Here is a 72,089-nt window from a genome sequence, read left to right as displayed (position 1 = left end):
TTTATCCTCATCTACATACCTTCCTTCTTTTGTTTTTAATCTAACTAATCCTTGTTTTACTTTTCTTTTCTCATTTATGTATCTAAAAAAGGGGGACAAAACTTTTTTTACTGACTGTGCTATTTTCTCTTCTGTGTGTGATTTGGAAGCTCTTATAACTTGCTTAGCCTCTTTCTGCATAATCTTATAGGTCATTCTGTCTTCCTCACTCTGGGTTTTTTTATAATTACTAAATGCTAACTTTTTGTTTTTTACTATTTTGGCCACATCTGCGGAGTACCACAGTGGTTTCTTGAATTTTTTGCTTTTACTGACAAGCCTAATGCAATTTTCTGTTGCCTTCCGTAGTGCAACTTTTAAATAATCCCATTTCTCTTGGACTCCATTTAAATTGCTCCAGTCTGATAATGACTCCTTTACACATATTCTAATTTTCGAAGTCTGTTTTTCTAAAATCTAAAACTTTTGTTTTTGTGTGGTGTGACTCAGTCACTGTTCTTATATTAAGCCACACTGACTGATGATCACTGGATCCTAAACTTTCACCTACAGTATAGTGATGTCGCGAACATGAAATTTGCCGTTCGCAAAAGGCGAACGCGAACTTCGCAAATGTTCGCGAACCCGGCGAACCGCCATAGACTTCAATAGGCAGGCGAATTTTAAAACCCACAGGGACTCTTTCTGGCCACAATAGTGATGGGCCCCCACCCACCTGAGTGGTGGGTGGGGGCCCTAACCAAGAATAAGGGGGGGACCTAATGTCCTCCCCCCTGGCCCCCACCCCTGAGCGGTGGGTGGGGGCCCTAAACACAAATTGGGGGGGGGCCTAATGTCCTCCCCACCGGCCCCCACCCCTGAGCGGCGGGTGGGGGCCCTAAATACCAATAGGGGGGGGGCCTAATGTCCTCCCCCCTGGCCCCCACCCATGAGCGGCAGGTGGGGGCCCTAAATACCAATAGGGGAGGACCTATTGTCCTCCCACCCGGCCCCCACCCCTGAGCGGCGGGTGGGGGCCCTAAATACCAATAGGGGGGGAACTATTGTCCTCCCCCCCGGCCCCCACCCCTGAGCGGCGGGTGGGAGCCCTAAATACCAATGGGGGACCTATTGTCCTCCCCCCGGCCCCCACCCATGAGCGGCGGGTAGAGGCCCTAAATACCAATAGGGGGGGACCTATTGTCCTCCCCCCTTGCCCCCACCCCTGAGCGGCGGGTGGGGGCCCTAAATACCAATGGGGAGATGACCTAATGTCCTCCCCCCGGCCCCCGCCCATGAGCGGCGGTTGGGGGCCCTAAATACCAATTTGGTACCCTTCGAGGGCACGCCGCGTACTGAGCTCCGCAGGGCGGGTCAAGGCTTATAAAGCCTTGCCACGCCCTGCAATTAGGCTTAGAACACTCTGATTGGTTGGTTTAAGCCAATCAGAGTGCTCTGTGTCATTTTACACAGCGTGGGAAAATTCCAAAGAACTTTCCCACGCTGTGTAAAATGTCACAGAGCACTCTGATTGGGTGGCTTGAAATCTCGATGTTCGCCTCACTAACCTTTATTAGGCTAGATTTTATGCTATCCTTCACATACAGGGCCACCCCTCCCCCTTTCTTGCCTTCCCTGTCTTTTCTATATAAAGAGTACCCTGGTATTGCTATGCCCCAGTCATTTTTCTCATTATACCATGTCTCAGTAACAGCGACTAAATCTACACTATCAGTTGCCATTATTGCCACAAGTTCATGGATCTTATTCCCTAAACTGCGAGCATTTGTAGACATGACTCTAAGCTTATCATTTTTTAACACACTTGCTCCAGGCACCTTCTGTCCTTGTTTTGGGGGACAATTGGATTGATGTTTTATCACCCTTTTGCCCCCCCTCCTAGTTTAAATACATCCTAGCAAAACCTCTGAACTGCTCACTGAGAACAAGAGCAAGAGCACAGCGCAGACTGCTCAATGAGGTGAAGAAGAATCCTACAGTGTCAGCTAAAGACTTACAAAAGTCACTGGCAAATGCTAACATCCCTTTTAGCGAATCTACAATACGTAAAACACTACACAAGAATGGATTTCATGGGAGGATACCACAGAGGAAGCCACTGCTATCCAAACAAAACATTGCTGCACGTTTACAGTTTGAACAAGAGCACCTGGATGTTCCTCAGCAGTACTGGCAAAATATTCTGTGGACAGATGAAACCAAAGTTGAGTTGTTTGGAAGAAACACACAACACTGTGTGTGGCGAAAAAGAGGCACAGCACACCAACATCAAAACCTCCTCCCAACTGTGAAGTATGGTGGTGGGCGCATCATGGTTTGGGGCTGCTTTGCTGCATCAGGGCCTGGATGGATTGCTATCATCAAAGGAAAAATGAATTCCCAAGTTTATCAAGACATTTTGCAGGAGAACTTAAGGCCATCTGTCTACCAGCTGAAGCTCAACAGAAGATGGGTGTTGCAACAGGACAATGACCCAAAGCATAGAAGTAAATGAACAACAGAATGGCTTAAGCAGAAGAAAATACCTTCTAAAGTGGCCCAGTCAGAGTCCTGACCTCAACCCGATTGAGATGCTGTGGCATCACCTCAAGAAAGCGATTCACACCAGACATTCCAAGAATATTGCTGAACTGAAACAGTTCTGTAAAGAGGAATGGTCAAGAATTACTCCTGACCATTGTGCACGTCTGATCTGTAACTACAGGAAACGTTTGGTTGAAGTTATTGCTGCCAAAGGAGGTTCAACCAGTTATTAAATCCAAGAGTTCAGGGGCGGAGCTAAGCGGCCATGCTGAGCGGTCGCACTGGAGACGAGCTCCGTGAAAAACCGCTCTCTAATAATCAAAACCAGGGCAAAATCTTGCCAAACCTTGCTGAAACGACGGATGGGCGATCCGGTGAGAGGAGCCCTTGCACGTAGGAACCAAGCGCCAAGCATTCCGGCTGAAATCGGAGGCCCCTACCCGGGGATAAGCCTGAGGCCTACCGGAGGCTCACCCAGCCAAAGGGAGAGACTGAAGCCACTGACCTAGAGGTCTCCCCGGTATACTTCCTCCCCCCCCCCTGCCGGAGAGGGTTATCCCGGCACCTAAAGCCTGAAGACAAAGACACAGTGGGGATTGCCTTACTAAACCAGCACAGAGCCGGCAGGCTTCGGGTCACTGGGAAGCAGCTAAGATGGCTGCCCAGGGAAAGCCCCAACAGCAAAGCACGCAGGCCCATCCGGCCATGAACCCCTTGGAGGACTTTGACCGACTCTGTGCAAGCTTTTGGTCAATACTGAGCGACCAAGGAATTGCTCGCCATCTAGCAATGAAACTAGTGGCCACGTGGGTCCGTCCAGTAACCAGGAGGCGCCATTACAGGCATCCACTACAATCACCCAGAAGAGCATCAAGACCCCACAAGCGCCATCGAGCCCTAGGGCGTGAGGCGGCGCCATATTGCAGGGGCGAACGCAAGTACCCTCACACACGAGAGAACACGACTGTTAAGCAGGCCTCCCACACAAGCTACTCACCAGCCCCAAGAGCCAACGTCCAGCGAAGCGCACATCCATCAATACCTGCTCACCAACCAGCGGCCCAGCTTGGACTATCAATGGCCTTCAGCAGACGCCGCACGCTGGACAGCGGGGTATTACTCCTGCAGCATGACAGACGCCAGAGGGCTGCCTTATGTTGCCTGAACACAGTAAACCCACGGCAGCGTGACCGCATTCCTCCCCGCAGACTGGGCATCGGATGAAAGGGAGGTAAGACCCGGTCTGCCTGATGGCCAGCTCCGGTGATGAAATCGACATAGACGACCCGGAAAAACCCACTTAACCTGACGGACAAATGTAACAAGCCAACACCCATGGACATGGTCCTTCTCATAACTTGGACTAAAGTTTTTTTTTTTTTTTTTCCCTCTAAGCTGACACTGCTAGCCAACATATAACATAGCTACCCAGAGATGCTGCAAAATATGCCATAGACTACCTCTCATTATTATTTGTTTAGCTCAGAGCCAGGTAGTTTAAACTTTCCTCTGCGATTTTATAATCTCCATTATGTCCACCTATCGTTAAAGTGCAGCTGACTAGCAGGTTACCCAGCAGCCAAATAGCCTACCCGTAATAGCCTGCGCCAATTAGTAGCTTTCTGGTACAACATTTATAGCACTGTTCCAAGTAATGTCTCAAAATTGTTCTAACGATTAGCAAACCACCCTCACGCACACGCATGTAGTCCCTTAATTCAATTGTGTTCTGCACCCATAAACCATTTAAGCCATACATGTATACCACTACCACCAATCACTATAAGCATAAAACATGTAAAGCCGGTACCTAACGGAACCAAAACGTGCAGTAGTTTGCATAGTTAACCACCCTCACGCACACGCATGTAGTCCCTTAATTCAATTGTGTTCTGCACCCATAAACCATTTAAGCCATACATGTATACCACTACCACCAATCACTATAAGCATAAAACATGTAAAGCCGGTACCTAACGGAACCAAAACGTGCAGTAGTTTGCATAGTTATCCATAGTGATGACGCATCAGCGCGCCACACGAGTTTACTCTGTAAAATTTTCGTTGAATAACCGATTGTTTAAGCTACTTAAAATCCTAGAATGTAATTTCCTGCAATTCTCTACCACATAAAAAATGTACAATGTGTTATCAAGCCATGCTTTTTTACAACGCTGTTTATTGTTATATCGAGTGCTCATGCTGTTGGAACATGGCACACGCCTCTGTAACTGCTTTTTCCTTTTGCACACAAAAATAAAGAATTAAAAAAAAAAAATCCAAGAGTTCACATACTTTTTCCACCTGCACTGTGAATGTTTACATGGTGTGTTCAATAAAAACATGGCAACATTTCATGCTTTGTGTGTTATTAGTTTAAGCAGACTGTGATTGTCTATTGTTATGACTTAGATGATGATCAGATCACATTTTATGACCAATTTGTGCAGAAATCCATTTCATTCCAAATGGTTCACATACTTTTTCTAGCAACTGTATGTGGATGACAGGACAAGGCATGGAAGACAGTGTCGTAAGTTTTACCCGGTGCTGAATGTCAGGTAAGTTCTAAAACATTTTTGCGTTTTTTTTAAGTGGGTTGGGACCTCATCGTAATGAGCCATAGGCCATTGTAAATTAAAACCCAAATAGTTTTTATAAGGTTATAAGGAGTAACCCTTTAGTGTAAGGAGTATAGACTATAGCCCAGAGAGAAAACAATGATAACATGAAACAGGCCAAGGTCAAGGACTGAAAAGAGTAGAATAAATGATTACACTGAGCTGGGGTCAAGAATTCCAAAGATAGAAATAGTCAATATAGAGAGCCATTTCAAAACCAGAAAACACACTAAACATTAGAATGCACTCTTGGGCTACTGAGATCATGACAGGACAAGGTGGTGACTTCAGACAAGGGGAACAATAATGCACTAATTGTATATCCGTTAGAAATTGGTGTTTGTCCACAAAAGATTAAGCTTCGCTATGGGCATAAATACAGTGGAATAGAAGCATTCCTCGTCATTCCTCGAGCAACGTCCGAAGTCAATGAGCATGCTTCCTAGTGTGCACAGAAAGGAAGGAGCACTATATGTGGGCCTCATACGAAGTGATCTCCTTAAATACAATTATTGAGCATAACTTAGGACTTCTTTTTTTTATGGGATGGCATTCTATTTCTTAAAAATAAATTTTTTTTAGTTTCGAGAATTTGGAGAATTTTATTTTGCAATTAAAGGGTGTGTCTACGGGCACCAAGTTTGTTCTAAGATATGCCAACATTTGTATGGTTTTTGGGAAAGACAGTATATTTATAAAAATAATAAACCATCTGACAGAAGCCTGGTCCTATGGTGTGGTTTAATAGATAATATTTTAGTCATCTGGCAGGGAGCGGAGTGCCAGTTTGGTAAATTTAGTGATTATTTACCGGATTCTTATGGAGTATATTTTACCCTGAATTGTGGTCGAAGTAACGTTATTTTTTTTTAGATCTCTCTAAAACTAAGACGTTTTTTAAACTAGCATGTGCAAAGCTGATCTTGTGCAGGTGCATGGGTTGCAGCGTGCCCAGGCGCCAGGAGGTGGGGTGTGCCGAGAGGAGCAAGCCAATGCCTGTCACAGCAGGCCAGGAGGTGACTGAAAGGCCACCTTTGGGAACCCTCAATGCGGTTACTTATTCACTAAGACCTGCTTACTCCAGAGAAGAGAGGAGGCAGGGGGCGGCAAGGGAGCACTGATGTGTTTCCAGTTCTTACTGCTCCCTCGTGCATCCTCTGTGGTGATGCCAGGAGCTCATATATATATATATATATATATATATATATATATAATATATATATGCACACACACGAAGTCTGTCTGGAAAGTATACAGCCATGTAATATGAAAAATAGAGACATATATTGAAAAAGAGCCAAGATACAAGAAACATTGTACATACGACAATGACGCCTCAGTCCCTTTGACAGTAGGCACCTTGGGATCTCACACCATTCTCCCAGCATCTCTTCCACTGTTCAAAACACTCTGCAAAATCCTTTGTTGGAATCATCTGCCTCGTCGTTTTTACCTGAATCTTATCGACGATCTGAAATCTCTTCCCTTTCAAAGGTAATTTTAGTTTTGGGAAAACCCAGAAGTCGCTGGGCGCCAAATCTTTTAACAGATTCTTGACCATCTTTGAAGCTTTTGTGCCACATTTATTTGTGCTGCACTCATTGCATTGTCCTCGAAGTCCTTCTGAATCATCCGAATTGTTTCTATGACGAATCTGCTAAATTTTATGCAGATTCGTGTCTCCACTCGCATAGTCATTTTGAATGCAACTGCCACACAGTACACATGCTCACTCAGCGTCTAGCGCCCCCATGGACTTGTATAGTGAAGTTGTCATTGTTAATGAATGCGCATTCCTGTCCACTCTCCTTGGCTGCCAGGTTACATTGATGTCATGCAAACTTTTCTTGATGTATTAGAAATGGCTGGATACTTTCCAGACAGAACTAATATGTGTATATACACAGAGTTTAGCCCCAGATGAGGGGTTAATTAGTCCTGGATCTCTACATTTGGAGAAGGGTGGGGATTTATTAGTGGGTGTTTTATAAAGATTTTTATTTTTACATCCGCAGCTGCTTCTCGAATCAGCCGCCTATTATAAAAAGATAAGATAAGTAATATAGTGCTCTGCCAGGCTGTTTAGGAAATGGAGTTTGTGCCTCCGAAATGACTGTCAAGGAAGTTTACTAGAGAAGAGAACTGCTGCACACCCTTCTATAAGTTAGGTAGCATAGCGTGATTGCATTGAATACCTGGCTGTGAAACATGTACTTGTTTCCGGCTATGCTTTCATTGAGAGCGTCAGCAGAGCACTTTGTATGGGTAGAAATGATGAGATATAACATAGAAAAGAAGAGATATTTGTTAACATATCCTTACCTATTTTGTTATTGTTTTTCCTTTGGGTTTACGTCTCAGCTGTTTCTGGAATCTAGCAATGCCCCAGCCTCTGTGTGGATTTGTATGCGTGAATTTAGTGTAAAGGTTTACATTCTTACCTGTTCTTGAGTGTGTGTAGAGATGGTGTGAATAACTTGAGCAATTTGTGTCAGGGTATTTATATCTGATTTGAACGTATATCCCTGAACATTGGATCTGTTGTTTGGATTTCATATGTATTCATCTGTAATCCCCTTTTTTCTCTCATCTTTTATATACACACTCACTTAGATTTATTTTTAGACAATTGAATTTTGACATCTATATTAATTGTGTCCCTTTTCTTCCATTTTGTACTAGAGTTGGGTATACATCAGTGGTTCGTTTATTTTGTATTTGTTTTTTGTATATACATATGGATATTATCTAAATATACTTATTGATTGGTTCATCATCATATTAAATGTTTGCATATTGAATACTAAATTGATGGATTGATGGTTAGCTGATTTATCAGTGCATCAGTCTATTCTATTCTATTGACTGTTTTCATGTATTCTATATTCTGTAATACACATTAATATATGTTCGATCATTTGCTGTACATATTTGTTGTACTATTGCCAGGATTCCGTTTTTTTCGTGTCTGTATGGCGACATATCACCAGTTGTGTACTTTCCTCTCCTGTGTTTAGATCTCCTGTACTACACGTCACAGCACGTTTAGTGCTTCAGTGCTGTGGACCTCAAGCTTTCCCGGGCGCATGCGCCGAATACCGGATAGACGTCAGAGGAAGTGGATCATCGCGTTCCACGCTGGAACGCACGCTGCCGGTGAACGGCATTAGAAGAATTACCTCGGGTATAAGAAGTCCTTCCACACAAGGCTCTACACATATCCCTGAAGAAGTCCTTTACAGATACTGTCGGATGAAACGCGTTGGATGTCGGACTTTCGTTGTTACATTTTAATATTTTATTTGTTTACCTGTTTGCTGGGCTCTTCAAAGCTGGTATTTGGCTCCCATCCACCACGCTGCTATCCAGTTCCACTTGTAGTGGAGATATGCCTATGATTCTTCTCTGTTTGTAAGTGCAATCAATAAATGTGTTTTTGTACTTTTACTATATACTTCACCATGTATGGCTCTTTTTATCCATTTCTCTGAAGACATCCATATACTTGAATCTACTATCAAGCTATATAATACATATACCCCAAGGGGGTGAGAGGCCTGATTTTCATCGCTGTTTGTGTGTTTGTTACTAACATCACAATTTTCACTATTAATCTCTTACTGTGTTACGCTATGATTTGTATTTATTTTTTGTCATTTTAGACTCTATCTTATTCCTATAGAGAATAGACCTACTCTGGTTATATTTTCCAGGTTGTATTTTTATTGTATGCTTATTGAATGTGGTTTCCATCTCTTTGTTTCACATTTTACTACTTTGGGTGTTAGTGAGGTACACCTGGGACCCTTTCAATTTAGCAGATTTATTATCTGTGGTTAGTGTGTATACTATACTTTTTTTCCCAGGGTATTTATATCGGCAGACATTTTGTGCCATGATAGAAATTAAAATGTATATTGTCAGTAGTCACTCTGAACAGAGCAGACTCCATTTTGTTATTTCAAGCTAACAAAAGACACAAGATTTCTATCCTTTCTGTTACACTAACTACTGAGCCAGAGCTAAGAATGTCTTATATAAACAAACCAAGTGATAAGAAACTGTCTAATTGCTAATGGAATAGAATAATTCTAAAACCCAGACATTTGTGACAGAGAAGATTAAATAATTTAATTTTACTTTCTATATTTAACAAGATCCCATTGTAAGTGAAAGGTGATTTTAAGTTTAAGAACTGTCATATTAGAAATTATAGCAGAATTTGCCAGACACATAGTCTGCACAAAACTTAAAGAAACTGTTTGATCTGACAGAAAACGTGAGTTATAGAAACCATATAGATGAGCCTAAATGACGTCAAAATAGCCACCAGGAAAAGTTAACTCTTTCCTGGATAGGTATGCTTAGTGGGACGAGACTGCCCTCTATAGACCAAATACTTAAGTTGCTATCTAAAAGGCAACCACACACCCCAATTTTCTATTGGTCTATACCTAGTGACGAACAGAGAATCTCTCCCTTTAAAAAGTTAAGACAAAGGGAAGAGAGGGTAATCAAGAGAGGAATCCAGAGAGGAGGCAGAGAAAGCAAAGGGGCAAGGCAGTCGGAAGCAGGCTAAGTAAGAAGCAAGCAGAGTCAGAGCGAGAAAGAAACCTTCCTTGACACTTAGCTACCTGAGAATATCTGATGAGAAAATATCTACTTAACTGGTAATTATACTGGCTTCATTTAATTAATTTAAGTTAATTAAAATTTTCTAAAAGCATGATATATGACTGGATAAATCACGATCAGATTTCGATATTTAGAAATCTTAGTTAAACAAGAAGTACATTATTAAACTTTCTATTCTGCAGATAGAAACAATAATTCTGTATTTATGTGACATATCACATATTAGCATATCGTGATATTTATCCAAGGGTACCACCACAAGAGGACATAGTCTTAAATTAGAGGGACAAAGGTTTAAAAATAATATCAGGAAGTATTACTTTACTGAGAGGGTAGTGGATGCATGGAATAGCCTTCCAGCTGAAGTGGTAGAGGTTAACACAGTAAAGGAGTTTAAGCATGCGTGGGATAGGCATAAGGCTATCCTAACTATAAGATAAGGCCAGGGACTAATGAAAGTATTTAGAAAATTGGGCAGACTAGATGGGCCGAATGGTTCTTATCTGCCGTCACATTCTATGTTTCTATGTTTCTATGATTTGCTCTAAAATAAGATAAAATATCTGTTAAGGCAAATTAAGAATTCAGCTTATAGAACATGTAGATTTCTCTTATTGGATGGATCCAGGAAATGACTAATGAACTGGTTTAAATGTTATTTTATTTAAAATTGCATAAGAATAGATCTTGATTACTTAGGAGGTCTAGCCAGCATTGAAAGGGTTATTCTAACTGTCAGCTAAAGTTTTTACGACCTTACGCTGCACTCTGAGGAATTATGTTCTCTGTGTGAAACTTTTTTCTTTTTCTCTGTGAAGACAGTCATAAATCTTGTCTTAGCCATTGGGAAATGTTTTTGTATTGCCATTTGTATTGCATACTTGTGTTATACTAAAATTTCATTGAATATTGTCACGCATGTTACTTATTATTATTATTTGAATATAAAAATAAATTGTCTATTTTTATAACAAATTGTGATTTTATTGATATGGAATACATTTCACTTATACGATAACGATCTTTGGGATCTGAGAATTGAAACTAGTGGGCAATTCTCAACTGTTTACTATTATTATCCCATAAATATCCCCACATTTTATATATAGTGACACTGTGACTGTATTGTATATGTATTGTTACATATATTGTATCGCTACCCCCATGGCCTTCCTGATGATCTTCTTCAGCTGCTGGAACTTCATCAGCCAGGAGCCAAGGTCAGTGCTGCACATTTGCGCATGCACAAAAGCACTACATTGATGTTAATAGAGGATCCAGCCGGGGCCGGGGCCGGACCGCCGAGCTGAACGGTCGCAGGCAAAAGGAGCTCCTGCAACACCTCACTAAATATGACAAAAACCGTGCCTTTTGAATGAAAAGCAGACCGACAGCAACAGAGCCTAAAGCAGGGAGACTGCTGGAACCAGGGAGAGGCTGGCCCACCGGGCTTCAGTCCCCTGGAGGAGAAATCTTCGGTACCACAACTGAGACCTTCTCTGGCGGTGAGTGGGGCGGACGGCCGCTGCCCCACTATCCTGCAACACAGAACCCAGCATGGGGCACTAATCCAGGCGGACCCGGCCCCGTTCCCCCCCCTATGGACCGGGGAGGTGATCCCGGTCCTCACCCTGAGGCCCAGACAGAGGCGCCGCGGAAGCAGGGGGTCCGACCGTTCCGTCCAAGATGGCGGGCCCCATGTGCACGGGAGACGGAGGGAGGACCTGCACCCTCTCCGTGCCCATGACTGAAACTGCGGCAACTAACTCCTGCTATAGCAGGAAGCGTGATGGCTGATACTTACCCCCGCAGCCATCTAAACCAGCGACGACGACAGCGGTACAGGGGAAACTACCCAGCGCACCGTCTTTTCCCGCCAGAATGGACTGAACATGCTGACAAGTGGGGTTAATACTGTGCGGAGACAGACCTCTTACCCACCTCCCACCCAGCCTGCAACAATCTGACTCACGAATCGACGACCACACGCTAATGACACCAAGCTCACCACGATGGCTGACCCAGACCCTCAGAGGACCAAGAGGGACAAATTTATTGGAATGCAGCTGCAGCCCCAGAAACACCAGCGAGAAACTCAGAGTGACATGGCTGGACGGTGCTCTGATACCTGCTCTGGCGGACACTCGCCCCAGCCACATAAAACGGGCAGAGCAGGTACCGTACAGTAGCGGGACTCCCCCTGTGTGTGAGGTGTCAGGACCATCACGACGTCGACTCCCCGCAGAGGCAGTATGGGTGATCCCGGTCGGCGGGGGTGATAGTGTTAAAGCGAGCTCTCTAAATTTAGCCTGTGTACCGCTTATAATTAAACTGTACTAGCCTGTCTATATAGCTAATGTGGTATATATGCATAAACTGTGCCGCCCATAGACTAGCATAACTAATGGTACACCTAATCTTCACTTAACTATGATACCATACTGGCTAACCTGTTCCAATCGCTTATATATTGACCCCCACCCTCTGGTATGCTCAACCTGCTTATCACCAAACGAGAACCCAAGCTGTAGTAATCCTAACTTCAGCAGGGATATACAGATTTGCCCCTCTCAGAAACACAATGCTATGCAGCTTATCACACTCTTAAGCGTAACTAAATCTGATGTATCCACGACTAGCCTAGCATGCCTAACGTAAACTACTAGTGATACACAACCTGTTATTTTCATGTCTTTTTAGGGGGAAAAAAAAAATTGTGCTGTTTAACCTAACGTTGGCAGCGACTGATAATACTATTGAAAAGCTATCTTCCTGTATTTTATCTTGATTCTTGCATCATTGTCTCCCAACGTATAACTACGTACACACTGAACTAGCCTTCATGTCATAATACATAAAAATGTGCATTATGTTCTCAAAGATGTATAGGCTCCATGACAGACCTATGTTATAGCAACCGAGCTACTTACCAATGCTAGCCTATTATACTTAATGTTGATAGGATCTCAATCTATAAAATGCCTAAATAGCATGATTTAAGCTTGTTCATATATATACCGTATTTATCGGCGTATAACACGCACTTTTTCTCCCTGAAAATAGGGAGAAAATCATGGGTGCGTGTTATACGCCGATATCCTACATTTACTTACCTGTCTTGAAGCGTGGGCCGGCTTCACAGCGCGCACCGCGGAACTGGAACTTAAATTTCAGGTTCCGGTTTCCAGGGGGACTGAAAGGAAGTGTGCACACTATTGTGTGCACACTTCCTTTCAGTCCCGCCGGTACTGGAACTTAAATTTCAGGTTCCGGTTTCCGGCGGGACTGAAAGGAAGTGTGCACACTATTGTGTGCACACTTCCTTTCAGTCCCGCCGGAAACCGGAACCTGAAATTTAAGTTCCAGTTCCGCGGTGCGCGCTGTGAAGCCGGCCCACGCTTCAAGACAGGTAAGTAAATATGGGACAGAGGGAAAGTGCACTAGGGGACACTATGGGAGGGGGGACACACTATGGGGTTGGAGAATACTATGGGGGGGAGAGAATATTATGGGGGGGAATACTATGGGAGGGGGCAGAGAATACTATGGGAGGGGGGAGAGAATACTATGGGAGGGGGGGAGATTACTATGGAAAGGGGGGGGAACACTATGGGATGAGGGGGGGGAATACTATGGGAGAGGTGGAAATTTCCTGGAATTTCCTTCTGGAAATGAGGTGCGTGTTATACGCCGGGGCGTGTTATACGCCGATAAATACGGTATATAAAAATAGTGCATTGTACTACCATACCCTAATGCTCTCCATGTTATGTACTCTTTGTTTTGAAATATGCATGTGGATTGCCTTTGGGGTACCACGTACCTGTATGTTACCCTCATATGCACTGCAAAAATAAAGAATTTAAAAAAAAAAATAGAGGATCCAGCCAGACCATGGGAACCTCCATAGACCAAGCCTTTTTCCCCTTAGTCCTTACTAGCTTGACAAAACTTGACAGCAGTAGTATTGCTTTTTTATCAAGCTTTAAGTGTAGCAAAAATACATAAGAAAAAGTTTTATTTTTATAAAAAGCTCATTTTGAAGGGGGGGGGGCGGATTATGAGCCACTTGGAGCATTGCTACTGTATATCCAGCTGGGAAACTGAACCCATTACTGGCGAACTGAGGGGGATCTTCCTCGACGTATCCCCCCATGAAATTATCTGGTGGTAATCTGTCCCCCAGTTTCTTCACTCATGGCTGGAGATGGGCTGGTGGTAAGGCAGGGCTGCTGGGACAGTGGGCTGCCATTTTCCTATCCGGTGGGTCTTGACCTCGCTGTTAGCCTGTTGGCTTTCTGCTGTATTGATGGGCCCACACTGATGGATTTAGACTCTGCCACAGGGTCCTGCCATTGACTCTTGACCTTATATAGTTGTGGGGGGAGCAATGGATGCTGAGTGGTATTACCCTAATCTATTAAGGGCTTTCCGCTGCATAACCTGACACTGACAAGGGTGATGGAGTGTTATTTGTGTGTTTTGCTTCTCTTTTAGTTTAGTTTAATTTGTTATTGTTTTAATTTCCAGGCACTAACCATACTCCTTACCCATTAATGAGCTCATGGGTCTCATTACACTAATTTTAGTTGAGCTAGCAGGTGAGGTTTTCAACATTACCACTAGCTAAGGTTTCAGAAGATCTTCACTGGCCGCCAGTGAGTCCACATGGAGGCTTCCCTACCACTTTTCTTCTACTTTTACCACCCTTCTACTTTCAATTACTCTTTTCTTCACCTGTACCTGCTTCTCATTATCTGTTTTCTCTTCCTTTCCTCCTCTAGTTGTACTTTATCTTTTCTCGGTTTAGACAAGAATGTATTCAAGTACTGTTTTAGTGCAACAGTTTGTTCCCGCTACTAGTTTGACAAACCTAGTAATCGTCAACCCCTTTGATAATCTCTGTATACCTAATGGCATACCCCCCCCTTTCTATTTTGTACCATTGCCCTTCTTTTATTAAACTAAAAAAAGCTATCAACTGGAAAAAAAAGATTATATATTCAATAAGCATGTGTCTGCTATAAATTATAAAGAAATTAAAATAAATTAAATTTGGCATCTGTTTCTAAGCTTCTGTGGACCCTTACAACTAAATCTGTGTATTACATTGTTTTGCCATAAAACAAAAATGCTTCAAAAATATAAATGTGTTTCCCCCCCTCATTTATGGTGTTAAGCAAATTACTTTCTGGATACTTGTGTTTGGAAATATAAAAATAAAGGTTGTTTTGTGTCTGTGAATGGTAATGTGAAGAATGAAATACACAAGCTCAACACTAGAAGGCAGTGCTATCCTACTTTAAATGGGAATAATACAAAAAGTGTTCCTTTGCAGATGTACACAGCTATGCCAAAGTAATATGCTTTCCTACAACAATATCTCTTAGTAACTAGTGTTGGCTACAAATAGATGTGGACTATAATTATTACTTTGCTTACTTTAGCCACTGGATTTAACATTATCATTGTTGGTACTGGAAGCCAGAAGCATATTTTATTATACATGCATTTTTTTTTTTAATTCTTGAATTAAAACAGCTCTGTATCCCCCTCCCCCCTTAAAAAACAAAACAGAGTATTTCATAAAGATAGAGGTGAAGCTGCCACTGTCAAACTTTGTCAAGTCCCAAGACTTTGTCTCTGGAGGCTCCAGTGTTCTAACAAAATCCTCCATAGACAGCAATGTTGCACTGTCATGCATGGACAAGAGTACAGAACTGACATGAGCTCCTGGCCAATGAAGCACCAGGAAGAAGATGGCGGCAGTCCGATAAGTAAAACTCACTTCTCCCTGTACACAGTGGCCACCACACTGCAAGCAGCAATTTCACCATTGGGTTGTTTGTAAAAAAAAATGTAAAGGACAGGATCCATCAAATACAAGGCACTTGATTTTCAGTACAATTGTACAGTAGGAAAGCATATCAAGTTTTCATAAATCCAGACAGAATAAATGAAAAAGGCAAAACAATACCGAAAGAAAAATAAAGGTAATCTCATCTATAAGCACGCTGTTGTATTTAAAAGTCTGCAAATATAGATCGAATTTAATATTGTTTGCAAAATATGGAATCAGAGAGACACAAAATACTATGTGTGATTTTAAAGGAACACTAAAGCGTTAGGAATACAAACCTATTTCTCTGCAGAAGCGCCTCTACTGCCTGCATGACAGCCACTAGAGGTGGATCTAGAAAGGTAGCCACTCCATTATTCCTTAGTTATGAGCCAGAGATGTTATAAAAAAAAAATGTGGTCAGATAGCTTAAGCTGAGACGTTTTATATTAATTTCTTGAATGAAAGATATGCAAGCTTTAAAAGGACACTCCACTGTCAAAATACAAAAATAAAATCACTGCTTAGCAGCTCAATGAGAAGTCTTTGCAAGGCAGGTGCTGCCTCTTGGATTAGTCCCTGGCCTTATCTTATAGTTAGGATAGCCTTATGCCTATCCCACGCATGCTTAAACTCCTTTACTGTGTTAACCTCTACCACTTCAGCAGGAAGGCTAAATAAGGTGAGAAGAGCTAACTAAAGCTGGGGTGTTATATTATTATATTGTGAATATGGGCCAGAGAGACAGTCAAAGTATCACACATGTATACTGTACATGCGCAGCTTGCAGAGTCGGGTCAAAACCACTAATCCGCGTCACTTCTGGTAACACGGGCGCAACTGAAATGACATGTTCAGGAAATGATGCATGTCTCGAAAATGTGCCAACTACATGAAAAGCTTGGAAAGCTCGGATTTACAGTTTAGTGAATACCCTGTGTATATATAATGTCTGCTATCTGTGTTATTGGGTGCTGGAGGCTGTGTGTGTGTTGGAGTCATTACTGAGATTTATATACATCCCCCTGTGGGCCCTGTCACTGTAATGTATGATCTATAACTCAGTATACACATGGTTTAAGACTTGCAAGCCCTGGTGAGTTATTATACCAGTGATATTATTAGCCATGTAATAAACCAGCATTGCCCCTCCCCCTCTGTGACATCAGGGCTCAATGCCGCCTGAACCACTGCATGTCGTCACGCGCCTGTTGTTTATTCCATGTGCGCGCTCCTGCCCCCAGAGCCGCGTGCTGCGCGGGACTGCGCCTGTTGTTAAGAACCCAAACAGTCTAACAGACGCCCGCCTCTCATACATGATTGGCTGAGGAAGCTGAATGCCACGAGAACCAGCCAATCGGTGCTCCGGTTCTGCCGACAATCAGCTGTCATCTTAAACCACGCCCATCTACTGTACTCCCCTCCTCTACCGCAACCAAAACATCCTTTGTCTCGAGGCAGCCTTTGCTTCCTATTGGCCTGGAGCCTCAGGAGCAACGCTGTGATTGGCTATGATGCGGAAGGGCTGGCTCGCTGATTCGCCTGCTCGTCTCCATTGTTTACGCTGTACGTTGATTGGCTGCTGAGTTTATGACGCTAGAACGCTTCCAAACGCCGATTGGTTAGCACTGCCACTCTTTTCGTGACGTAATGATCCCGCCCCTTCTCCCTGTAAACCGCCGTTGAACGTTTTCTAGTCAGAAACAAAACAAAAGCGGCGGGAGGAGGAGGAGGTGGCGGCAGGCAGTGAGGGCCGCTCGGAGAATGCGCGGCTTGGAATCACGCCGAGACACGAAAGACAAGCGGCTTAGAGGCGGCAGCAGCAGCACTGAGTGAGGACACGGGGGAGGGGAAGGAACTCAGAGCATAACAAGGGGGAAGAGCCAGTGTCCCCAGATGGTGTGCACGGGGAGACCATTGTGTCTGAGCAGGAGTGGGGTGCCAACCGAGTGATTCGGGTAAATGGGCTCATAGGGGGTGACTGAGGGGGGAGAGGAGGCAGTGCGACAACCAGGAACCCCGGAGGGGGGGGGGGGATGTTTATTGAATCACGTAATCCTAATATCTATAGACAATAGCCAGCCATGGGGGGCACACTGTCAGACAGCCATGCACAGCCCATGGGGGGCACACTGTCAGACAGCCATGCACAGCCCATGGGGGGGCAAACTGTCAGCCAGGCAGGCAGCCCATGGGGGGCAAACTGTCAGCCAGGCAGGCAGCCCATGGGGGGCAAACTGTCAGCCAGGCAGGCAGCCCATGGGGGGCACACAGCCAGGCACAGGACAATGGTGATGGTGGGGAGCTCTGTCTGTCTGTAGGTTGCCTGCTGTCTGATCCTGTTCTGTGGGGTGAGCTCCAGGCTGTGCTGCGTTTCTGGCTAAGGCAATAGTGGTCAAGTTATGGGAGTCCAGCTGTTGTGGGCTCTGCTTATTGTGCTGCTTATTTCTAGGACTGTAGTTCACAATAACTGGACTGCCATGGGTTAACTCATTGGTCGGTGTGTTGTGTAGGTCAGTGAATAGCAGTTATAGTTATAAAGATAATCCATTATGGATTTACTTTAGATGTTACAGGCATCACTATGGTGTCAGCCATCTGCTTGTAAACAGTTAATGATCCAACCCCAGGATGGTTGTTTGAAAAACCCAAGTGGCAATTATCTTGGTGAGGTAATTTGCCTTTCTTAAATGTGCTGGCAGAATAACACAATGACAACAAATCCCCTTCCTCCTCTGTGCAGCTTTGTCTTCTGGCACATAATTGGTTAAGCAGGCTGGTGGATAGTTTATATGTAATTGAAGTTACATATTGCGTATGCCATTCTCTCATCTGCTGAGGAATATGCTATTTTGGTCGAGTGATGATAAATGCCTAGTAGCGTTCAGTATATTACTTGAGGCTAGTAAGAAAAACAATCACATTAACCCTTTCCTGTTATTCCACAAAGAACAATACACCATAGTGAATTCAAATGACATGTTTAATCTGTACAGTTCAAAGTGATGGCACAGTAATTTGTTAGTTCTTAACACTTTGCTTCTGAAACTACTAATTAGAAGACGCTGAGATTATCTGTAATCGTGGATTGATTCATACATGTATACAAGCTTTTGGTACTTTTAAGAGCATATTATGGCTGATCTAAAGAAACGCCTTACTAAAGGAGACAAATTGCGAACCTTTTGGTCTTTTTGTTTTCTCATCTCAAAATTGAACAACAAACTAGTCTTTTGATTTTCTAGTATTCTTTGCTTAAATTGAGCTTTGTGATATTGGCTTGACTACCACTCTCCTTTTGTCACGGACACTGATTAACCATATATATTGCTGACAGTGTAAATTTGCTATTTATAAATTGTGAACAGTTGGTTGCACAATGTAATTTACATTATTTGCATCCACCAGACAATTATCATGGGAAAACAAATACATTGCTTTAAGTGTATACCATGCCTTTTTATAAATTTGTTTTGCTATATCTTTACCTGAGTGTTTGCATGCACTTGCTTTGTCTGTCCATGAAGGAGGCTGTCCATGTGTCACTGGGTGATTACCCCAAGCTGTCACTGAGACTTGCCTCACTGGCTGAACGTTTTCTATTTATAGATTGAAGCCAGCAGAGTGTTTCTGAAAACAGCAGCTTCTTTAGATGTCGTGCCTCAATTGTATTCCTTTGCCATTGAAGGAAAACGAGTATCTCTGACGTTTTATGAAAGTCTCACACATTTTACTTGTGTGGTTGTTTAAAAAAAAAAAATTGTGTTCAGCAACATATGGGATTATGTTCCTTCATTACTTTACAGACATTTTTTGATTTTATGAATGACTTCTTTGTCCTTCTAAGTAAGATACATGGAGGATTTAACACGTTTTTTTTTCTGTGTATACTGGAAGTAGGAGTTATGTCATTGCAGTTTATTTACAGTGAAAAGTGGTAAAATGTAAACATAATTTCAGATTACCAGACTTAGAAAATGTTGTTCCACCTAAGCTATTTAAGTTTTCTGTTGCGTGTGCATTTAAAAAAAATAATAATTATATATATATATATATATATATATATATCTATCTCTATCCTGATCAGTGAGCATGTGTCTCTTCTCTAGCTTTTACCCTTGTATACTAATGATTTTAAACTGCACACATTCTTTTATTTCCAGAGGTTTGATGTTCATACTAATATACAAGACAAAGGATAATGCAGAACAGCCATGTGCTTTTCTCCTTTGTTTGAAGATGGTCTAGCCAACCTCAACTTACCTCTGTTTGGAGAAGTGTTACATTGTGTGCAGACTGTCTAATAGAGAAAATCTGCATGGACTTAGTATGCATGATTAAACTGTCTTAATCACTGCGTCTGGAGCTTCAGTGCTCTATCTAGTATAATGTATATCCATTTTTTTATTTTTTTTTTAAAGAGCGAACAGCTAGACCTTGAAAGGCTTCTGTGCGTTTAAAAATGTTTTCCTGTATGATATCACATTTATTTCTTTAGTGAAGAAATAGGCCAGTATTGTGTTGACAAGTCACATTTACTCTACACATGGTTAGGTAAATTTGTACACTGTGTATATGTATATACAGTGGAGACGATCAGGTTAAACAGTTTGCAAATTTTGTTGTAGGTCACATTTCATTAAGCTAGCCTATAGCCTTCTGTGAAGTTAATTAGGATAGAATGGTGGTGGAAATGGGACTGGACACATTGGGCTGGATATTCTTACCAAAGTACGGGGTTTCTCGGTTTATTTAAACTATTTCCCTGTAGACCTTAATGGGGAGATTACTATTCACTAAGTTGAGTAAACTATGCTATGTGAGTCCAGCTTGTTTTATTTGTAATGGGTAAGATAACCCCATCAAGATCCATTTAAAACAGTTAGCTGTCATCTAAATTTCTGTCTAGACGTTTTAAGGCTTGTGTTTTATTGCTCTTACACTAGTGCGGATACATGTAGTGACTGCTTGTTATGGTATACTACACAATGATCTTTCTCTTGAGTGTATCTATCTGCCCACACAGTTCTGGGCAGAAGGAGCTTTTTCACAAGTGGGTGGCAACTTTGTTACTGACAGTCTCCTCCACTGTTCACCTTCTCATTTATGTGTTATGCCTTTCTTTGTACATACGGTAGTCTTGGTTTCTTGTATGTTTGTCATTTTCCCCAAAACTTGCTAAAGCATGTTGTCATTTTGCACACTATCAACTTAAGAGGAGATGTTAAAATTGTGTGACTTTTCCAGATTAAGCAGATTTGTTTGGGGACTTCTTATGCAGAGTGTAATAATATTGTGACAGGTTCATTAATGCAAACTGAGAAAATTTAAATAACCATTTAATGTTTGAGACTGCATTTCAGCTGTTCAATGTAAATTCTGACAATGTAATTTACATAAAAAGTAGAATGAGATACAGAAGTCATTTGAAAGTGAGATTTTCTCCTGATGCCGCCGTATGATTGTTCTGTCCAAAATTCGTTTTGTGTCCCTGTTTACCAATGTGCTGAAATCAGCATTTATTTTACAGCCATGTCTTGTATCTTATCTGTAGCTACAAGGTTTCCATCAGATTCACATAATCCCAACATGCAAGGTGGCCAACTTGACAGGCATGCAATGCATCTATTTATCCATTTAAATATTTGTCAAATTCATCTAGAATTAACCCCTTCCTTTTGTTTCTTCCCCTTTCTCCTTCCCGCTCAACTCTAGAAGCTATATATATTCTTTTTTTACCTCTCTGCATGTAGCTTGTGCAAACAAGGGAGGTTATTTTGGTTGCTGTCTGTTATTTCTGTCAAGCTGGTTTTACTTTCTTACCTCTCTATCCAAGGATACTATTTGTTTAGTTTGGGTTTAGCTGTACAGTAATGTAAAGACTGCTGTGTTTTATAGCATGTCTGTATATAACTCACTAGTGTATTTTTACTTGAGTTGGCTCTTAATTTGGTTTTCAGCTTGCTAACCGCATGAAGGAGGAAGTGAATCCTGTGTAATGTTTACTGTGTCAACTCTCTCACAGACAGAGTATTTTCAAGTCTGGCTCTGTTGAAAGTGTTTCTATATGTGAAATACTTTTGTATAGCATGTTTGCCTCTTACAAGTTTTGTTCTTCAATATTGAAGTGTTTTGGGTTTTTAACACCAGACTCGTGCTGTATACTACATATTTCTTCCCAAAACCAACATTGTTTGGTAATCTATTAAATACAAATATGAAAAAGTAGCCTCACACACACCTACATTGTCTTGCACCGGTCCAAATGAGAATTGTATTTTGAACGGACTGTATTCATTGTTGCTTTAAACTAGTTTCCCTGTTAGCCCCAGAGTGCCAGAATTTGCATTACAAGTAAAAACAATACTGAAATAATTTGCACAGTTAAAGGGATACTCCAGATCCATAAAGTGCTTTAGCTTGCTGGCGACCTTTATTTGTAAAGAGTTTGTGTCCTTCCCTTTTTATTTTTATTTTTATTATAATTTTCTTTTCTTTTAGATTTTACAAAAATTGTAGATTTCAATAGAAATTGGCATTTTTAAATAAATTAACCTTACCCCCTTCCCCCTTCCCCCTCTGTTAGACAACTGGGACCTGTTACTTCCTGGTACTTTAGTTTTGATGAGTTGAACAGAAGAGGCAGTCACCTTCATTGTGAAGTCTGTGATTGGACAGCCACAGAATATTTTAATATGCTTTTAATCTATAGATTATAAAGAGGCTTAAGAGATATGTACAGCACTGCACATTTACAAGTGCTACAGTATATCATGCATCGTCCTAAAGTGCAAATCGTTATTTTCTTCTTGGTTTTGTAGAATTGTACACAGCACTGGTATGAACAATAACAATTTGCAATAATTTAATCTGTCCCAATAATGTTCACAATAACGTTTGTAGCAGTTGGTAATCTCTATGCCACACTAAAGTGCATGCTTCAATAAAAATGTAACTTTCTTGAATGGAAACTTGCACTTCAGGTATTGGCTCACATTTTTTTAATGGGGGAAACGTTACAACAGTTTGTGGGATTAGATTGATATTTTTTTTTTTTTTAAGGCACAGGATAGAATTACACACATAAGGGAAGCATTCACAGAGAATGTTTCCCTTATGTGTGTTTAATTCTATCTTGTACCTTTAAAATCAATATATACCATGTAAGTCATCAAACCGTTGTTACATGGTTTGACAAATTACTCCTTCAGGGCACTCCAAGCACGATAACCACTTACAGCTTACTGTAGTGGGTATGGTAAAAGGAGTTCTTCTTTATTTTATTTAATACTCTGGGCTACCTTTTATAACTTATGATGCTTTACTTGTTTAGAAAACCTTTTTACATTTATTAGACTTTAAAAGCCTTACTTTGGCTGGACTGTTAACTTTTTCTTTCCCCGACTGGTGGTTCTCTGATAATGCTGTGGGCAAAAGTTGAAGTAAGGGTTTCAAAGACTCAATATTGTTTCTGGGACTAGATGAGTGGAATAACTGGTTGGTGCATGGAATGTCACTGAGGATGTTGGATGGTTATTTTGGAGAGGACTTTGGAAGCGGTCTGGACTTTCCTAAAGTCCTATGTTTAAATATTTCCCTATACGGAATGATTATCCTCAGCCAACCTCTGAACATTAGAATGTTATGCTTGATGCCACAAGGAATGGTTGTGTGTAGGTTTTTTTTTTCTCTCCCTGGACTCACTCTTTTTACCTGAAGCAATCTATTGATTTTCTTTCTAATGTCTACGAGTTGTTCCTACTCCATGGAAATCCACTTATGGATGAGGCACAAAAATACATTTTAAATTGCACTTCTTACACAACTACATAAAGTGAATGGAACATTTAGGGTTTTATAACTCCCTACTTATACTGGCTAATGCTTCTGGAGATCTGTATAATTAATAGTTCATTATATTGTAAATATATTTCTATCCATGTTAGTATTGAATGTTAAGTCTAAAAATAAATGTATGTTAAAAATCCAACATGGTAATTCATCACTTAAAGTGTCTTACTGTTAATTTCAGGTTCTAAATAGTTGCATAGATGAAGTTTCTTTTATTTGATGGTAACAATCTGTCTCTTGTTTTTCTAGGTTGACTTTCTCCCCTGGTGTCTGTGTGGAAAGTGCCACACACTCCCTAAACCAACAACGGCTTTTGCTTGCATTTTCCAGTGTTTCTTTTGTCAGCGAGTGCAACAGAGTTGTAATTCTTCCAGTGCCAGCCCGGAGCTGAGTGAGGAACCACAGGCAGACATGGTGAAAATGACCAAATCAAAAACTTTCCAGGCTTATCTGCCGAACTGTCACAGAACTTACAGCTGTATACACTGTAGAGCACACTTAGCTAACCATGATGAATTGATATCCAAGGCAAGTTTCTCCTTTTTGCCCGATTCATTAATGCTCATTATATTAAAAATACATAACAATTGGGTATCCATTCAGTAACAAATATTAGAATTCCTCATTACTCCACATAGGCGTCTAGTTGACCTGCGTTCTTATCCTAGCACATTAGTGAGCTATCCAACCAAGTCTGCATAACATAATGGTCCACAACCGTGTTGATCTAGTTCGTGCCCAGACTCTCTGAAGTTATGAGGTGGGCCGGTGTGTCCATAAGGCGCACAGTGCTCCCTCCTGATGGGCGCTCTGTGTAGCGTGGCCGAGCAGTCCGAACTTGTTTCCTGTACCCGGCCAGACTGAAAGGAAGTGCTCACTGAGAGAGCACTTCCCTTCAGTCCGGCCGGGTACAGGAGACTGAATATCCTGTACCGTGGAGACAAGACAGGGGGAAGTTACACTTTGGGAGATGGGAGGGGGAGGAAAAAATGCCAGGGGAGAGGGGGCAGGAAAGAAGACTATTGGACAGGGGAGAGAGGGGGCAGGAAAGAACACTAGGGGTGGGGGTGGGGGGGGCAGGAAAGAACACTAGGGGTGGGGGGGGCAGGAAAGAACACTAGGGGTGGGGGGGGCAGGAAAGAACACTAGGGGGCAGGAAAGAACACTAGGGGGCGGGGGGGGCAGGAAAGAACACTAGGGGGCGGGGGGGGCAGGAAAGAACACTAGGGGGCGGGGGGGGCAGGAAAGAACACTAGGGGGCGGGGGGGGCAGGAAAGAACACTAGGGGGCGGGGGGGGCAGGAAAGAACACTAGGGGGCGGGGGGGGCAGGAAAGAACACTAGGGGGCGGGGGGGGCAGGAAAGAACACTAGGGGGCGGGGGGGGCAGGAAAGAACACTAGGGGGCGGGGGGGGCAGGAAAGAACACTAGGGGGCGGGGGGGGCAGGAAAGAACACTAGGGGGCGGGGGGGGCAGGAAAGAACACTAGGGGGCGGGGGGGGCAGGAAAGAACACTAGGGGGCGGGGGGGGCAGGAAAGAACACTAGGGGGCGGGGGGGGCAGGAAAGAACACTAGGGGGCGGGGGGGGCAGGAAAGAACACTAGGGGGCGGGGGGGGCAGGAAAGAACACTAGGGGGCGGGGGGGGGGCAGGAAAGAACACTAGGGGGCGGGGGGGGGCAGGAAAGAACACTAGGGGGCGGGGGGGGGCAGGAAAGAACACTAGGGGGCGGGGGGGGCAGGAAAGAACACTAGGGGGCGGGGGGGGCAGGAAAGAACACTAGGGGGCGGGGGGGCAGGAAAGAACACTAGGGGGCGGGGGGGCAGGAAAGAACGGGCAGGAAAGAACACTAGGGGAAAAGAAAACACTATGGTTTGGGGGGAGAGAGAGGAACATTAAGGGTTGGCACTAAGGTACATGGAAGGGAAAAGGAACACTGGGGTGGGGGCACTAAAAGATAAGGGAGAGGAACATTATGGGGGGGGGGGTGAAGAGTTCCTACCGCACATATTTGCACTCAAACACACTGCATCCACCACACACTGCATTTACTGATACAATAATCTCACTGCATCCATTACACACACACACAAACACACACACACACACAAATATTCTTGAAAACATATAAAAAAAAAAAAAATTGACTGGCATTGATTTTTTTTTTTTTTTCCTCAGAATGGTAAATGTACAGAATAATGGTAAGCTATCGGCCTGAAAGTTCACAGTTTATCGATATCGGTTGATATATCTATCTCTATCACTCACAAACACACACACACTACAAACATTTCAATAACTGTTTTGTCACAAAAGTCCTTGTTGTATGATGGGGAACAAATAAACCCACTCAACAGGTTAGAAATTTAATACGGAACCATACCATTGCTGCACATTTGTTGGGCAGAAGAAGGCATGTTGGAAATTGCCAACAAGAATTGAGGGATTGAATTGGTGGTGCTGTGCAATAACTCTAAGCTACGTTACCACTGTATCCCAATTGATTGTTACTTTGAGAGTGTCCTAAAGACGTCCCCGGTTTAATTTCAAACAGTTTAGGAATGACTTCACATAAATCTGGCCTTGTCCTAGCACTCCCCATTGATAATACAATTTAAATTAAGTGGCTTGTAGTAGTTGTGGTACGAAGTATGGTACCAAGACCTGGCTTGTTGGCTGAGCGCATTCAGCTGACACTCGCAGCCACTGCACTGCACATGGTCGTGCTCTGTACAATAGCTTCCAGCTCTGTCTTCCAGATGCAGTAAGTCAAGTTGTTACAAAACTGACTCCCAAAAGCTCCACTAAGCTAAACAGGGCCATGCTCATGTTTTAGTGTCAGCTGAGTGCTCTCAGCCAATGAGTGGTCCTGGATTGACCAAGCAAGTGGAGACATATGACTTCTTCTGCAGGATAAAGATGGATGCGGCACTGGAGAACAATGCAAGCCATCAAACCTTTCTTAAATGGTTTGACAAATTACTCCTTCAGGGCACTCCTTTGTTTTAATTTTTTTTTTTTTTATTATATATATATATATAACCTCTACAGTAAGCTGTAGTGGTTACGGCGCTTGGAGTGCTTCTTTATTTTATTTAATCCAGTTTAACATGTTAATAAATTCTTATTCGACCATGGCATCTTGCATATGGACTCTGTGGGGAAAACAATGGGTTGAGATGAGCACTCTAAAATAGCAGAGAATGCAGTTAGGATATACTAGGATACTCTGCTTATATATCTTGCCCACATTCCATACATTGATTTCTATAAGGCTGTAATTTGATGTTGAGCCCTAAATAATATTGTATAATCATAATTATTCCTCTCTGATTGTCCTATGCAAAAACTAATAGTTCTTCCCTTCTGTTGCTACATCTACAAATGAAATATAAAGATTTCTGTACCAATCAGTCAGTGTCTGTTTTTTGTTTTTGGATTTTTTTTATTTTTTTTTTATTCTTTATTTTGTTTGTGCAAAGGATTAACAATTATGCATTCAAAGCCATAAGTGCATAGAAGTATCAGTGTTTCAACAAGGGTATCAGTATGGCATAGTTTAGACCTGCACATTTTTCAATAGGTTACTCAGGCGTAGTGTGTCCATTGTAAGAAACTAGAAATAAAAGCATATCATACTTTGAACAGTAGGTATAAACATGTATGTGACAGTACATACATGTATGTGACATTTTAGGCTTATCACAGTATGCTACGACACAGTATGTATACAGTACATGTAAAGCAGGCCTCTCAATTAACTGTGGTTACTGTTTGTGGTAGGAGCATGCTGCGATGAGCGATGCCTGTATTTAGTGGGGTATTTATCGTCCTGGGGTTCCGAATCTGAAACTCAAGGTCTAATCCTTAAAGGAGGCGGAGGCGGAGGGGGGGTGGGGGCAGCAGGGAGATGTGGGTTGGGATATTGCTACAGCTGTGTTCGTCTGGCGCGTGAGGGGGTGGGTTCAGAAGTCCTCGGTTCGTAAGTCGTCTATGGTGTGTGGCGGGGGATCGGTCGGGTCCCATGGGGATAGTTGGGGTTGCGACTTGTGGTGGGGGAGGGGGTTGTATGTGTTGGTTGGTTGGTCTAGGTGGCTTCCTTTCTTGGTGGTGTCGGGGGAGGGGGTTGTATGTGTTGGTTGGTTGGTCTAGGTGTCTTCCTTTCTTGGTGGTGTTGCACTAGCAGAGGGTTATGTGCGATCGGGATTATCAGGGAGTGGGTGCGGGGGGGAGTAGTGCAGGTGGGGGATGGCAGAGACTTGGGGTAGGCGGGGTGGGGTGTGAGAGATGAGGTGGGGGCTCGTGCGCAGGTCCGCATCCCAGCTCCCCCCGGGCCCGGCGTCTGCGTGTTCGTCCTGGGCCATCTGGTCCGATGATCCCTCCATCAGCGCTTCGTTGTCATTGTTTGGTCCCTCCAGGGGCAGGAGCCCCCCAACTGCTCCTGAGGGTTGTGTGTTTTTCTCCGTTCGCAGCGGGGGAGGCGAGACAGTGGTACCATGTGTCATGATAGCGCTGTATGCGCCCCGCCGCCGAGAGGATTAGCTCCTCAATGCGTCTAATGTCTTCCACTCTGGTCAGCCATTCTCTCAGCGTTGGGGCCGTGGGTTTTTTCCAGTGTGCCGGAATAAGACTACGTGCCGTGTTTAGAAGATGCGGTATCACTGATCTTTTGAATCTGGTTATGGGGATTGAGGTTAGTTGGAGCAGGTAGATTTCAGGTGTGAGTTGTAGGTTCGCATCTGTTATGGTCACTAAAACGCGTGGATCGCCTCCCAGAAGGGTTTGATGAGTGGGCATGTCCACCAGATGTGGAAGAGGGATCCCAGTTCCCTCCTGCACCTCCAGCAATTCTGGTTCGCAGGTGGCTGTCATTACGGATAGTTTCTCAGGTGTCCTGTACCAGTGCGAGAGCATTTTATACCCAGTTTCCTGGAATTTGGTGGCTATTAAGGCTTTGTGTATGAGTGTAAACACTGTGGTCCATTGCTCTGCAGATAATGTGTGTTCTAGGTCCCTTTCCTAGTATCTAGTGAAGTAGGGGAGGGGCGCATCGGTGTGAGGCGTAATTTGCAAGCGGTAGAGAAACAAAATTGCTTTCAGTGGGGTTGGGGGGTTCGTTCACACAGTCTCGAAGGTAGAGAGCGCTCGAGCTGCTGAGTCCAGCCCAGTCATGGTCTTCAGGAACCTCGTCAGTTGATGGTATTTGAAGCGGAGTAGCCAGGCGTGCAGAGTGTTCGGGACCAGGTCTCCCAGGGGTGTGATCGTGCCCTGTTTGTACACGTGCTTCAGCCTGCAGGGGGACGGTAGTCCCAGTGCCATGGCGTAGCGGGGGTACGCCGCCGGAGGGAATCGTGGGTTGTGTGATATGGGGCATAGGGGTGAGGGCTCCGGGGCCATGTCCTTATGTAGTGCCAGTCTCCTCCAGATGATCATTGTGGCATTCAGAGTTGGGTGTTGCTTTGGCAGTTCGCCTATCATGGCTTTTGGTAGCCACGGGAGGAGAGAGAGAGAGGCGTCTGCGAGAAGCTCGCCTCTATCGGGATCCAAAGCTTGTCTTTCGGGTTGTGTCCATTCTATCAGCCGTTGGAGGTGGACAGCCTGCCGATATTTTGCCAGGTCCGGCAGTCCCAGACCCCCATTTAGCTTAGGTTTGGTGAGGGTGGCGAAGTTCAGTCTCGCTCTTCTACGGTGCCACACGTAGTCTGCCATTGTCCTACGGGTTTGTGCGAGGAAGGATTTGGGGATGTGTATTGGTAGGGTTTGCAAGAGGTATAAGAGACGTGGGAGTATATTCATTTTGAGTACACTGATCCTCCCTAGCCATGTAATTGTTTTTGGATTTTAAAGCCCAATTTTACTTCTGGCATAAATGCTCTCCAATTCCCACACTTATCAGATAGTCCTGAAATTATTTTTATTTGTTTTGTATTTAAGAATTTGGTATATTCTTTTTTTTTTTTTTTTTTTTTTTTTTAATTCTTTATTTTGGGTGTGCACAGAATAAACAGGTAGCCGGTATGCGCCACAACAGCGGCATCCAGTAAAATAGGTAAACATGAGTATTACAAGTCATGGCATACGTTATACAGGCACATTTTTTAGTTATTATAGGATTACGATCGTTTAGGTTGACGTTTAGTTTCAAGATGTTAGCATAATGCACGCGCCATGCAGAAATAGGTAGGAGAGGGACAAAAGAGGAAAAACATAGCTCGTGCAGAGAACGTACATACACGAGCATTCTAACCATTGGGTTATTAGTGTGAAATCTCACTTTTTGCCTATGCAGTGAGAGGATGAGAGTTCGTACATTTCTAATTAGAACAAAAACACGCTGTAAACATTTTGGTTTCAACTAAGGTAGTATAGCTCGCTTGGGGTGACATTTTTGTCGCTGCTAATGTCAGACATATAAAGATCTATAAGTCACATAAGTAAAAGTAATTGCTGGCACAAAACAGGTTATACAATGAGCAACTTAGCTTTACTGGCAAACCGATCTTCTGGTGTAGTGTAAGCAGTTCTTTATAAGGCAGCTAGGTTGGATAGCTGGGGAGGGTACTGCCGGCACTAGGTATAAGTAATAAGTGTGATATGATAGCTTAGACTATGCAGTTAGATACAGTAAGCGTGTTACACATTTCTATGGACAGCAGGAGGGAGATTGTCGGGTAGACAAGTTGATATCTAAAGCCTCGCTTGCAACTACAGTATACAATAAAAGAAAGTAAAATGTTAGATGCACATGGCTGCACAATCAGGACACGCTTGGGAGAAAATTTGCTGAATATATTCTCTAGTTAGCTTCACATTTTTATGTAATAGGCAGGATAGTATAGAAAAAAACAATGCACATTTTTATAATATAGCATGAGGCATACGCGTGAATATGAAAACAGTGCCAGTGTTTGATTGTCTTTCATGACTAGCTTGTGGACTATAGCACTGTGGTAGATGAGTATATTTCCCTGGGGGCCCCCAAGGTAAATCAGGCTTGGAGTCTCGTTATGGCTATTTGAGGGTTGGAGCATGGTAGCGCATTGGGTTAAACTGGGGTCGGTCTGGGCTCAGGGTGTGGGCACCGGGGGTGCATTGCTGGGGTACCATGGTACCTATACTCAGCCTCGAGGTCATCCAATGCCATGCGGGGGCTCTGCACTTCCCAGCCCTGAGAGTCTCGTGGTGGAGCCTTGCTGCTTTCCCAAGTGACGGTCTGCATTCAGGAGTCGCTGTGGAAGCCCGGCTATGGAGGAGCGGCAGCTTCTTCTGTGTGGCTTCAGAGGCCGGCTAGCCTTGTGAGGCAGGTGCCGTGCTGCAGCCCTGTCTGTTTGTGGCAGGCTGGTTGTGGCTGTATGTGCTGTCTTTCGCATGCTGGGAAGCTTGGTTGTTTTCCGGTGCGTGGCCCGTGTGTGCTGGGAGCCAGGTTTTGTGGTCCTCCATTTTCTGTCCCTCTGTATCTTGGATGCAGTGGTTTTGTCACTGGAGCGGTGAGGCAGTGTATGAGGCGATTGATTTGGCTTGGTAGGTAGTGGTGCTTGTTGCATGATCCGTCTGCTCTCCAGCTTTCTCCAGAACGCATTGAAGAGAGCATCTAAGCGTTGGTGTATAGTGCTTGCCTCTCTTTCCGGCACTGGAGTACTCGTGGCAGCCGCCATTTTAATTGCACCCCCGGTTTCCTCGCTGGGGTTTGCGACCCTGCCTCAGCTCTTTGGAGGATCAGGGAGGTCAGCAGGATGGGAACCGGGATCACCCCCACCGGTCCAGAGGGGGGGGAGAGGGGCAGCAGAGCGCCGATCAGAGAACTGGGGGAGCGGCCGTCTCACTCCAGCTCAAGCCTTCCCAGGCCGCAGACCTCAATCGGGTTACTTTGGTACCGAGCGGGCACTTGAGGGGTATCCCCGTGTTCACCGTCAGCTGGTGAGTGTTTGAGTGCGTGAGTTAGGGCTGTGGCTGGTTTCGGATCGCTGTTAGCACCGATATTCCGGTTCTGGTGCGGGAGCTCAGACGAGGTGCGTCTGATCCGATCGGCGGTCAGGCCCCGCCCCCCAAGAATTTGGTATATTCTTAAATGTGCAGGTTATCTGAAAAGAATATTTGTTTAAAAAACTACCTTTATATCAGAATTACTAAATGGAGTCCAGTAGTCCTTTGGTGCGTGTAAGTTTTGTTGTGAGATGAGATAATTAGAACTGCATTGAGACACTATGATCCTTCTGGGCTATACAGTGCTCATGATCTGTCTGTTAGAGAGATGCTAAAACTACCGTATAAGCCGACCCGAATATAAGCCGAGGCCCCTAATTTTCCCCCCAAAACTGGGAAAACGAATTGACTCTAGTATAAGACTAGGGTGGGAAATGCAGTAGCTACTGGTAAATTTCTAAATAAAATTGGATCCTAAAAAAATTATATTAATTGAATATTTATTTACAGTGTGTGTATATAGCTGAGTCTTGGTGGGGGGTGGTCAATTTTTTTTTTTTTTATTATTTTAATAATTTTTTATTATGATTATTTTTTATTTTATTTAATTTTTGTTCGTCCCCCCCTCCCTGCTTGATACATGGCAGGGAGGGGGGCTCTCCTTCCCTGGTGGTCCAGTGGCATTGGCAGTTCAGTGGGGTGGGAGGGGGCTCGCAGAGAGTTTACTTACCGCTCCTGTCAGCTCCCTCCTCTTCCACGCCGGTCCGTGCAGCTCCCTCTGTCAGCTCACACTGGAAGTCTCGCGGCCGCACTATGACCCCGCGGCTCTCGCGAGACTTACACTGGGAGCTGACCGAGGTGCTGAACGGACCGGCGCGGAGGAGGAGAGGTCAGTAAACGCTCTGCAGCCCCCACAGCCCCAGTCTGTATTATGGCAATATAAATTGCCATAATACAGACACTGACTCGAGTATAAGCCGAGTTGGGGTTTTTCAGCACAAAAAATGTGCTGAAAAACTCGGCTTATACTCGAGTATATACGGTAATAGGATAATGATTGTCTGACACTGTAAAAAGGCTAGTTTTCAAATGGATGTTTCGTGAGACTACAAAACCTGCAATTGCTTATGCAGACTTCCATTGACAAAATTCAAAACTCTCTAGTGTTATAACGCTATATGAGGAATTCATTAAGATAACTCTTCTGTATGTGTGTTGGTTTTATTTTGTTTTTCCTTCAATTTGGAACTCCTCCTCCTAAAATTAAAATTCTCTTTAGGATATTTGCAAATTAAAACCTTTTTTTCTGAATAGTTTTATCTTGGCATCTACACAATTAGGCCATTCAGCCATTACTTAATACAAAATAGCTGATGATCTATAGAGAGTGCATGTACAGCATGTGTTCAGTGGACTTACCAGTTAAGTCTTTGAAACAGAAGATGTAATGATGTGAATAAACTTCACTTGGTGCAGAACAAAATATGCATTCCCTCACCTTGTCATATTCTTTGTTCTTTTTGATGGTGTAAAAGTGGTTTTTTTTGCAACTGTTGTACTGATCTATTTGTAATTTACAATCAAATTTGTGTTGTGGTGTCCTTCCTTCCAGACTCAAGTGCACCCATCTACTACCTTGGCAAACAGAGCTTTTATAGTGGGACACTATAGGCTTCAAAAAAAACTTTAGATTAATGAAGCAGTTGTGTAAAGATCATGCCCCTGAAGTCTCACTGCTCAATTCTCTGCCATTGAGATGTTAAATAACTTTGGTTTTGTCCACTTTGCTTTGTCACACTTACCCTGACTGTGACTGACACAGCCTGCATGAAAACAGTGGTTTAATTTTCAATCAGATGTTAAAAGGAAACTATAGTGCTAGGAAAACAAAGTTGTTTATGACTTCTGGTAGACAGACACTAGAGGTGGAGTTCATCCAGCAAGGTCATTTTTGCAGTTTATCAAAAACTGCAATAATTACAGTTATTATTATTATTATTATTATTATTATTGCCATTTATATAGCGCCAACAGATTCCGTAGCGCTTTACAATATTTTGAGAGGGGGGGATGTAACAATAAATAAGACAATTACAAGAAAACTTACAGGAATGATAGGTTGAAGAGGACCCTGCTCAAATGAGCTTACAGTCTATAGGAGGTGGGGTATTAGAAACATTAGGATAGGAAATATCAAGTAGGAGTGAAGCAGAGCTGGAGGAGAGAGCAAAGCACTATCCCATAGGAGAGCAAGCGACAGGTATGTAAGGGAGAGATTACTCTGGGAGGCCATACGCTTTCCTGAAGAGATGGGTTTTAAGGCCCTTCTTAAATGATTGAAGACTAGGGGAGAGTCTGATGGCAGTAGGCAAGTTATTCCATAGGAGAGGAGCCGCCCGTGAGAAGTCCTGCAAGCGTGAGTTGGCCGTACGGGTGCGAGCAGCGGTCAGGAGGTGGTCGCGGGCAGAGCGGAGGGTACGAGGAGGGGCATACCTCTGGATCAGTGAAGAGATATAAGAGGGGTTGGAATTGTTCAGTGCTTTAAATGTATGGGTTAATGTGATGTAATTCCAGTAAAATACAAGTTTAGCAGGCTAAGATTGCCACAAGGCATATGTATGTATATGTGTTTGTAGTACACGTAGCTAAGATACTGTCATCACTGTACTGACCAGGTGCAGGAATGTAAGAACTGGAATTACGCGTCCCTCTCCTTTGTATCAGATGAGCCACGTGGTTAGACCGGATGGATGAGTTTAGACTCTATTTATTAAATAGGTTAAGGGTATGTGTGGGTGTAGTTAATTGTGGGAGGAGCTACAGTGCTATATAAGGAATGTACTCTATGTATTCAGTACTCAGACTTTGCTGTATTTTGGTGACGCTAGTCCCTCTGAGTCCCGATCGGTGATCCAATAAAGAATCTCTTCCTTCCTGAAGAAACCTGTGTCCATCTCTCTGTGCTTGGCTTCCGTCAGTTTCTCCGGTATCATTTGGTGCATTGGCCGGGAAGCTCATCGTTCAACGGTAGCTGAGAGGCAGAGGCGTGAGACGGTCTATCTTTGCCCACGTTCTCTACGGCTGCACCCCTGAACTTCTGCGTGGACCTCCCTTCGTCTCGGCGCCACTGGTCTGTTGTCCAGGAGATCATCGGCCTCTACGTGAGAAGTGCTGGGGTGTCCCCGTCGATGAGTGTGAACTCAGGTTCAGGAACGAGGAGGTAAGATAACTGCTGTTTTAGACGGCAGGACCCGCTAGGGGTATACCGATTGTGCGGTAGGCCCAAAGGGGTTTTTGAATCTGTATCTGCCCCCTCTGTCGGAGGGAAGGAGCGAAGGCGCACCGCTCGATCGAACGCTCTTTAGTCAGACCGTTTGATTTGGTTAGTCAGGCGGGGTCCTGGTGTAAATAGCCCTAGCCGGACACCGGTGTCTTGTCTAGACTAGCGTTCTAGGGTGTATATTACGTTCGCTAGGTCGGAGGGACCGGGAGACTAAGCGGCGCCTGTGTAAATTCGGTTCGCTAGTTCTCATCCTATCTGGGCTAAGTGGGAAGGCGTGTAAATTTGGAACCCACTAGACTTTTGATAGTGCGACTAAGAGGCGCCTGTGTAAATTCGGTTCTCTAGCTCGCTATATATGTGGTGATTGGGCAGTGTGGCTAACCAAAACGGGTGTATATAGTTTTAGGTAGTCCATTCAAGGTACTGGCCAATAGTTTAGTTGGGAATTGTAAATGTGTTAACGATTGTTTTAGTAAAGTGTATATCTTGTTAGATAGCGCGAGCTCAGCCGTCTAGCGAGAGTGTTAATAGTGTGTTGCTGTATTATAGTGCACGGTACCATAACCCTGTATATTTACTGACATTATATAATAAGTACTAATCATTGTCGTCCATTGCATGTTTAACACCATAACCACTAATAATTGTATTGTGACCTTAACTTGTGCTTTGACCTATGCTAACCGTACTGTAACCGCTATTTGTAAAAGACGATGTTACTGGGGTGTGTTATAGACGGGTAATTCGTATATAGAGAATTATAGCGTGGGTGACTGTATAGTTACGCCAAAGGGCATAATATTGATTATATAGTGACTGGTGTAACAGCTGTGTGTGTACGGGAATTCCCTGAGTGTTTATTGTTATTGTGTACGTTTCACTTGATAACCGTACCACGTGGTGCTGTTGCCAGAGGAAACGGGTGTGACTGTTGAATAGTACGCGTGTATAGTAATCGTTGTCGACGACGTTCCACTGTTAAATATGGGTGCGTCGCAGTCAACGATTCCGGATCCCTTAGGATGTATGGTTAAGAATTTTAAAAAGGGATTCAAAGTTTGTGATTTTGGGGTAAAGATGTCTCCTGTACGTTTGGTCACTTTGTGTACTAGGGAGTGGCCTACTTTGGTTGCGGCATGGCCGCCACGTGGCAGTTTGGATCCAACTCTGGTACAGCGCTTACACGTGGCTGTATCGGGTAGGCCTGAACTTTACGGCCAGTTTCCTTATATTGACTGTTGGAGACAGGCCGTAAATGACTCGCCAAAATGGCTCCAGACATGCCACGAGGAGCAGTGTCGCCTCATGGTAGCTAGGACTTGCTCGTCCACTAGGACTGGTGTTAGGCCCATTTTGGACACGCCCCCTGAGTCCGAGATCCCTTTGCCGCCCCCTTACTTTCCGTTAAGAAGAAGTGACGCAAACGCAGGAAGTCCTGCACCCCTCCCCTCATTACCCTCATCCACTTCCGCTTCCTCCTCCAGTACAGGATCCACCCCCCCTCGTACTAAATCTCCCCTTCCGGAACCAGAATCCACCCCCATTAGAAACGAATATCCTGATTTGGCGCCACTTCAGACTTCCGGTCAAGCTTCATCTAGCTCGGCTCGAAGTGTTTTATTTACGACCTTTTCCCAAAACCGACCTCCCACATCCCCATACCCTATCTCTCCCCGACCGGAACCCATGACTGACGCCTCTCTACGTAGCCCCATCCAAACCCGACAGTTGACTGGTGCCCAACAATTAAAGCACTATCAGATGCCTCTTCGCTTAAATCCCGGGTCAGCTTATATCGATGCCGCAGGTCAAATGGCACACGCTGACCCTGTCTTCGTATATGTCCCTTTCACCACTACCGACCTTTTAAACTGGAAGACCCATAATTCCTCGTATACTGAGAAACCACAAGCCATGACTGATCTGTTCACCTCAATAGTACAGACGCATAATCCGACATGGGCTGATTGCCAGCAGTTACTAATGACTTTATTTAACAATGAGGAAAGGACAAGAATAAATCAAGCAGCCATTAAAGCATTAGAAGATAGAGCCCGTGCTTTGAACCAAGCCAATCCAGCAGCATGGGCCGCGACACACTATCCCAACACCGATCCCGATTGGAACGTAAATGGTGCTGATATGGTTCAACTCAGAGCCTATAGAGACGCTATAATTGCTGGCATGAAAGCCGGAGGAAAGAAAGCCATTAACATGTCGAAGACAGTTGAGGTGATCCAGAAAAGCGATGAAGCGCCCAGTGTCTTTTATGACCGATTATTGGAGGCGTACCGCTTGTACACCCCCTTTAATCCGGAAGACGCAGACAATTCCCGAATGGTTAACTCCGCCTTTGTCAGCCAAGCTTACGGAGATATTAAGCGCAAGCTACAAAAGTTAGAAGGGTTTGCAGGTATGTCAATCTCCCAACTAATGGAGGTAGCTAATAAGGTCTATATGAATAGGGAAACAGAAAGCAAGAAAGAGGAGGAGCGCAAGATGCGTAAAAAGGCTGATATGCTAGCGGTAGCGATCGCAGGCGTAGATAAACGGGGCCCAGATAGAGGCAATAATAGATGGAGTAGGGAGCCTTTGAGTAGGGATCAATGCGCGTATTGCAAGGAAGAAGGGCATTGGAGGAACGAATGTCCGCAAAGAGAGCAGTACGAGAGAGACCAACCCAGGGCAGGCTACGGAAACTTTAGAGGTAGAGCGAGAGGTAGAGGAGGCCCCGGAGGGAGTAATGGTTATAGAGGGAGTAATGGGAACAGAGGAAGTGTTAGGGAAGACAGGTATATTCCAGCAGCGCAAAGGTCCCGCGATAGAGAAGGTAGGGACTTTGTAGGATTGGCTGACACTGTCATGGAGGACTATTGATACCGACCGGGCTCCATCCCCCTTGGTCGAGCGGAGCCTATGGTCGATGTATCAATAGGGGGGAAAAGGAGTGCGTTCATGATCGACACTGGTGCTGAACATTCAGTGGTGACTAATCTAGTTGCTCCTCCATCTGGAAGGACTATTACTGTGATAGGAGCAACTGGAAGAAGTGCTGAAAAACCGGTTCTTAAAAGTCGACTCTGTACATTGGGAGGCCACGTAGTAAAACACCAATTCCTTTATATGCCTGAATGTCCAGTCCAATTGCTGGGACGTGATATGCTATCAAAATTACAAGCGCAGATTACGTTCCTACCAAATGGAACAACATCCTTAAAGTTTAATGGACCTTCAGGTATTATGACTTTATCCGTACCAAAGGAAGAAGAGTGGCGACTTTATACAGTGTTGACTAGCCAAAACCCTAGGAGTGATGAGACATTGTTTAACATACCAGGAGTTTGGGCAGAGAACAACCCACCAGGACTGGCCCGCAATATTCCACCAATAAAAATTGAACTGAAACATGGGGTTTATCCAGTGAGCCTAAGACAATATCACATTCCGCAGAAGGCTAAGAAGAACATCCAATCCTATCTGGATAAGTTCATACGGTATGGTATCCTAAAATTCTGTACTTCCCCCTGGAACACCCCATTGCTGCCTGTTCAAAAGCCCGGTACAGATGAGTATCGACCTGTACAGGACTTAAGAGCAGTCAATGATGCGGTTGTTAGCATACATCCAGTTGTACCCAATCCATATAACCTGCTTGCTTTAATTCCGGGCGGGGCTACTTACTTCACAGTCTTAGATCTCAAAGATGCCTTCTTTTGCCTCCGAATTGCCGCAGAAAGCCAATGTATTTTCGCTTTCCAATGGGAGAACGCTGTAACGGGCTCAAAACGCCAAATGACTTGGACAAGACTGCCCCAAGGGTTTAAAAATTCACCTACCCTATTTGGTTCAGCCCTAAGTCAAGATCTATTGGATTTCGAGTCCATCCCAGGAGAGTGTGTATTGTTACAATATGTAGATGACTTGTTGATAGCAGCAGTTACAAAAGAAATCTGTCAGCAAGCAACGCACGATCTACTACACATTCTCTGGAAGGCAGGATACAAGGTGTCTAGAAAGAAGGCTCAGTTGTGTTTGCCAACTGTCAAGTATCTAGGATTCCATATCTCTGAAGGTCAAAGAATTATGGGGCCAGAGAGAAAAGAAGCTGTCTGCCAAATACCAATACCCAAGAATAGAAGACAAGTGCGAGAATTCTTGGGGGCAGCAGGCTTCTGTAGGATATGGATTCCCAGCTATGCGATACTAGCAAAACCTCTGTACGCAGCTATCAAAGGTACAGAGCACGACCCCTTCTTATGGACCCAAGAACAGCAAACGGCATTTGAAGATGTGAAGAAGGCTTTGATGAGTGCCCCAGCATTAGGTCTACCTGATCACACACGACCATTCTACTTATATGTACATGAGCAAAGAAGAATGGCTGTGGGAGTATTGACACAGTACTTGGGATCATGGCAAAGACCTGTTGCCTACATGTCTAAGCAACTGGATGCAGTGGCCAGCGGACTTCCACCTTGTCTAAGAGCCGTAGCTGCAGCCGCCCTGCTAGTAGCTGAAGCCGATAAACTCACTCTGGGTCAAGAACTTTATGTACGAGTCCCACATGCAGTACAGACGTTGTTGGATTACAAAGGAAATCATTGGTTTAGTAATAGCCGTATGACCAAGTATCAAGCAATGTTGTGTGAAAACCCAAGAGTGCATTTAGAGACTGTAAACACCTTAAATCCAGCTACCCTTTTGCCGCAACCTACTGAAAGTCAACATGATTGTTTGGAAGTAATGGATGAAGTATTTTCAAGTAGACCAGATCTTCGTGATTTTCCCATCCAGAACCCCGATGTTCAATATTACACCGACGGCAGTAGTTATGTGAAAGAAGGGATCCGCTATGCAGGATATGCAGTGACAACAATAGACAAGGTGATAGAAGCTCGGCCACTGGCGAAAGGAACATCAGCACAAAAGGCAGAATTAATAGCACTAACACGAGCGTTACAATTGGCTGAAGGTTTAAGAGTAAATATCTATACGGACTCTAAGTATGCGTTTTTAACCACTCATGCCCACGGAGCTTTGTATAAAGAAAGAGGACTACTGAATTCAGAGGGCAAAGAAATCAAGTACGCAGCTGAAATCCTACAACTATTGGAAGCAGTGTGGGAGCCGAAAGAAGTCGGTATTATTCATTGTCGAGCACATCTGAGAGGTGATGGTGATGTAACCAAGGGAAATCGGATGGCAGATAGTGCAGCTAAGCGTGCTGCTGAATCAGGAAGACAGGAGTATGTGGGGCATATAGCTGCTCTTATACCAACTCCACTGTCCCAATGGACTCCAGTTTATACAGCTCAAGAAGAGGAGTGGTTAAAGACTGAACCGGGAAAGTATTTGGAGAACAAGTGGTATCAGCTAGAAGATGGAAGAATAGTCATACCAGCATCACTAGCGGTAGAAATTGTCCAAAATTATCACAACGGGACACATTCTGGGAGAGACAGTACTGAAGAATCTCTCAGGAAACATTTCTACATACCAAGATTGTCCAACTTGACTCAGGCCATTGTACGCAGATGTGTAACGTGTGCTAAGAATAATGCAAGACAAGGACCAGTAAAGCCACCAGGAGTCCAGTTTATGGGGGGACTCCCCATGTCCGATCTACAAATAGACTTTACAGTAATGCCTAAATCGGGTGGACATCGTTACCTGTTGGTAATTGTGTGCACCTATTCAGGCTGGGTAGAAGCATGTCCTACTCGTACAGAGAAAGCAGGAGAAGTTGTGAGATTCCTGCTACGAGAAATAATACCCCGATATGGACTACCCTGTTCTATAGGATCGGACAATGGTCCAGCTTTTGTTCATCAGTGCCTACAACAACTGACTCATATGCTTGGTATAAAGTGGAGGCTTCATACTGCATATAGACCCCAGAGTTCTGGTAAGGTAGAGAGAATGAATAGAACTATAAAGAACCAGTTGGCTAAAATGTGTCAGGAAACCCAACTTAAGTGGAACGTTCTCTTACCCATAGCTTTATTGCGAATCCGCAGTACCCCTACCAGAAGGATGGGCCTCTCTCCTTTTGAAATCATGTATGGGCGACCACCTCCCGTACTTGGTAACTTAAGGGGGGACTTGAGTCAGTTGGGAGAAGGAATTACCCGGCAGCAGGTTGTAGAGTTGGGTAAGACTATGGAGGAGGTACAGAAATGGGTACAAGATAGATTACCTGTGAATATTTATCCCCCTGTTCATAGTTATCATCCAGGAGACCAAGTGTGGATTAAAGAGTGGAATAATGTACCGTTAGGGCCCAAGTGGAGAGGTCCTTATGTTGTTCTTTTGTCTACCCCTACAGCGATAAAAGTAGCCGAAGTAACTCCGTGGATACATCACTCCAGGGTTAAACCAGCAGCAGTCGATTCTTGGCAAATTACAGCAGATCCAGAGAATCCCTGCAAGATCCGGTTGAAACGCACTACTCAGTCGGAGTAACGAGGAATTATTGTGGATTACAAATTTTATTGTTACAGGTGTGAGTGAGAAGGCCATAATAAAGCCTGTCCGCTTACCAACACATAGTGTATAAGCCAGGAAAGTCTCGAAGGGACACCTGTGAAGACGAGCAGAACTCCATTCCCTGCAGCCCTCACATCCTGGAAGCTGAGGTTCCATCGCACGGACGAAGACTGAGGATGACGGCGAAAGATGTGCTTTTGATTGTGTTTATTTATATGTGTTTTTATATTCAGGAAGGAAGAGGTACCGACACTCCTAGCTGTGAGGTATGCATTAAGACTACGAGAACAGGTAACCATATTTCCCAAACCCTAATTTGGCATTCACAATACGAGTGTAAAGGAGATGTATCGAGATGTAGATACTTAAATATAGATTATAGTGTGTGCCATTTAGGAGTAGGAGAACCTAAGTGCTTCAGTCCGGAGTATCAGCCTCGTACAATCTGGTTGACTCTCAGGAATGGAGATCCTCAGGGGACCCTAATTAATAAAACGGTGTTAGAATCCGTACATTCTTCGGGTGTTCTGCTATTTGATGCGTGTAAAGCGATATCGAGTGGTAGAAAGCCGTGGAATGTATGTGGGGATCTTAGATGGGAGAGGACGTATGGGTCTAACGATAAATATATTTGTCCCAGTAGCAAAAATAAATATGTAAGTCCTAGATGCCCAAATAGAGATTATAACTTTTGCCCATATTGGTCTTGTGTGGGGTGGGCAACTTGGGGACAGACAGTAGACAAAGACATGATAGTGACTAAGTTGCCGACTAGCCCTTATTGTAAGTCTATGGAATGCAACCCAGTCCATATACTCATTAATAACCCCGACAAGTTCTTAGATAAGTATGGAAATTTATTTGGGTTTCAAATATACGGGACGGGTTTAGATCCTGGGACATTATTGTTTATAGGAATAGAGACTGATACGGTATCCTCCCAGACTCATCAAGTATACCATTCCTTTTACGAAGAGATGAGTATAGATAATAAGATCCCCCATAATGCTAAAAACCTGTTCATCGATTTAGCTGAAAGTATTGCCGGTAGTCTTAATGTTACCAACTGCTATGTGTGTGGAGGTACTAACATGGGAGACCAATGGCCTTGGGAAGCAAAGGAAGTAATGTCCGGTTCTGAGGCAGTTGACCAATTAATATCTACACAAGCCGATTATCATTTGAGTGTTAGAGGTAAATCTGAGTGGAGATTAAAGACCTCCATCATAGGTTATGTTTGCATAGCAAGGAAAGGAATGATGTATAATACTTCTGTAGGAGAATTAACTTGTCTAGGGCAAAAAGCTTATGATGATGATACAAAGAATACAACTTGGTGGTCGGCTTCAAATGTCTCAGAACCATCTAACCCGTTTGCTAGATATGCCAATTTAAAGGATGTGTGGTTTGATCTATCCATCACATCTACTTGGAGAGCCCCAGCAAATTTGTACTGGATCTGTGGTAAGAAAGCCTATTCGGAGCTGCCACAGGACTGGGAAGGGGCATGTGTGTTGGGTATGCTCAAACCATCCTTCTTCTTGTTACCGATTGAAACAGGTGAGACTTTAGGTGTTAAAGTGTATGATGTGAATCATAGGAAGAAAAGGGGACCCATAGAGATAGGCGCCTGGGAAGATGATGAATGGCCTCCCCAGCGTATTATAGATTACTATGGGCCAGCCACGTGGGCTGAGGATGGTACCTTTGGTTATAGAACCCCTATTTATATGCTCAACCGTATTATAAGATTACAGGCGGTGGTTGAGATTATCACAAATGAGACATCACAAGCGCTCAATCTTCTAGCGAAGCATAACACCAGGATGAGGACAGCAGTCTACCAAAATAGATTAGCCTTGGATTACCTTTTGGCAGTAGAGGGAGGTGTATGTGGGAAGTTTAACCTGAGCAATTGCTGTCTTCAAATAGATGACGAAGGGCAAGCAATAGCTGAGCTTACTAGCCATATGGTTAAACTAGCGCATGTGCCTACTCAGGTATGGAAAGGGTACAATCCAAGTAGTTGGTTTGGTAGCTGGTATGAGTGGTTTGGAGGGCTTAAGGCAGTGGTAGGTGGAGTCCTACTGATTTTACTGTTGTGTCTACTCCTACCGTGTCTTATACCCTTAGTAGTTAGGTCTGTGCAAAGCCTGATAGGAAGTATAGCAGAGAGGAAGACTGCTGCACAGATAATGGCGATATATAAGTATAAGGCTCTAGATCAGGGAGAACCAATGCAAGAAGATGAATGTTGAAGATTCACATCATAAGATAAGTCTGGTCTGGTTCATGGTAACCTGAGGTATATGCAAACCAAGGTTAAGTGATGCCTCAAGTAATTGTGAAATATCAGAGGCATCAAAGGGGGGAATGTGATGTAATTCCAGTAAAATACAAGTTTAGCAGGCTAAGATTGCCACAAGGCATATGTATGTATATGTGTTTGTAGTACACGTAGCTAAGATACTGTCATCACTGTACTGACCAGGTGCAGGAATGTAAGAACTGGAATTACGCGTCCCTCTCCTTTGTATCAGATGAGCCACGTGGTTAGACCGGATGGATGAGTTTAGACTCTATTTATTAAATAGGTTAAGGGTATGTGTGGGTGTAGTTAATTGTGGGAGGAGCTACAGTGCTATATAAGGAATGTACTCTATGTATTCAGTACTCAGACTTTGCTGTATTTTGGTGACGCTAGTCCCTCTGAGTCCCGATCGGTGATCCAATAAAGAATCTCTTCCTTCCTGAAGAAACCTGTGTCCATCTCTCTGTGCTTGGCTTCCGTCAGTTTCTCCGGTATCATTAGCACTTTGAATTGACTCCTATAGGATACAGGGAGCCAATGTAAGGACTGGCAGAGGGGCGAGGTGTGAGAGGACCGACTGGATAGGAAAATCAGTCTAGCTGCAGCATTCATTACAGACTGTAGCGGGGCAGTACGGCTTTTGGGGAGACCAATCAGGAGAGGGTTACAGTAATCCATGCGGGAAATTACTAGAGCATGGACAAGCTCCTTGGTAGCATCTTGCGTAAGAAAGGGGCGGATGCGGGCTATGTTTTTGAGTTGGAACCTACAGGACTTGGCAACAAACTGGATGTGAGACTCAAAGGTGAGACCAGAGTCAAGTATGACGCCAAGACAGCGCGCTTGTAGGGATGGACTTATGTGGATATCACTGACTTGAAGGGAGAGTGAGAGAGGAGGATCAGTATTAGGAGGAGGAAAGACAAGGAGTTCAGTTTTTGAGAGGTTAAGTTTGAGAAAGCGTGACGACATCCAGTCAGAGATGGAAGAGAGGCAAGCAGTGACACGTTGCAGGACGGTCGGGGAGAGGTCCGGTGAGGAGAGGTATATCTGAGTGTCATCAGCGTACAGGTGGTAGTTGAATCCAAAAGAGGCAATACGTTTTCCAAGAGAGGCAGTATAAAGAGAAAATAGAAGGGGACCAAGGACAGAGCCTTGGGGAACTCCAACCGAGACAGGGCGAGGGGAGGAGGTATCCTTGGAAAAGGAGACACTAAATGAGCGTTGGGAGAGATAGGAGGAAAACCAAGAGAGGACAGAGTCACAGAGACCGAGTGATTGAAGAGTTTGAAGGAGGAGAGCATGATCAACTGTGTCAAAGGCAGCAGAGAGGTCAAGGAGAATTAATATGGAGTAGTGACCTTTGGATTTAGCGGAGATTAGGTCATTAGTCACTTTGATAAGAGCGGTCTCAGTAGAGTGGAGAGGGCGGAAGCCAGACTGAAGAGGGTCAAGGAGAGAGTTGGAATTAAGGAAGTGAGACACACGGGTAAAGACAAGTCTTTCCAAAAGCTTTGATGAGTAAGGGAGCAGGGATATGGGACGATAGTTAGAGGGGGAGGACGGGTCAAGAGATGTTATTTCAGGATAGGTATTACAGTGGCATGTTTAAGGTCAGCAGGAACAGGTTTAGGGGCCTGGGGCACTGGGTTTTACCCCAACTTACTGGAAATGTCGAATCCCACAAATAGAGGTTCTAGATTGACTATTACCAGGCTTTAGAGTTGCTGGACTTAACATTAATAAAAATAAAAACGAGGTCAGAAATAGCCATGGTCCACAATATGGAAGTGCAGATAAATGGAAAAAAAACTAGCCAGATCAGGGTACTAGAAATACAGTCCTATAAATACAAACCAAAGTCAATATCCGATATATAAAGAGAGACTTGCTATAAGCACTAACATGTATCAGTGTTAGCCTATATAAAGTAAATCTGGGGCCCTTGTGCATTGCCGATCGTGGTTTCTGCCCTGTTTCTGATTGGTCCATGTCATCTCTGCGACTCCAAATTGATTAAATATGAGGTGACCTAGATGACGTGGTCACTTTAAGGGCAGACGTGACGTCACATCATTTGAATACTTAAGACTCACCATTCAAATGGGCAGCGTCTAAGATACTACAGGGAAGAAATGACTGTATTTTGGTACGCGCAAACTAAGACAAAGCAGGTTTGCTGGCTGAGGGGTATGTATAAAATATATATATATTTTTTCAGGTTGTGTGGACAAAGTTGCCTTAGGAGAAAAGTGTCGAAAAGCATTCGGTTTGCGCAGCCCGACAAAGAAAGCAGCGTGGGTTCCAACGGCAGGTAAGTTGATGACACTTTACAGGAAGTGTTTAGGAAGGTTGTGTAAGTAATAAACAGGGAGGTTTGACTAAGGCTGCAAACACAAAATAATTAACTCCTAAATAGCAGAGTACTGAGCAGTTGGACTGCAGGGGCATGTGCTCCACCAACCTTTTCATTTTTGTTTTCGTGGCTCTACTGTCCCTTGAAATGGGCGATTTCTAAAAATTTGCACATTTCAAATACTGATTAGAGATGCTGTAAAATATTGCATATTAGAAAGTAAAGAGGTGTTGGTGTTGAATGCTTTTTTTCCAATTGCTAATCTGTGCTTTGTACAAGTAGTCTGTTTACTCCTTGCACTGTCTAAAAGTGGGCCAAATACAGTAACATATATTTTGCTTATCGAGTAAGTCAAACTTTTCTCTTATAGCTGTTTGCTTATGTGACCATTTCTGAGCAAATGTACATGTTTAACTCTCTCTCATCCTTTGGGTAACCTCTCCATAAAGTATGTCCTAACATGGTCCTTTCTCAATTGATCTGTTAGAAACTTCACATTTTTGCTGGTAGCAATGTTTGCACGAATAGTTGAAATGTATGCAATTGGTGGAGTTCTTGATTTATTGTATTGACTTTCTATTATGAGCAGTATTCATTTACCCATATATTTATTTTCTCTCCCATCTACAGTCATTTCAGGGAAGTCAAGGTAGAGCCTACCTCTTTAATTCAGTGTGAGTATTTATTTTTTGTGTATATGAATATTTTATCAAACTTTGTTTTCCATGGGTTTTACATTTTAAAGGACAACTCTAAGCACCACAACATATTTTTAGCTTATTAAAGCCATTTTGGTGTATAGATCATACCCCTGCAGTCTCACTGCTTAAAGAAACATACATTACTTTGTGACACCTGTCTCATTCAAGATTTGGCTTTGAATGGGGCAGTTGGCTCACTGTGCAGGCTGAAGAAAAAGGTACAAATTATTTTTCTCCATATTTACCTTTCTTTGCACACCTACTCCAGGTTGGACACTGATCTAAGCATTCCGTGTCCTATTCCTAGGAATGCTGGAAAAGTGCATTGGGCATGCATGACCTTTACAAGTGTGTAGTTGGAAGATCACTTCACCTTGCAACATGATCTGATCAGTGTAATCATGCAAAGACTGCGGTTTCAGGTTTCGATCTCCTGCTGCACAATGATGCCCTGTTTCTGTTCTTAGTGGACTGACCTGAAACGGAGTTGGGTGGGTAAGAGGGAGGGCAGGCTGAATAAAGTTGTGCCCAATAATGCAATGTTGTACATAAATCTTTTTGTTTTTGTTTTTCAATGCTTTATTTTAGTTTTTATATTTGCGTAAGTGTTTGCTTGCTGGTTTAAAAATACTGTTGTCAAGTGATGCATGTCTCTTTAATTCTCTTCCATTTAGCAGTTAACTCATTTTGTTTATGCAGCCATTGTCACTCCTTCGCTGCCTGCTATTTACACAGTCCTCCCCACACACACACATTTCCTGCATGGTTAAGAGCCTGCAGGAGCATCATGTGTGATTAAAGGACCATTCCACACCCATAATGAGGTATTAGGAGTATCCCATTACAGTTTATAAAAATGTGGCACTTTTATAAGCAAATAACCAGGGTGATTTCTTCCTGCTTCTGTTGGCTCCCATCTCTTTGAATGTGCCTGCCTGTCTCTCCCTGTCAGACCAGCGTCCAGTATGCAGCTCATTCACTGAGTGAGCCCTTCAGACACTCCATGATAAGCCTCTGATTGGCTCTTTCACTGTGAAGAGACTGAAAGTCTCTTCTGGAGTTAAACGGGGAGCAGATATACCCCCAATGAATATGTGCATGAAAATGCATGTATTCATTGGGGGTGTATCTACCAGTTGGTGACTTGTATTTTTTTTCCCAATACGGGCAGTGGAGAGTTCATTTCACAGAGCAGTTGATAACTTCTCAATACACACTGCTGTAAGAGCTGATTAAGGATGAAGAGCTGATTAAGGATGAAACCACACCAGGGTAGGTATGGCTAGGCCTGCATAAACAGTGATTTAACTCCAAAATGGCAGATAATTGATGAGTGAAACTGTGGCTTAATATGTACCCAAAATCTGCTTCATTAAGTGAAATGTTGGTGTGGGGCTCAGCATTTTCCTTTACATTGACCTGCGTACCTTCTGCACTATGCCCTGCCACATTTCAAAAAAGGTTCAGTCTGATCTAAATGGTGCTGTCTCCATAGTCAGGGTATTCACTCGAATGAGAATTGCCAAGGAATTAAAAGTGAATTTCAAATTTAAAGCCAAAGTGACTGAATTGGGAGAATGGCTTGGAGAATTTTAAGTTCTGTTACTTTGGACTTAAATTTGATATTTACATTAAATTCCTGACACGTCTCATTTTAGAAAATTATCTGGTCAAATTCCTCTGGACCTTGTTTACAGATTAGACCTAATTGGAAAGCACTTAAATTATAACGTCGCTTAGTGACCCACTCTACAATTGTAATATAAGATATATAACCGGATACATTCTGCAAATAAAAAGAGAGCCAAATCTCTATTGCAGTAGGGGGAAATGCAATAGAGTTTATTGTAGCAACATCCTTGATTGATGAATAGAACATGCCTGAATAGAACATGCCTCTCCCATCCATTGGAAACACTGTAAAGGACGTCCCTTTTTATTTTTTCTTTGAGAGTATAGGTTTTACTGCCATTGACGAGCCTGTTAAATGTTTTACAATCAAAATGAGGATAGATTATCCAGAGTATGGGGAAATTTGGAAGGCTTGGTTGAAAATGAGTCTCTAAACAGATTAGTATGTGAGGGAGTATTTCAAAATCAGAGCTTGCCATTAAATTTAACTACCATAATTAAAAGCATATTCACATTACGTATTCAGTATATGACCTCATACTATAAACATAAAAGGCTTTTGGGGAAAAAAAGTTATAGGTAGGCACCTGGCAAGTATATTGAATGTTTGGTGGCCTGGACAGAGGGGGTAAATATATACATATTACTGTTGTAATTCTAAAGAGAAAATCAACACAGAATAAATGTAACACATAATTATCTAGTTTTGACTCTCATTATTCAATTTACCTTTAAGATAGATCACTCTGAAGATGATATATCTATTCCTTTAGTGCATACCGTATTGGACATAGGAAGTGTGGAGCTGGTCTTGCCTCCATTTCCAATATTCCTAAAATGGAAGTTTCCATTCTGCTCTAGAGCTATTAATCTAGTCCATATTTTGATGAAATTAGTTAGCTGTAAGTTTCAATGGAAATGGTGACTTCTGTTTTTAGTCATATCAGAAGTATAGGCTGGGCCAAAGGGGACTGATGGATCCAGGTGAGTGTTAAGGCAGATTAAAAAGTTTTCTTGGTATGATGCCAAGGCAGTCCTGGCATCATAACCACAATAGCAGTTAGACTGCCTATTTAAGCATTGGGAATTTTGGCCACCCTAAATGGAAGAGAGAGGTTGTCTATTCATGGAGATAATATGTTAAATTGGAATTACGATTCTTTAATGTGAATACGAAAAAGCCTTATAACTTGGCATGAAATGTATTGTAGAAAATGTGTTTATAAACTAAAGATCTGGTTATACTATTAATTGAGCACACACAATAAAAAAGACTATGTAAAAAATAAAAAAATAAACTGAAATAAAATGTACAGCTTTTCGTTTTTTTGGGAAAGTGCTTTCTTATGGAATGTGGAGAGCTTCAGTCATTATTGTATTAAAGGGACACTGTAGGCACCCAGACCTCTTCAGTTTACTGAAGTGATCTGGTTGCAGTGTCTCATCACCTTTAACCCTGAGAATGTAATTATTGCAGTTTTTAATAAACTGCAATAATTACCTGCTAGTGGTGGTCTACCTGACAGCCAAAACAAGGGCTTCCGGGTGGTTAGGTGACGTTTGGTCGCCTAATTGACGCTGGACGTCCTCATGCTATGCTTCCAGCATCACCGGAATCCCATAGGAAAGCGCTGAATAATGCTTTCCTATGGGGAAATCTTAATGTGAGCACGGCCATTGCCACACATGCGCATTAGGTCTCCCCTGCTGGCTGGACCAAGGTATGTGATAGAAGGGGTTTTGTGATAGGGGGGCCTCTGACGGAGGGGAAAGCTATGATACTAGGAAAACGAGTTTGTTATGCTATGCTGTTGGTTGGGTAAAAGTCCTTTCAAAACCTAATAATACTGTCACGTTTCACTACTCTAGGGGCACAAAGTAATAAAATCCAACATTCTAAAGTTAGAAATAATAAAGTTCCTGCACAATAACAAACAATAAAAAAAAAAGGTGCGCAGATACTGTCCCTTTTCTGGGCAATATCAAACTATTTCAGAGAAAAGGCTACCTTTACATGTGGCAGAAAACACACCTTTAGTGGCTTTTAAAAAGACAGCCACAAAATGCGCATCCTCCTTACATCCTAAAAAAATAAATCTGATTGGCAGATGTCTAAAGTACTTCTCTATGAAAAGTATCTGGACAGAAGTTGTAATGATTGATAACTTCACAGGAGGAAAGTTGGGCTATCCTGGCACTTTAATAAAGGTAATTAATTGTAGTGGGGCTTTTTTTTTTTTTTTTTTTAAATTAAAACTTATTTTAAAGGAACGCTTACAGAAGTGCTTTTGTGTGTGAAGGTTATTTTTAGTTTTATTTTTGTTTTGTTTTCTTTTCATTTGACAAAGTGCCGATTTCAATAAAGATTAGTTTATAAATTAAACTTAAGTTTTAATTGTTCCTGTTACTTTCTGGTAGCTCAGTGGAGCTGAACTCAATAGGCAGCAATTGCCCAGAGTACTTGCCTTGCAAAGACTTATCACTGAGCTGAGGGAAGTCTGTGATTGGACAGCCACATATAGGATGTGGTGGGGGTTTACAAAGGCTGTGACAGAAGATCTGAAGCTTTTGCAAGTTGTTTTTATAATATATCTCCAATGGAAAAAAATGTGCATCAATAAAAGCATGCATCTTAAAATTAGGGGTATATCTACTAAATCGTTACAAATACCAAATCCATTGAAATATTCCTTTTGTCAAATAAAACATTTTTTTATTTTTATTTATTTTATCGGTAAGCAACGTATTCAGGGTACAGAAAAGAATGGGATTATAGTTAATGAGAGATTTGTACAGTCGCTCCTTATACGGGGGAGGGTACATAACAGAGGAAGAAGGGGGGGGGGGTGTAGGGGGTGCATCACAGATTGATACGGACAAGCATTTTTAGTAACATTAGATCCACATTATTTCCAGTTCAGAGCGACCATATGTCCCCATAATAGCATGTCACACAACACACAACATATCAGCATCAGCATCCCACGGGTGATTTGCAACTTGGGTGTGTCAAGGACATTGCAGCTTATTTGCACGGTACAGCCCCTGGTGCTTTACCAAGTACTTTACCAGATCACCATGTTTGTCAAAGCTCCCGAGTTTTCCTATAGAGCGTAGAGGGGGGAAGAGGGATGTGTAGGAGGTTTCGTAAATCCACTGCTTATGCAGTTTACCTTCTTGGGAAGGATCGTGGACTTCCATCTCCATGCTAATAATTGCTGCGCCGTCAAGGCTATGTGTAAGGTCAACTTTCTAGCGTGTTGGGGCATTTCTCTAGGGAGATCCAGCAGTAGGCACACTTGTGGGGTGAATGGGGGTGAGCTTTGTGCGGCTTCTCGGTTCAATGCATGGACTTCAGTCCAATAAGGATGTAGCCGTGGGCAGCGCCACCATATATGGTGCATTGAGCCCTCTGCTGCGTGGCATCTCCAGCAAAGTGGTGAGGTGGAGGGAAAGATCTTGTGCAGTCTGGTCAGCACTAAGTACCACCGGTATAACATTTTACGGTGTTGTTCAATGTGAGAGATGGATTTTAGTAGCTTGAGAAAGTCGGACCGGATAGTGTCCCAGGATGTGAGTGGCACTGCACAGCCTAGATCGCTCTCCCATTGTTGGGCATATTTTGTGGTGTAGTGGTTGTGTTTCATTATGGAGCAGAGACACGTGGAGATCGGTTTACATTGAGGTAGTAATCTTGCAGTTAAACACATTTGTTCCCATGCAGTATACCTATTATCTCTAGAGGTGTCTAAGAAATGTTTTGCTTCTTTAGAGATATAGGAGTGTAGCTGGAGGTACGAGGACTGTGGGAGTGCGTATTTGTCAGCTAGGCTCATGTAGTCTAGTAGTTTATGGGCATCAAATAGGTGGTAAAGGTGCGTTGCGCCTCCTCGGGGCCACGGTAGGGCATTAAATGTGGATTTCATGGTTATCTAATTGATCTCGCTCTAGGGAGACCCATTGTGGTTTGGGTTCAGAGATTATGTGGGGGATAGCTGCGGCTAGTACTGCCGCGTGATAGTAGCCCTGGACATTGGGTAGTGCTAAACCTCCCTGTTTCTTGGGGGCCTGTAAGACATTCGCGGCTACTCTGGATTTGCCTCCTGCCCATACAAACTTCCCCATATCAGCCTGAATGGTCTTAAAGTAGGTGGGAGGGAGGCGGAGGGGAATGGTGCGAAAGAGGTACAGCAGCCTCGGTAGTATTGACATTTTGAGTGTCACAATGCAGTCTGTCCAGGACAGGTATATCTGAGACCATTGTTTCAGTAGTTGACTGCACTTGTTCCAAACTGCAACATAGTTTGCTGACATAAGGTTTGCAGGATTTTTAGTGACTGTCAGTCCTAGGTAGTGTATGGATTCAGTTCTCCAGTCAAAGTAGTGTGTGTGTGTGAGGGTGCGTAATACCGGGGCAGGGATGCCCATAGGCAGGGCCTGTGTCTTGGCCGCATTAACTAAATAGTATGAGAACTGTCCATAGGTGTGTATTATCTGCATTAGTGTAGGTAGGGAGTCTTGTGGGTTTGTTACGTACAGTAGTACGTTGTCCGCGAATGCGCTAATCTTAATCTGCTTGTCCCCTAGATGTATTCTCTGTATCTTCTCATTTGAGCATATGCGGTGCAAGAGGGGTTCCAGTGTGAGGACGTATAAAAGCGGGGATAGGGGGCACCCCTGTCTCATTCCGTTGGTAATCAGAAAGGTGGGGGACAGGAAACCTGCTTGGTTTACCTGTGCCGAGGGCGAGGAATAGAGTGCAAAGATTTGTTGGATTATTTGTGGGGGGGAATCCAAATTTCTCCAAAACCTGTTTCAGGAAAACCCAGCCGAGGCGGTCAAAGGCCTTCTCTACGTCCAGCGCTTGGAGGAGACCCCCTCATCAAGGCCTCCCAAGCTTCCTGTGCGCCAGGGCCAATTTTCGGGTGTTGTCTAAACCCTGTCTGCCCCTCACGAAACCAGTCTGGTCGTCATGTATCAAGTGTGGTAGGATTGTGCTCAGTCTATTCGCAAGGATTTTTGCGTAGATCTTTGCGTCCGTGTTAAGTAGGGAAATAGGTCTGTAGTTCTTGCACAGGTCCAGGGATTTTTCAGGTTTGGGGATTGTCACTATCGTGGCTTGTAATACTTGAGGAGGCAGGCTATCGGTAATTGCCGTCTGCTGGTACATTTTTAGGAGTTGCGGTGCCAGTGTGACTCCAAACTCCTTATAGTAAGCATTGGGAAGTCCATCTGTTCCTGGAGACTTCCCCGAGGGGAGCTGCTTAATAGTACTGATGATTTTTTGTACTGTAATGGGTTGTAGTAGGGCCTGACAGTGGCCATCCATCAGTTTGGGCAGTGTAATGTCTGCTAGTCATTGTGCTGTTTCCGATGGTTGAGGGTGAGGCCTAGTGTCATCCATGTGAAGGTTATATAAATTAGAATAAAAGGTTGCAAATGTGTTACTGATTGTTTGTGGGTCTATGTGTTTATTGCCGTCGTCATCGATTATGTGGGATATTTTACATTGGGTCGATCTAGCCCTGAGCTGTGCTGCTAGGTGTTTGGTGGGTTTGCCGGAGGTGTAGTACGTGGTGGTCCTAAGCTTATGAAGAAGACCGTTTGGTAATGGTAGTCTTCAAGTCGTTTATTTGGTTTAAGTACGCTTGCGTGGGTTGGGCTTTTTTTCGTACTGACTTCAGGTAAGCTTTTGTAAGCATCTAGTAGCGTGAGCTGATTTCTCCTCTTAAAATAGGAGGACCTTTTTAATAAAAAGCCCTCTGACTATGGCTTTATGGGCGCTCCACACCATGCTGTCTGTGACCTCCCCTGTCCCATTCGTTTGGAAGTATCCTGTCAGTGCGGTCTGGATCAAATCTCTAAAGGCAGCCTCTGCCAAGAGCATTTCATTAAGGCGCCATTGCCCTCGCCCTCTGAATTGAAAGTTATCGTGTAGGTGTACTGGGCCATGGTCCGACCATGTGATTTTCCCCTATCCTGCATTCCCTTAATTGCGCTAGTGTGGCATTGTCTAAAAAAAAAAAAAAAGGGAAGAGGGAAAGTCCCGCAACTGCGGGTAAGAAAACGCTCAGCAAGTCTGAGCAACAGTGTGGTCTGGTTCTCCCAGACCCACATGGAGTGGGTGGCGGCTTCGAGTGTCTCCATACAGTAAATAGTCACTCTGGTCTTAGGGCCCAGTTGGTGCTGCTGGGAAGCCATTGGTTTAGTGAGGCAGCATTTCTCATGCCATGACTGTGCTGCGGTGTACACCCATGCTTACGGTGGTGTGATCCACTATTAAAGATGTTTTAAGGCTGACCGCAGGTCACGGAGGCAAAGTAAACGTGAGATAATTCTTGACCATAGAAAAACATGTACATAAACCTGAAAATAGGTCGGTCAGGTATTTGTGCAGTTCTGTGGCTTGAACTGATTCTAGTATACCTCTGAAACGAAGGTTGTTCCTTCTGGACCTATCTTCCAGATCTGCGACTTTACGTTTCTGGGTCTTTAACAAGGTCTCTAGTTCTTGTAGCTTGTCTGCAAGGCTGTTATGGGCCACTGATAAGTCATCCAGTGATTTCTCTACATGGGCTGTCCTGCTCCCAATCTCTAACAGCACCTTTCTGAGATATGTGGTAAGCTCATGGTAAGCTTGCCTGCAGTTTGTCAAGAGAGCTCTGCCATCAGTGTTCTCAACCCTGCAACTGTGAGGGGGCCTTCCTCTGAGGCTGAGCTCGGTGAGGGTGAAACCTCGCCTGAGCGCTGGTCGCTGCCATCTTGGGCCTGGTCTTCCCAGTTTTTTCCCGCCAGAGCTCGTGCGAGGAAGGAGGCTTTCCCCATTCTGGGGGTCTTCCCCTTGCTTCTATGTGCCATGGTGGGGGTAAGTATGCTGATTGCTGCCGTTGGGTGGCTGGTAGTGTCGGTTATTTGTGCCCCTAAAGACTCGGGCTGCGGGAGCTTCACATAAATGCGGCCGGTCCCGTCGAGCTCCAAGCCACGCCCGAAATATTCCTTTTTAACATGTAAAGCTAAGCATTATTTTAAGAATACTCAAGACCTAGTTTTTTATAATACACATGTGAATGAGTCAGGCTTAATATTCGCAAAACTAACTTTTTTTCCCTTTTTGAGGATTAGTTTGTTTTGTTTTAACATGTATAACCTATACTAAAGTAGTAGAGAAATGCCAAGCTACGCTATATGTTTATACATAGACCACTATGCACATTTGCATGCGTGCTTGATGCTTATTCTCATTTTTCTCATTCTCATTTTTCAGGATACATACTTTTCTAATATTAAATTAGAGGGACAAAGGTTTAAAAATATCAGGAAGTATTACTTTACTGAGAGGGTAGTGGATGCATGGAATAGCCTTCTAGCTGAAGTGGTAGAGGATAACACAGTAAAGGAGTTTAACCCCTTAAGGACACACGACGTGTGTGACACGTCATGATTCCCTTTTATTCCAGAAGTTTGGTCCTTAAGGGGTTAAGCATGCGTGGGATAGGCATAAGGATATCCTAACTATAAGATAAAGCCAGGGACTAATGAAAGTATTTAGAAAATTGACTAGACTAGATGGGCCGAATGATTCTTATCTGCCGTCACATTCTAGGTTTCTAAGTGTTCTAAGTGTTCGGTGCTGCTGATGGCGAGAGAAAACATCTTTTACTTTTGTCAGCAGTTTTCGTAACGTGTAGTTATTGCCGTTTCCTTCTCTCTGTCGAATCACAATCTGGGATTGAATTATAAGCAATAGCCTGGGCTATTTTAGTGCAGAGTGTAAAGCTTGGCTTGAACAGGTTACATCCTTTTCTTAAATAATCAAGTGAGTGTTGTGTGCTATAAAAAGATTGGATTTGGAGAGAAGTGCTGAGACATGGCAGTAGCTTTCACTCCACTGCACCAGGTGCTGATCACATCTGGTGGAGGAGTGCCTGCCAAACAATGCTTTTAGACATTGTAAGCAGGAAATTTGAGAGTGCTATATACCCATTTGCTGCGTATTCCTTCCACAGTGAGATTTACAAAGTATCCAAACTGCTTGTAGCATTTGCACATGGTTGCCAAGATTTTCTGGTTTAGCTGTACCCATATTCCCTCACTTTTATTAACACTTTGCCTGCAAACCATAAAAGATTAAACTACCAATAGGAATTGGGGCTGCTGGTATTGGAATGCATTCTCTCATACTGGTCATATTCTCAAAGCTCATATAATCACAATCTCCCAAGGCATGCAAGTTGCCCGCTCTTTGCAGTAGAAAATTAAAGGAATTTGAGGTCTGCTCATTTATTTAAAAAATATTGAACTGGAAACATGTTCTTGATCTGCTTTAAAAAGCCAATAGTCTCATGAGCTCTGTGACCATACAGGGAATTTAACAGTTTGCCTCCACCTTGCAGGGTGAATGTTGGCTGTGGTCCAGCAGAAGAGAGGGTCCTTCTTACTGGGTTGCATGCAGTGGCTGATATATACTGTGAGAACTGCAAAACCACACTTGGCTGGAAATATGTGAGTTGTATATTATTAAAATAGTTTTATGTACGTCACTGCTTCCTGCATGCTCTGAAATAGAGCACTGATTAAATAATCTGGGATAAGTAAGCTCTGTAACTACTCTTGTCTGCATCCAGCAAAGCATAAATAAGCAGAAGAACCTTAAACATTTCCCCCCTCAAACTAAACTACATTTACTTCAGCTCTGAAATAATTGAGAGATGTGGTCTACAACATCAGGAGTGCTGAAGGTTTCCTATCCCATTATGTGCTATAATGAGCCAGCATATACTACATGGTATAATACAGGACTTGTGTTTTTAAATGTATGCTGTAAAACAAAGCTATGTGTAATATCCAAAGAAATGCAAAAGTTATTTGTATATGGCTTGGTGTTTTAAAATAATTTTGTAAAAGGGCACTAGTGATGTTGTATTTCTTTATTGTGATGTGCTATTTTTGTTCTGCTTCTCTTCTTAGGAACATGCCTTCGAGAGCAGTCAGAAGTATAAGGAAGGAAAGTTTATCATTGAACTGGCTCATATGATAAAAGACAATGGCTGGGAGTAAACCACAAGCACTGCCCACTTTCACTTATTAGACAATGTGAAACTGAACCTGCGGATTTGATGTTGGGCAACTGAGAATTTCACTGAACTTTATAAATGAGAAAACGTAACCTCACTGGCTGGTAGAATAGCTGATGGGCACATTATGGTTGGACTTGCCTTTACACAAGTCCATCAAGGTTCCCCTTTTTTTTTTTTTTTGGTCCTCTGCCTTCTCGTAAATGTATTTTTCTGTGAACAGCTGGTAATCCCTCCCATCAGTCCCCATGTTTGCTGCTGCAGGAAGCTGCAACACATGAAATTTACTTTCTTACCCTATTTTCAAATATAAACTTTGTACATTCTCAAGTCCCAGAGACAAAAATCACATGTGAATAACTTTGTTGGCTTGCAGTTATGTTCTTGTGCATGCCTACAGTCTACATCCCCTAAAGTCCGTGATTACACACCTTGGCATCCCAGTTCCAGAGCTGAAGAGATGAACATGCATCAGACAGAGGGAAAATAAGAACTTAACATGCAAATTTATTATATATTATTATTACACTTTTTTTTTTTTTTTTTTAAGTTTTATGCTGCTTCTAACCTGGAACACACTGCAGTGCATTGCGTTCTGTGGCTTTTTGGATAAAAAATTACAGGATTTCTCCTCCTGAAGGCAAGACAATATTCTGAAATTTGTGCTTTCAAGGCCTTCACTGGAAGTTCAAGACTTTAACCTCTTTTGCTGCTGAAAAGAGATTTCGCCTAATTGCAGGGAAGCGGTTATACATGTTAACTTCCAGCCATATGATTTTTGCTTTGCAGATCAATCAAAAATGCAGAGTCTGTGACTCTTTCCCAAGATGATAAAATCTAGTTTAAGTACTCTGGTCCCAACCAGCCCCCAAACATATACTTCTCTCTGCCCTGGCCAAACTGATACAATTTCAGAAATATAAAAAAAAATAATTGTGCTCATTCCCTTTTTAAACCACATATTAATCCTATATTTCTCCAAGCGGACCTTCCATTAGTCTGCGTAGCTGGTTACTATGACAGCAAAAAAGGTTTTTGAGCTCAGTTGTTGCATGTGTGTTAGCACAAACGTCAGAGGTGTGTTATGGCTGGTTCCATAAACCATTATAGGTTTAATTTAATGCACTGGACAAAGAGGGCATTTCATATAAATTCTATACATTTTTTTGTTTGTTTCTCCTGCTCTTTGCACACAAACTTGCAACAACAAAAAAAAAAAAATCTTTCGAATAGGGTAGATTCCTATCATTTTCTTATTTGAATGCTGTTGGAGGCTTTCTTTGGCACGTGTGAGGTAAATAAGGTAAATCTTGTGTGTTTGGTGGTTTGCTGGTTAAATCATTTCTGAACTCTATTTACATGTCGTGTTTTTTGTTTTGTTTTTTGTATAAAATCTTAAAGGTCAGGAAGAAAATGTATAAAAGTAAATATTATTCTAATTACTTGTTATAAAAATAATTGTTGCAACTAAACTACAACTGCTGTTAAATTGCTTGGAAATAGGAGGTGTTGTCTTATCCAAACAAGACACTGTTTTCCAGTGCTCAGTTGTGGATTAGACAATAACTTTATAAGTAATACAGTTTTTCCCCATCATCCGTGGCTGCCACATGGCAAGTCCTTTCTAAATGCAGTGTTACAAGTTTTATGGCTGCTAAAGGGTTATTAAACTCTGCACATAAAAAAAAAAAAGCCAACTATTTTCCAAATTATAGTGACATAAAATATTCTGGCCTCGGATAGTGCCCTTTCCTGCAAAGGTTGCAATCAATAAAATATGGAATGGCAGTTAGAAATGTGGCAATATATGGACAAATGAGGCCTTTATTTTTCTATAACACTACACTTCCTTTGAGCACTTTGACACAACTATAATGGGGAAACCTTGCAATAGAAATTTATTTTTCTCCCTAAATCTTTACTATATAACTCTATGAACATTTTCAGTGAGATATTTAAGACTGCTGCTGCTTGACGCATTAGCTAGAACTAGGCCAGACTGCACTTTATGCTTATGAGAACTTTATCCTGTTTAATTAAAACACGTGTTGGTAGCAGCTCGTGTTTACAGTCTATAGACTAGCAACCTCTTTTTTCAGTGCATTGTTTCTTCACATAAAGTTTATATTAGCCATATAGCTAGGGGTGAACATATGCTTGGAGATTTACCACTTCAACAATTTCAAAGCAGACGTGATTATGTTGATTTATTAGTTTCTTTAATGCAACAAAGCCGTTAATTTTTAGATTGTAGGGGATGAGCTATGGTACATGGGAAAACGTGTTGCCATTTAAAAAAGCAAATGCTAATCCTTTTAAATTTTTAGGGGTATCCATCCTGGAGTTCTTGGGGCAATTGGACCCGGGTGAGTGAAACACAAAATCATAGAAATGTTGACATGACATAAAAATTTTTTTTTTTTTTTTTTATGTCAAAATTTGAATGAATTTTTTGTTTCACTCACATAATTTATATCGGAGTTATATTGTTTCTAGGTTGACTATGAACCCCTTCTGCTTTTTGTTCATTCTTGATGTTTATCACCATCTCTGAACATGTATAGATATCAAATAATGCTGGCTACACTGTACTTTTCTTTTTTTATGTTTTGCCCCTCCCCAATTTAAAGTTGAGTGGATGAATTTTTTTTTTTTTTTTAAATGCCCACCATCAGAACATAACTATTGCCTTGTGAATAAATCTTCCACTTAAAACATGGCTCCCAGAAATGGGATCAAAAAAAGGTGATCAAAAGGGCAGTCTGGTTACTGATCCTAATCTGTTTTCAACAGTTTGCATAAAACTTGAATTAAATAATAAAAAATAAAAAAACACAAAAAGAAACATTTTCCATCTAACCAGTTTTTGTACATAATATAATATTACGGATACTATTTAAACGTATTCTTGTGATAAGATTGCTGTTTGCTCATTTTTATTTTTTTTCTACATTTTTTCAGTTATACCATTTCAGTACGTTTTTATGATCATTTTAGCTCCTTAATATGCCATTTTTGTCTTTTGTGTATATGTGTGTGTGTATATACACGTGATCTGTATGCATATTGTTTTGTCATGTATAACTTTTTCCTTTTTTTTTTTGTAAGCTGTATAGGCACATCTACTGTGTACCTTGTTGGGTCTTATTGTTTCTCAGGCTTTACATGTAACTTGCACTCTCTGTTCTATATCAGACCAATCATTTGCAAAGCTAGGGATTCCAAGAAAGCACAGTTATGATTTCAATCACAATCCTGAGTTACAGTTGCGTAGTTCTCATTCAAAAGACAAGTTTATAACCTTCACAAATATGTGTCAATACCTCAATAGAATGTGATATATTTATGAATGTTTGAGAATTTACTTTTGTCATCAATTCACTCTACAAATTTTTTTTTTCATCTTCTCTCGTGTCTCTATTAACTCCATCACAGTAGGCTAAACCTATTTTAGTGGAAATATAACTTTCGAGATGTGAAATAAGGAGTATGTGACATGTCTAATGCCCACTCTTCAGATGCTAACGTGGGCTGTCAGAATTGTTCTGTAGCTCACAATGCTTGGTATTTGAACGTATAAAGTCCAGCAGCTGTGTGATTTGGAAACATTTGTCCGTAGTGCTGGACATACAGGTAGCCAATCTTGACTTGTAACCAGACTTGTCATACCCAAACCCAATTTTTGTAACATTTAATTATACTGTTGAACAGTGCAGGGTATTTGAAGGGCATAACATTCATTAAATTTCCCATTTAATTTAAGACTAGAGAACTCCTAAACATATCAGTTTTTGCACATCAGAACATTTTTCACATTGACAATTTTTTTTTCATTGCATTTAATACTTAAGGTGCTAGGAATACTGTAATAAAAAGGAAAAAAACTTGACTGCTGTAAAGTTTTGCATTGAATCACCCCCTCCTTATACAGGCACACATTTTATGTAAGACACGGGTTTGTGCTTGCATGCAGTTTGTTTTTCAATATTGTGCCATCCCTGGGTCATGCAGTATTTGCAAAGATACCCAAATATTTTAGATTCATTTTTAAATCTGAGATTTACTTTTGTTTGAATCAGAACTTGAGTTGATTTTGTTTACCTCATTGCCAAGTAGTTATCTGCTGTGATTGGGTGTAAAGGAGACTGTTCACATAAGTATTTTATTCACCCTCCCCCTTTTATATTCCTGGTCCCTGTATTTTAACTGCTTTGCTGATTAACATTGGAACTGTGCAAGACACAATACCCAAAAAGCCACATTATTAATCATATTTCTCATGGTTTTTCCATCTTAATAGTAAATATAAAGTTTTGTGGGGAGGGATGCATTGTAACTGTGAAATTAACTTTTCCTGCACCATTAGCTGGAGACATTGCAGAGCAATGTGGTGTCAGTTCTCCTGGCAGTGAGGATTAAATGCAAAGGCCTGCGGATTGTGAGTATAAGCCTTATTCACTGTGTGTAAGTACAGCCAAAATTAACCTTTCAGTGTTTAGGAGAATGCAGAGCAGTGCTCATTTGCGTTCGTCACTGGAGAGATTGTATATTGAAATGGGATTTGCAGAAACCAGTACTGTGTTTGTGGGAGAGTCCGCCACGCCAAGCTGCCAGTTCACTTTCTTTACATTTTAAAGATTTTTTTCTTTTTATATGAGCTGACATAGCTTTGCTGTTCTGTCCTAGCAATATTGTACAACACTTGTGTGATTGTTTCACGTTGTTGTATTCTATTTGAGGTATCACAATAAAAGGCTTTAATCAGCATGTGGTATATTTCTTATGTTTGTCTACTGTTTTGGAGTAACCTTTATCTTACTGTTATGTAGTATCATTCTTCTACAAATAGAAGCCAGATTTCTACTTCCATCCACAGTTCCACTAGCCTGGTGCCAAAGACTGTGTGAATAGGATGAATGGCACACCAATGTAATATGGGAGTCACCAACACATTAACTTGTCCACTTTACCAAGCCCTTTGACATTCAAAATGGAACAAAAAAGGGATGCCCACTCTCACCCTTGCTCTTCATCCTTGCCCTTGAACCGTTTCTCAACGCAATATAGGACAACACTAACAATAGTGGACTGGAGGTGGGTAGGAGACATCATAAACTGGCAGAATATGTGGATAGCCTTTTGTTTTATATCTCTAATCCCTCAGTTTCCCTGCCACACATTATGAAAGCGTTTTGAGGAATACTGAACACTCTCTAATTTGCATTTTAATTTTGAGAGATCCCACTTATTGAACGTCTCTTTTCCTGGGCGAACAAGTTGATCTGATCCGCCAACTTGTACCCCTTCCAATAGTCTAGATTGGTGATTAGATTTTTAGGTATTTGGATACCAATTGTTTGACCTGTTGAACGCTAAAACCTTCCAGCCTCTACTCAAATTTAGGCAAGGAGGAGTGGGCCTTATCTCACATCTCGTGTTTGAGGAGAGTAAGAGTAGTCAAAATGAACTTACTGCCGTAATTATTTTGTTTGACATTATGCTGCCTAATACGTTCTTTAGAACACTCCGATTGCTCCTCATCCGATATGTCGAGGAAAAACAAACCATGCATGAAATATCACTTTACCAAGAACAGAGGGTGGCCTGGCACTTCCCAACTTCAGACTCCGACACCATTGCCGACATGGTGGGTGGATAGGGAGGTCAGTAGAGCATCTGTGGCCCCATTCCTATGGGCAACACTATACATGTGGCATAAAGTGGCTCAGTGAATGGAGCTTTCTTCCTTTCCACCACCTTCTGACGATTTAAGAACATCCTTTACTCCAGGGCTAGACCTGAGATTCCGAAGCTTGCAGCGATACAGATGTTAAGATCAGCGCCCCAAACATTCATACCTATTGTCTGCTTTTACCAACTTCAGGTGTATTTGTGCACTATACCCCCAGCAACATCTACTTTACTGACCTCTCACATCCTTCAAGAATCTTTGCACAGAGTCTGACCCGGTAGCAGATGGAGTATCCACCTTATATATACACTACTCTACTCTTCACACACAGGTCAGACTTACCTTCTGTTACAGAATGCCACAGGTATTGACCCATTCCACTTTGGTCTCTGCTTAATGATTGATTTGATTCTCACTTAAGACAACCATGTGACCTATAGGCTTAGTCCAATTACTGGGTTAATATGATAAATAAGATTATAGACTGTGATACATAGACCTGGCTACCTGTGAAACGAGGTAAGGTAAACAGATGGAGGATTAGCTCTAAGACAGGTAAATTGCAGGTTACCCAAAAATGAATTAAAACGTGAACGTAAAGTTAATTAGCAGAAGGCCTAGGTCTGCATTGATAGTACAGAGCTAAATCAAAGACTGTAAATTGTAGAAAAAAATATTAAGACTGTTCACTGGCAATAAATCATCCCTGTGGGTCACAAAGGGTGTAGCTGCATAACATATCATATGCTAAGGACATTTTGCCTAAGATTGTGGGACCCTATATATTGTAAGTAGCCAATGCCCCTCCGTGAGGCTGGCCTTCAATATATGGTTGGTGGATTAAAGGGGAACCTCATTCAGGTGCCCCAGTGGAATGGCCGAGGAACTTCCTGGTCTGGTGTCAGCTGATGACCAGGCTTGTTCTAGAGCAGTGATGACTAACCTTGACACCATAAATAGTTTCTGAACTACATTTCCCATGATGCTCAGTTAGCTTTTAGAATATTAAAGCTAGCGCAGCATCATGGGAAATGTAGTTCAGAAACTGGTGTCAAGGTTAGCCATCACTGCTCTAGAGCAGTTCCGTGTAAGGTTGGGGTGTTAGCTTTTTGGACACACATTCTGTCTCCACAGTTTGCACAGTCTGGCACGTATGTCCTGAGTATACAGAGGCTCCTATCTCCTGGCAATACGTCTTGCATGGAGACCAGAAGCCCAGAGTGCTTTTTCCCTGGGCCCATCTAACCCCTGTGGTGAAGGATCAACAGAGGTGGCATTAGTCCCATTTGCTTTATCAGCGCTAGGCGCATTCCTCAATCCAGGGGGCCCCTCAAGATGCCGCAGCCATTCCCAGAAGGCTTTGCTCAAGCTATCAAATAACGCCAAAAAGTCCCGTCAAGGCCTCAGCCTAAGGAGGTCGTGCTTCATCGCCATCTTTGATGCCAATATTGAGCCCCTTTGATATTATCGGGTGTGCTCAGTGCAGTCTGAGAGTTCAGTATTCAGCACTGGAATGACCCCCTCTGGTTTAAAGGAGGGGGGTGATGCATCAGGACATCAAAGCTGAGAGATTGGCCGAGTCAACCACTGGGTCACAGAGCAGACCAGCTGCCACAGTTGTGCTGGGAGAATCCAAAATGTACCAGCTCTGCTCCCACAAGAGCAGTGAGGAGCAGAGTTAAGTAGTAAACCCAGTTAGCCTATCTGATAAGCATGAAATCTGGATTAAAGGGACACTATAGTCACTGAACAACTTTAGCTCTTTAGCTTAATGAAGCAGTTTTGGTGTATAGAACATGCCCCTGCAGCCTCACTGCTCAATCCTCTGCCATTTAGGAGTTAAATCTTTTTGTTTATGAACCCTAGTCACACCTCCCTGCATGTGACTTGCACAGCCTTCCATAAACACTTCCTGTAAAGAGAGCCCTATTTAGGCTTTCTTTATTGCAAGTTCTGTTTAATTAAGATTTTCTTATCCCCTGCTATGTTAATAGCTTGCTAGACCCTGCAAGAGTCTCCTGTATGTGATTAAAGTTCAATTTAGAGATTGAGATATAATTATTTAAGGTAAATTACATCTGTTTGAAAGTGAAACCAGTTTTTTTTTCATGCAGGCTCTGTCAATCAGAGCCAGGGGAGGTGTGGCTAGGGCTGCATAAACAGAAACAAAGTGATTGAACTCCTAAATGACAGTGAATTGAGCAGTGAAATTGCAGGGGAATGATCTATACACTAAAACTGCTTTATTTAGCTAAAGTAATTTAGGTGACTATAGTGTTCCTTTAACCCCTTAAGGACCAAACTTCTGGAATAAAAGGGAATCATGACATGTCGCACATGTCATGTGTCCTTAAGGGGTTAAAGTTGGCTTACACTTTGAGCTCTGGGTGGATGCAACTTCCCTGCATCACGGTCAAGCTCTGTCAACCATTACCCATATTATTCTAGATTTTTATTTTTCTGTTACAAATTGTTGCGAACTTGTGGATAATGTAATGGAATATAGTTTCTTGCTTGACATAAGGACTAAACCGTATTCCTGTACTGTCATTCAGAAACCTAATAAGATCTGATTCACAATAGTGCTAAAGTCAGCCACTTTGCTGCAACTTGGCTAAAACAATGTGAACTTTCACATCTGGATAGGCTTTCCCCAATATTTTAGGTAGTGGCTGTGGGAATTTTTGCGCATTTAGTCAAAAGGGTATTTGGAGGTGAAAACCCCTTCAGCCACTTATCTGAATCCAGCGCTGATGTCCATCGGCGCTGGGTCAGGCTCCGTCCATGCTCCTCTGACGTCGGCAGGGGAGACCTAATGTGCATGCGTGCCAATTCCCTTTTAGATTCTGGAAGCCCTCTAGTAGCTGTCTGTTAGACAGCCACAGAGGACAGACTTAGAGATGCAATGTAAACATTGAAGTTCTCTGGAACGGCAATGTTTTATATTGCAGCACTAAGTGCAAAAGGGTCACAGCACCCAGACCACTTCAATTAGCTGAAGTGGGCTGGGTGCCTACAGTGTCCCTTTAAGATAACCCTTCAGAGAAACTAATGAGTCTAGTCCAAATAATTTTGACTCCACCACCAAGCACTATAGTAATATTCACTATGCCTTTCAGTAAAGTTCCACATGTGCACTCTTGAGGGATTTTTTCACCACTAGTGAGATGGGAGTTCTGAGGACCTCTTTCATCAGCTACAGTCAAATTTGCCAGTGTGAGATTCCCTCAAATCGTGGATTTCCTCATGAGTTGGTGATCAGGTGGTGTTCCTCATGGTTGATTTTTATGACAGATGATCATGTGAATAGTATGATGGCTGTTAGGAGTTGCAACGGACTCGATAATCACATCTCAAGGCCTCCTGTTTTTGAGCTCAGTTAACTTTGCCTGACTCTCCTGACTTGGTCAGAGCATCTTTGGGAGCCTTGTGTGTGCTTTCAGTGAAACATCATGGCAATTTCCTAGTTCAACAACCAAGGAGGTACTTGAGTGCTGCTACCATGTGGGAAGTCCCTATGAAAAGTCAGTTGTGCTTATGGTGGCTCCTACATGGCTGTGCAGCACCTGGTATGTCATTCTGGCAGAATTGTGGACATTGCCTCTAAGGCAGGACCTTCTATAACGTCCTTTATGTCATACAGACCTTTGGACTCCGCTTTTGACCATATGGAAACCGAACATATGCATGGCTATTCATTAAATTGAGAATTTTTTTCTTTTTTTTTTACGTTTGAAATTCACTGGATTCCTCATAATTGTTACTTTGTTGAAAAACATTGATGATCTTGTATTCCGAAGGATTTTCAGATATGTGCATGATGCAAACAAGCATGTTTCCATTCTCCTTTACCAAATGTTGTTATATATAACCTTGCTTGTTCTCATGGGTACTACTAGAAGTCTTTCAAGCTTCCTCACTTTATGGAATTAGTTCATGAATAACTGCTTCAGTATATAAAAAATTTTACCTGAAATGTGCACCCCTGGTGCATATAATCAAATACAAAAAGGTAAAATTACCCTTTTTAGTACATTGTAGAAGGTGAAAAAAAGACCCTTTCAAATCTTCAATTGGAATATCTAAAAAGTTACAAGCTACAATTAAATACAGAAGAGAACCACAAATAGTGTAATAATGTTGAAAACCATAAAAAGAGGATAGTGGATATATTGCACTCACAAACTGGAATTTGACAGTAGGCATATAACAGGTTGAGTATTTTTATTTTTTTCATTTACTTATATACAGCTTAGCGATTGTTTTCTTGCCTACATTTGACCTTTTATTGAAGGAAATAAATCATTTGCAACAGCCTCTATCATCGCAATAAAAGTACAGGTTACTCACTTAGTAGTTGCACATAACAAACAAACCAAAACAATGTGTGTGTGTGTGTGTGTATAACAGTAGTGCTAAATACATACTGTTTGTAACGTGCATATTATTAATTTCATCCTTCAACGTGGCTGGTACCTATAGCGACAAGTTTATAGGATTCTAAGTAGAGATGTGCAATTCGTTTAGGTCTGAATTTAAATTCGGACAAATTTGGGCCAATCGGATGGGAGGGAGGGAAAATTAAGGGAATGATTTCCCGGGTAGGGGTAGGGGTAGGGGTAGGGTTTGGGTTAGGCTTAGGGAAGAGCCGAAGTCCCGAATTTTTTGCCAATGCACATTCCTAATTCTAAGCGATTGGTTCCTATCCAACTGCACAAGGCATATCAACATGGTGGGGGGGGGGCATAGGCCATTGAGGTGATATTTAATGAAAGAAAAGTACATATTTCATAAAAGGGCTGTGATATCCAAAACAAACCATACAGTGCCCAATCTACATCTGCCAGATATCAGCAAGTGATTGACTGTACTAAAATGTGTGCCAGCCCTCTTTAGGTAGGGTTACCTGGCCATTTTAATAGCCAACATCTTGTGCACTAATTATTTTTCTCATAAAGGAGTGGTTTCCAATCTGTCTTTTAAATCAAGGCACACCTATTTTTTCATTTTATCACCAGCTTATAAATGTCTTATTATGTTGGAGCCTTACTTGAGAGGTATGCATATTTATAGCTGAATTGACTTAATGCAGACACTTAATGGGAAAAAAAACAGTCTTAAGAATTGTATTTGGTCTATTACAACCCAGAACTCCATGTATTGCTTATACTTTGATTTGAGAGCACTGGTGTAGAGTCTCCCTTTTAAAGGGGCACTCTACTGACCAAATACAAAATGCAATTTAAAAATCACTATTTAGGGGGGGCGGGGCCGGCCCGCCATGCTGACCAGTCACATGCTGGGGAGGCTCCGGAGAAATCTGGCCTCCTAGGCAAATCCAGCAGCTATAATACCTGCAAAGAGCCAAACAAACGCGCACACGGCGGTGGTTAAGGTGGCAGACTCCAAGATCAGGAGTTTTGGGACCCCGGAAGGGTTGAACAGAGCTTCGGGGCCTGCGGCCTACTCGAGAGGGGAGCGGGGTGGACGGCCGCTTCCCTGTCTCCCCTTGCGGCAGCCACACGCTGACAACCTAAGATGCCTGCCGGTCCCGCTTCCCCCCCCCCTGTGGACCGGGGGGGTTATCCCGGTCCCCACTATGCAGAGCTCGGGAGGAGTGGAGACTGGGGGCACGATCCTCCCAAGACCTACCTTCCAAGATGGCGGCAGCATGGAGACCGACACCAACAGCCCCTGCCTCATGCAGCCCCACAGGGGAGAAGTCGCGCTGCTCACTAAACATCAAAGCCAATCCTGCTGTTAGCACCGTATGGTGAGAGCTCAGCAAGACCAGCATGATCCACATCAAGTGGTGTTAACTACTGGGCAGAAACAGGGGATGCAGCAAAAAATACTCACATCGCTTGGGATACTGTCTCTCTGACTTCATCACTGCGCCTACGAACTCTCCATGGGAAAGGTGAAGCATGCCAGCAATGGTACTCTAGAAGTTCTAAATGAACTGCATGTCTACACATTTAAATTGGAAATTGGTTCCCCGCAGCGCTCCGGGTCCACCTACCATTCCCTCAGGGCCGGTGTTGGCCATACAAGACGGACTGACCTAGAGACAATCTGTGATACACTTCATCCACGAGCTTGCCAAAGATCGCCCTGTAAACTTGAGCACACATTTTGTCAAACTAACCAGCCTGTCATTAGATAACTGTCCTTTACTGGACTCACAAAAGCATGTCTAAGCCTTGTTTAACTACTATAACAAATGCAGGATCTGTATAAGCTTATTTAACTCGTCTCATTAATGCGACTTAACTAATGATTGATGACATGTGAACCAACAGCTTCCTTACTATGGGATAAGATTAGTTGGACAGGATGATACTGGGCGAAATATATATATATCCCTCATTTAAGCATAGTTAAGCGTACCTATACCAAGGATAGGAAGCTAAAACGACGACGCTCATTATAACTTTTAACCTTAAGCTATTGTTAACAAGCGACAGAAAAATTAACTATAACTAACCAGCATGTACCTAGCCTGTTGTATTAATATAAAACATGTGCATTCCATCTAAATGCTACCTAACAGTCAAAATTGTGTATGTTCAATATGTCTAAGAATGCTGTTGTAGCATTGCTGCCATGCGAATGTTAACCATGCACAACAAAAATAAAGAATTACAAAAAAATAAATAAATCACTATTTAGTAGAAATAAACATAATGAAAACATGCATTCATTTAAGTATACATATTTTTTCCATTGTGGGTATACCTAAAAGTAGCTTGCAAAAGATGCAGATCTCTTGTCTGCAGCTTGTGCAAGCCAACCCATTCTCCCCCAGCCCAGACTTCCTGTGCCTGTCCAATCACAGACTTCCCAATGCAGCTTAAAGGAACACTATAGTCACCTAAATTACTTTAGCTAAATAAAGCAGTTTTAGTGTATAGATCATTCCCCTGCAATTTCACTGCTCTATTCACTGTCATTTAGGAGTTAAATCACTTTGTTTCTGTTTATGCAGCCCTAGCCACACCTCCCCTGGCTCTGATTGACAGAGCCTGCATGAAAAAAAAACTGGTTTCACTTTCAAACAGATGTAATTTACCTTAAATAATTATATCTCAATCTCTAAATTGAACTTTAATCACATACAGGAGACTCTTGCAGGGTCTAGCAAGCTATTAACATAGCAGGGGATAAGAAAATCTTAATTAAACAGAACTTGCAATAAAGAAAGCATAAATAGGGCTCTCTTTACAGGAAGTGTTTATGGAAGGCTGTGCAAGTCACATGCAGGGAGGTGTGACTAGGGTTCATAAACAAAGGGATTTAACTCTTAAATGGCAGATGATTGAGCAGTGAGGCTGCAGGGGCATGTTCTATACACCAAAACTGCTTCATTAAGCTAAAGTTGTTCAGGTGACTATAGTGTCCCTTTAATGAGAAATCTTTGCAAGGCAAGTGCTCTGGGCAATTGCAGCCTTTTGAGTTTAGCTCTACTGAGCTAAACAACCACAATGTAACTGGCACAGTTGTCTAATTCACAACCAAGGGGTTTAACCAGGCTTATTTATAAAAGTACCAATTTTATTAAAATCTGCCATTTTTTGTAAAAGGGAGTGTGGCGAAAGTGACCTCGCCACTGGTTTTTGGAGGGGCCTGTTTGCCAGCCTCCTACCCTGTGACTATGGCTCTGTGGTGAACTGGGGGTTAAAGATGCTGTTTCTGCCTCTTGAACTTTTACTGGAACAGATTCGAACTTTCGAAAAGTGGCCTACAGTCGAAGTGGCCGACATTCGACATTTGAACATGTGGTGGTGGCCATCTTATTTAATCAAACATGTTCGGCGGAACTGAGCAGGGGGCAGAGGGCAGAGGGGAGGGTCATTTATTGTCACATTGTTTTTATTGGCTTGTATACCTTGTTTCCCAGTGCCAAACAAAGTCCACCTGGGCGTCACCTTTGTTGGGAAACCTGCATAAAAGGCCAGTGTGCCTCCATTAAAATTGAGTTCCTGTTTTACCCTCAACGTAGAGCCTCGTCTCATGTGTGGGGGGAAAAGGCTGTATCTACCCAGGGGATTGCTACAGTGCCTTGAAAAAATATTCACCCCTTTACTTTTTACCTAATTTGTTACATTACAGCCTTAAGTTCAATGTTTTATTAATCAGACTATTGTGTGCTGATCCATCACATAAAATTAAAAGTTGGTGAAGTGAAATGAGAAAACTATATACATAAAACTATTTTTTAGAAATAGAAAAAAGAAATTTTGCATGTGTGTATGTATTCACTCCCTTTGTTATGAAGCCCATAAAAAGCTCTGGTGCAACCAATTACCTTCAGAAGTCACATAATTAGTGAAATGATGTCCACCTGTGTGCAATCTAAGTGTCACGTGGTCTGTCATTACATATACACACCTTTTTTGAAAGGCCCCAGAGGCTGCAATACCAAAGCAAGAGGTACCACTAACCAAACACTGCCATGAAGACCAAGGAACTCTCCAAACAAGTAAAGGACAATTACTTGTTTGACACTAGGTCTGCATACTTAGAGCCAGTTACCAAAAGGCTCTAAATAAGGTGAGCATTTTAATCTCATTTTTTAAACTCACAAAAACTACAAAGGATGCTACACTTAGCTCGGTAATTCTGTGTCTTTCATATACCGTGTGGAGAGGAGAATACACCATCCAACCTGGAGAGAGGGGTTGTGTGATCTACCTTTAAAGACACAGACGTGCACAAGTTTAGAGCCTAATTCACTTGAAAAGGCTCTAAAAAATGTGAGTGTGGACATAATTGTAAACTCACTAAACTTTTAATCACAGTGTTTAACATACTGCAAAATTATTTGTATATATTTTTGTTTTCTTTTGTATATTCACTGCATTGGAGAACGCAAAGGGTACCTGTTTTTAAACTACAGGTAATTTACTGTAATCTCACACTAAACACAGCGCTGCACTCCTAAAGGTAGAGGACCCAAGGGGTGGCAACACCAATTGGGCCTGAAACCTTTTTATCTTGGTGATTATCTTTGTATGGTGGGCATTTGAGGAGTACCCACAGAGTGTTTTCAGCAGCTAGAATCTATTGTTTATACCTATTATTCAGCGCCATTTATTCCACACCACTTGTATAAAAATCCAAGTAAAGGACAATGTTGTTGAGAAGTACAAGTCAGGGTAAG

At 42.6% G+C, this 72,089-nt stretch overlaps 1 protein-coding gene across 3 annotated transcripts; it reads left to right on the top strand.

The window, feature by feature from the left end:
• Nucleotides 1-17,109: 17,109 nt before the first annotated feature.
• On the top strand, nt 17,110-59,656 carry YPEL1 (yippee like 1). 3 transcript variants are annotated; one of them, XM_063454466.1, is made up of 5 exons: nt 17,110-17,184; nt 23,719-23,997; nt 46,458-46,501; nt 56,554-56,662; nt 57,128-59,656. In XM_063454466.1, the coding sequence occupies exons 2-5, from the start codon at nt 23,881-23,883 to the stop codon at nt 57,215-57,217; spliced, it is 360 nt and encodes a 119-aa protein (XP_063310536.1). In that variant the 5' UTR covers nt 17,110-17,184; nt 23,719-23,880; the 3' UTR covers nt 57,218-59,656. The 3 variants fall into 3 exon arrangements, with proteins under 3 accessions (XP_063310536.1, XP_063310535.1, XP_063310534.1); XM_063454465.1 differs by lacking the exon at nt 17,110-17,184 and adding an exon at nt 17,282-17,450; XM_063454464.1 differs by lacking the exon at nt 17,110-17,184 and adding an exon at nt 17,461-17,576.
• Nucleotides 59,657-72,089: the final 12,433 nt, after the last annotated feature.

This window comes from Pelobates fuscus, chromosome 5 (assembly GCF_036172605.1).
Source record: "Pelobates fuscus isolate aPelFus1 chromosome 5, aPelFus1.pri, whole genome shotgun sequence".
Classification (NCBI taxonomy): Eukaryota; Metazoa; Chordata; class Amphibia; order Anura; family Pelobatidae; genus Pelobates; species Pelobates fuscus.
This window is presented reverse-complemented; position numbering and strand designations above follow the sequence as displayed.

Bases quoted from the DNA above. Each gene is read 5' to 3' on its own strand.
- YPEL1 (XM_063454466.1), top strand. From the start codon at position 23,881: ATGGTGAAAATGACCAAATCAAAAACTTTCCAGGCTTATCTGCCGAAC. The intron at 23,998-46,457 runs GCAAGTTTCTCC...TCCCATCTACAG, and splicing joins ATGATGAATTGATATCCAAG to TCATTTCAGGGAAGTCAAGG. The intron at 46,502-56,553 runs GTGAGTATTTAT...TCCACCTTGCAG, and splicing joins GCCTACCTCTTTAATTCAGT to GGTGAATGTTGGCTGTGGTC.